Raw genomic sequence first — 60,948 nt, forward strand, 5'->3', positions numbered from 1 at the left:
GCATGACCACAACAATTACCAATTACGCCCAGCGATTGTTCAGAACAATGCCGATTCCCAGACTTTCACGACTATTTTGGGATGGTACTATTGCCTGGAAATATACTTTTATTGTGGAATCAGTGCGACACTAGCTTTCGATTAGGACCATACATATCAAATTTAGACGCTTGGATCGCCAGCTATGGGAATATTAATTCTGCTGCTTTTAGCCGGCTCAGCAGTTCGCTTCTCTGCGTATTTAATCGTGAGTCACGTGTTGCGAATCCATCCGTTAGTTAGTAATCTAAAAATTGTATACAATGGCAGCCGAGGCCAGCATAGCGGTAAAAATTAAAAAAAAACTTCGCCCGCAAGGGCGCAGTCAAGGGCTTCCGCGAATGGATCCACCAAATTCCCTGTCGACATTTAAAGATAATGCATTATAAGTCAATTATTTTATGTTGTGCTCGTCAGGTCTCAATAGCAATTTAATGTAATTGAAAATGTAATTGAGCAAAATTTTTGTCAAATTACAATTACAATTACAATTATACAAAATAAAAATGCTTCAATTACTATTACATTACAATTACATTGAAAAATGTAATTAATTACATTCAATTACAATTACAAATTACAATTGATCCAACTCTGGGACTCTCCCCATGAGTTATTCAATTCTGACTTTGCAGAGAACATGTCCGTGGCTCTACTTTCGTTGTGATTCTCCATACCGCTCCGATTGCTGCCATGGGGGTAAATTACCAGCCATACTGTTGTAGCATCATCTTTGCTTGTAGGATATCCGCTGTTAGCCCAAGGGGTATACGGAGCACGAGATCCATCTGACATGTAAACAACTTTGGACTGAAAAATATAATTTTGTCCGCCATGATTGCATGCCAAAGCCGAAATCTATGCATCAGTGCTTTTGCGAAGTTTATAGTATAATTTATAAAATATAATGAATAGAATGTTCATTGTTCATGACTGCATGTAAAAGCAGCGACTGACATGACTGACCGGTTGTGTTATAGTCATTCCAGTTCTGACACCCAAACTTGAGTAACCGTCCTCTCTAGCTGCAATCCAAGGTGTCATGTAGTATACCAGCTTGTCGTACTGACTTTTCGAATATATATCTCCGAGCTCAGCGCCTTTTTCTTCGCAAATATATTTCGCGGCGTGTTGATTGACATGGCCTTTGCCGTAATATTCAGTGAAGAACCAATATTTTCCGTAGCTTACTTGACACATTCCTAGAATACCAATAAAGAAATCTGTTACGACATAAGTCGCTTCAGTTTCAATCTCAATAAATTCAAACCCATAGAAGATTGACAATGCTGAGCAACTCAATATCAGGCATGGATTGGTGTCTCTACCTCAGTGCTACCTTTGTTGTGGTTGCGACTGGTGTTGTGATTGCAACTAAATTTCCAATTTGAACATTTCCATTACCCACCTCTAAGTCTTATTACTAGGGCGATATTAATCTACCTCTTAATTCGACCTAATAAACGGAAGATTTTGACCTAAAAATCAAATCTTTTACATTTTTTTACCTTAAAAAACTTAATTTTGACCACATTTTGACCTAACGTATGCAAGTTAGGAGGTTTCCCATATCATGTTAGAATTTTACTAGTTATATTATTTTCTGGTTGGAACTGTCTGTCCTTACGAAGTAGTTTGGCCTGAAAAAACTTTCTAGACTTAAACTTACAGATTCTTACAAGGAAAAATACTTTATTTCGACGAAATCTGGACCTACGAAGAATTCCAGCAGTCAGCATCCCGCATCGCGGTAGAAATAATTAAGATTTGTTTTAGTACAAAGAAAGATACTTTCCTACAGTTTCGGGTAGAAAGTGTTTGTCCTTACTAAGTAGCTTGCCATGAATAGAGAAGGAACGTTTAGCAGCAGCAGTTGTTGGCTGGCAAGACTGAAGTTGTACCATGGATATCTAAAACTTTACCAGGGATATCTAAAACTTAGATATCCCTGAGTTGTACTTACACTGATTGTGACACACCGTGTTGCTTCATTCTGACAATGTTGTCTACATCACAATTTTTTTGCGCTTCTTGATATACGAACTAATGCCCATCCAGTCTTGCTTCAGTTAGGATATCGCGGTACGTTGAGCATAACACCATGTCAACCTGTTAGTTTTATTTGACCAATAATGATTCACAATGAGCAGACACAATGGTACAATGGTAGGCCTATGAAGTAGGCCACAAGCTCTAAAATGGCAAATGATACGTTCACCGACGGTGCAAACATCTACGATACAAATGAAATGTATAGGTTGCAAAACAAGTTTGATCGACGACCCGGATTGCGCCTTGAACTATTCAGACCACGTATTTTCTGTATTATCCAAGGGTAGATCTATATTTCATTTGACAGTTTAGAAATCTACATTTATCAAACTAAACAACCCGGTCCTTTGTCGCCAGGAAGAATTCTTGTATAATCTCAAAATCTCACACTAGTCGTTGCTTAGCTGTGTTTCGTCCGTGTTTTTGTTCAATATTTTTTTCTGTGTTGCTGCATTGTCTCGTTGTATTTGTATTTGTACCTCATGCCTACTACTTTTTTCAAGCTGACTGTTGCTACATACGCTGCATTGTTGCTATGGTTGAATTTCATTTATAAATTTTCATTATTACGTCACAATTCGCCATTTGGTTTTGAATCCATCTTTGTTCTGTATCCTTTATCGTGCCGGTTGCTCTTGATAAGAGGCACGCAAAAAGTTCTTCGAGTCAATAAATATGAATTTGCTGTTAAAAACCGTGTTCAAGTTCTGTACCACCAATCAGTTATGCAAGTTTGACTTTTTAAACAATTTTGACAATTTTCTGATCAAACGCTGAAATTTTGACTTATTTTGACATAATCGTCGTACTTATTACTAAAAATGTCATTACCCTAGAAATATAGGCAAATGACCACAGCTCTAATTATCCTGATATTTAAAGCACTTATTGGTTTATATAAATTTCTCATGTGCGGCAGTAGAAGGACAATTATCCAGCAGTCGATACTTTTCGATTAGGATGTGTTGGCGGCCGTCAATATGCAAATTGAATATACGAATTGACTCCCTAATTAATGGGAGTTTTGAATTATCCTTGAAATTTTATTCGCGCTATGCGCGGTTCAATGCGAGTTGATTTTATATTTCAATATAGTAGTTTCCTTTGTAATCTGAGCCCCACCGTACAGATGTGTACCGCAGAGGAAAATGATGCGCCCCATAAAGAAATACCAATTCGTAATCGAGTTCTCCTCATCACGAATGAAATTAGTGTCTGGTAGGCCTCAGTTTGGATGAATCCCGCAATACCTATCCACTATACCTACTGTCCTGATGAGATGTCAAGAAGTAACAGCATGTAACAAAGGGGACTAGTAACAAATGTCCGACCCAGAGATGCAGCACAGCATTGATTAGTCTACCTTCTTAAGATCTCGAAGACACCCCCAACATCAACTCTGTTGGTGAATTGGATCATATGGGCTGAGAACGGATAAATATTTGATAGTAATATGTGAATCTATACTAATAATATTGGCGAAATTCACTAAAGAATTTGAAAATATTTTCGCGCTCCGCGCGGCTAGTAAACAAATCCCAGTGGTTATTCGTGACATTACTGCTCATGATTTCGGTTCGCATAGTAAGCCGATATCAGTAAATAGATTAGTCCGGAGTTCACCGGCAATGGACATTGACAGTTTAACGAGGGTATTTGACCTCCAGTTAGTTCATCAAGACTATGCACTGGAATGCGGTCGTACCGAACACAAGTAATCGAAATGCAGCCGTGAAAAACAAAAAGGTTGGCCACATCTGCTTTAGTTCCTGAAGGGTGTTGTCAGGTATCGTGCGCAGCTCATAGTTCAAAAAAAAATGAAAGTGATGATCAAGTGATGATCATGATTTTTTTTTGTATTTCTTTTATTAAATATTACTTCTTTTGCGGTAACTATGCCTGTCGCCCATGTTAGAGAGAACAGCGTTGAACTGACGTAGACTTATGAAAACGTGGCTGTTAAATTGCGTTGCCTATTTTTATCTCGATATTGAAGTCATGCGGCACGAGGACTCTACGAATTCTGATAAGTGGCCCGCGATCCGTTTTGAGTTGGCGACTCCTGCTTCAAACGCAGTACCTATAACAATTACGTTATTATATGTCTGTAAAGTAAGTGAGGATTACCATTCTGGTGAAACTATGCGGCAGCCCTTATTCTAAACAATAAAACGGTAGATAGGCTATTGAATAGCATATCGGGTATTATACAAACCGTTAACATATTACAATTTATATGATAGTATAGATAAATTGTTTTTGTCTTAGATATTATAGTAAATTTCATGACTTACTTGTGGATTAATAGTCATTCCAGTTCTGACACCGAAACCTGGATACGCGTGCACTCAGGTTACAATCCAAAGTGTCATGTATTATACTAAGCTTACCATACGTCCTCTTTTAAAAGGATTTGTCCTCTTTTTTGACTTCTTTAAAAGTGTCCTCGGAGGACGCTCTTTTGTCCTCTTTTTGAGATTTTGTCCTCTTTTTTGAAAATTTCGGTAAGATTTAGAGCAAATTGCGAGTGATATGCCGCAAATTAGCACAGAAGTGACGCTCCAGCGGGTATTTCGAAGTGGCAAAACGGTGATTTTAGCTCTGAGCGAAAAAAAGACCTTCTTTTTTTTAGTCATCCACCTGGCAATGTGGGGAGATAAACGGTATTTTGAGTTCTGAGCAGAAAAGATGACCATTTTTTTTCTTTTTTAGTCAACCGATCACAAAGTGGGAAAAATTTACCGTTTTTTGAGAATTCTACTCCGGTTTTGCAAGTTGCAAATTTCTGAAAAAGTTTGATCTTTTTAGATTTCCAAAATATGGTAAGCCTATAGTATACTAGCTGGTCGTGCTGACTTTGAGTGGGCCTATATAGTTCCGAGTTCGGCGCTCTTTTCCTCGCCAATATATATCGCGGCATGTTGATTGACATCTCAATATGCAGTGAAAAAGCAATATTATCCGTACCTGACTTGACACATTTCTAGAAGACCAATAAAGAAATCTATTAGGATATGAGTCGCCCCGCCAGTTGAAGTTTTTCTGTCCATGATTACATTTCAATCCAATCCCAAATGATTGCCAACGGTGAAAATCTCAATATAATGTCTTGATCTTTCGAGTACTTACAGGCATACATAAGCTCTCTTTATGTGAGCGAAATGTGGGATACAGCTTTGGATAAATTATATCAAGGTATTGCAAGGAAACTTTTACTCATCAAATGACGTTTTCCTGTGCCCTCTAAAATGGGATAAAGATATTTTACTTGCCATGAAACTCTAGAATTCTCCAAGTGACATCACATATGTTATGAACCACCTAATGTTTAGCTTCTTCCAGAAGTATAGGATCACTCACATTTTTTCTAGGTCTAGGAATTTTATAATCGACGCGAATTCCCAAGCCTGATGTCAACGATACGACGACAGGCATGTCGGTATAATCTATAATAGGTTTCAAACGAATATGCAATAACAGTGACATGTTCACATTATCTATTTCGTTTCACTCATCAATACTCGACCACTGTCCAATATCCACAACCAACTCGTTAACTGCAAATTCATCTCCCGGTCTTGGTGTAGCACGACTTATTGACACTATCCAGTGCGATGCTCTATATACTGTAATGGTGTTTTATTTTTTCTGTTTCCCTACCTTGGCACAGTGTGTTATTGTTCGATAGGTACGACATACCTGTTTCTAAGGCAGTGGTTCTCGACCTTATCGTCTTCGCGGACCCCTTACGGGCTGTCACGGACCCCGCGGACCCCCACGAACTTTTAGTTCAAATTTAGCTCAATTATCGTGCAATCATCATTTGTCCTGTGCAAATGATAACTGTAGGCTTTGTAATAAAACAGTACTAAAATGACTTTTCTTGAAAATAAGATCGTATGCTATTCATGTAGAAATTAGGTTGACTTCTAATATTTCAAAGCGAATTCTGCAACTGCATTTCTTGAATTAGGCCTACGTTGTCGTGTCTTGAAAATCCGCGCCTTCGATTTGATATGAACGAGTGCCGAATAACCATTTCCACAAATATAGGTGGTGGCGAATGTAATAATAACGCGTAACGCTTTCGACGACACATTTGGGTATGATCGCAACGGCACCAAAATTGACAAACTAATTTTTTTAATGAACATGTAACGTCAAGCCTGGTGATTTCGATCTAGCAGCTTATCTTGAAGTTATCATGGAAACAATGGTTATGTAAATCATAGGAGAAAAAGTATTTTTGTAAACATTTCGAAGTCACCGTGATTGACCTTACTCATCCAACTTTTTCCCCACAATCACCAACAAACCGGCTCTAAACAGCAAAGTGTTTGTATCAGTTGGCTAATGGCAATTTACCAATAACAAATGAGTCTGCACAGTAGGGTATCTCAGACGGCCAATCTGTTGATGTGAGCTCTGGCGTTTTACTAGTAAAGAAGCGAAACTGCCTTGTGATTTTCTTAATTTGAAAAAAATACAAATTAGGTTATGAACTATTTTGAGGCTTCGCGGACCATCTGGAAATGCTTCGCGGACCCCCGGTTGAGAACCACTGTTCTCAAGGCTCATACCCAGAGGTGGTCGAAGTAGTCAATAAATCTACTCAAGTAGAAGTAGAAGTAGCGACGCAGAAATCTACTCTCGAGTTCGAGTAGAAGTACTTGTTTTAAAAGCAACCTAAAACTGTATGAAGTAGAAGTGGAATTGACTGACTTTAAATCTACTCAAGTAAGTAAGTAGTTGTGAAAACGAGCGGCATTCGTTCGCATGGACTGTCAAATGCTGCAAATTGAGCAATGCTGAAGGTGTAGAGAGCTTGATTCATAATGATGCATCCCAGGAGGCATCAATTTTTTGACAGCATAACCATTCGTCCTCCTCATGTCATGCTAATGATAGTGGTGATATGGAAATGCGCTACTAATCCTTCGTTTACTCGAACACCCCGTCTTAGAACATATCATGGCATGGCACCCTCCCCCATATTATAAGGCCCGTAGTTTAGTCGAAGAGCAATACGGAGAAGTTGTATCGGATGTGGTGTTAACACTGTGAGCGATTAGTATACGTTAATAAAACATATGGTGGATCGTAAAAATGTCATATAGTGTAGCTATATTAGAGAGAAAACAGAGGCATTAGCCTACCACACTAGCTTTTATGCTTCATCATGCATGATCTCTAGAAAAAAGAACTGAAACTATTTAGAACTTAAAGTATGATACTAGGAATTGAAAGAGAAATATGAATACTACTTTCAAAAAGCAGAAAATACATTTTGTGTCTTTAATCCAGAAAGTTTCAACGGTGTTCTGCTAAAACATGTCTAATCACAAAAAAGTCATAGAGAGTCCTCACTTTTCCACATTGTATCCCGCGAAAACAGCCCCAAAATTCGACGGGCAATCTTTCTGATTTGAGGATTACACTACTTCTACTTGACAAACTGAAAATAGCGAGAAATACGTAGGTAGATCACAAAATTTTACGATGTAGAAGTAGAAGTAGAAGGAATCAGATTTACTTAAGTAAGTACCGCAAGTAGCAGAAAACTACTTGAGTACTTCGAAAAAGTAGAAGTACTTCGTTACTGACCATCTCTGCTCATACCATCGACATATTTTAGTACAATGTCTCAAGATTTGGAATGACACACCCGTGTTTGTTTAAAAGAACCGTTCCGACTTACGATATAAATAAAGTGTTGAATTGTTGTTGTTGAATTCAATTGGGAAGGTTGAGAGGGTTGGGACGGTTGGGAGGGGGGATATTTCCCTTCCGGTCATTCTTACTTAATCTCTTACTGGGCGTATCATTATCGGATTGCTCAGTATTACATTAAGGTCCACTGGAAGGTGTTGCAGATTACGCGCCCCGAGTAGGTAACCTCTTTGGGATCGGTAACGCGGACATTTAAATTAACGAAGGGCTCTAACGTTTCGGGCAATTGGTATTGTTTGCAAAAAACGCTGTCATACTGGTCAATTAGATGCAGGTGTGTATTTCGTCAACAGTGTCCTGTTTGAAGATGAATGATGATTGGGTTTTCACGCTGCGTGTGTTGATGTATAGTTTTAAGGTAGTGTCGACCAAATTCACCAGACGCAGATATCTGGAACAAGAATCCTGATCACGGATCTCGTTTTGCCATTTTGTTCGACAAAAGTGTGAAATCATGGATTTGCCCTCGCTAAGAGTCAGCGTAACCTCTTCTATTTCATCGTTGACAATGATTGCTGCAGATTTGCGAGCCTATCAGCTACTGCGTTGTGTACCATTCCTTTGTGAGACGGGGTTCAGATTATTGTTGTCTGGCTGACACTTGAGGAGAGGCGCGAAACATATTGCATGATGTCCCCGATCACCATGTTGTCTTTCTTAAGTCTTCGTTCGATTGCATTGGCAGCACTTTGACCGCCTGTGAAAATAGCCACATTTTGAGTTTGATGGATTGTTACTGCATGCCCACAACAGACTTACCTTGCGATAAGCTCTACGGAGTACACACTCTGTAAACAGCTCATATAGGCAGATGTAAAGAAACACGGCGTATTGGAATGTAATAGCTGACATCGTTTCCCCGCTCCGTTTTGGAACTGTTAGTATATATCGCTAAATTACGATTGTAGCGGGTAGAAAGAGCTAGCAATCTGTCAATCCTTTCAATAAATATTCGTTATGATTACCCTGCAATAAATATTCAGTAAAATTTTCTTTTAAGGAAAAATCAAATTGTTCACCACAGGTTGGCATGTTGGTCCCGAGCACCATGTCCACTAACTGAAACAAAAAATATAAACTAATTATAAGGGTACCAACATACAGAATTGAAAGTCAATCTCGTTACAAAACAATTGGGGTATCGTATAGTGCTATATTGCGAGATTATTTTATTTGGATTTGTCAGAGAACGGCGTCAGTGATATTTTTAAATCATGTCTTTGTTTACCGCGTAGGCTCTTAACGTATTGCTAAAAGTACAATTATTGATGAAAAAACCCTACATCTGCTTTGCTGGCATTTATTTACGTAGTCACACCGTTACTTCGTCGGGTCTCAATACTCAATGTAACATTACTGCCATATTTCCACTTGTTTCGACTTTGGACACTCTTTGTAACGTGCCGGATTGGAGTAGTTTGCCACGGCTCATTTCGCAAGTTATTTGCATGCTTGTCATATCCCCTCGTGTGTGGACTGCCGGAAGGTCTATCAAAATTTTCATTGCAACTTCGGCCAATCATAGTCGCCGTAGGTCAGTGGTCCCCAACCTGTGGTACGCGTACCACCAGTGGTACGCGAGTGTCTTCCAGGTGGTACGCGAGTAGATTTTTGTTTTGGACTCAAGAGCAGTGGTTCCCAAACTTTTTCGGTGTGAGGGCCAAATTTAGAATTTCAGGGTACGGTCGGGGCAGCACGAATACTACGACTATGAAACGGACCCCAGTCATCATGGCGATTTCGGAGTATTTTTTTTGCCCAGGCGAGATTTTAAAACTGTACACTGTTTACCGCAAATTATCTGCTGCATTGGGTGTCCGTTGAGTGAATCAGCTTTTCTCGGCTAAACGCGCGATGCGCGAGTAATTTCGTTAGTTTCATGACTGAATCGGTCAATACGATCGGGATTTTCGTCCTGTCTCTGTTCACGTATTCTGATTTACCGGTAGAGCTGAGTGAGGTGTGTTTGAAAAGGTAAAGGCCCCCTCAATAGTAATTAAACATCTCCGGGGGTATACCCGTCGGCAGGAGCGTAACAGCACTTCGTCAGGACCCCGGGCTCTCATAGGGTAGGGTTGCCATACGTCCGGAATTTTCCAGACATGTCCGGAATTTCACTGTTCATACTAGCGTCCGGGAGGAATTTTTAAAATGTGCCAAATGTCCGGAATTTTGAAGACTTGACGTAGGCTCATATTCTTTTCGTAAATCAACATAAAAACATTATTTTAGGGAATATATATGCTGATGCATGATATTTTTCTTCGCGCGCCGCGCGATTTACCATCACATTTATTGATTTTAATATGGGGACTATACCACCCTCGAAAAACTCCAATAAAATATGAATAAAAACAACCTTCATTTACTGGAATAAGCCTAATTGTAATCGCAATTATAGGATAAAGGTATATTCTAAGAGATCGTTAAGGCCGTTTAAATGCTTTATTCAAAGATAGTGGCTCCTGTGGGGGTTGTTTGCCTTAATTCTTGGGTTCGCGAATATGTTGAAGGTAATCAGCCTCCAAAATAGCCCGTTAGTAAGTCTGGGCTAAGGTGCTGACTTCAAAACATTTAACGACCAGATGAATTACAGAAACCAGATTCATATAGCAAGCCCCCCCCCCCCCCAGAAGTTGCATCGATTACCCTAGGGTGGGTTCAAATCATTGTTTAATTGGGCGGGAAGGGGCTGAAAAATGTGGTTTCGGTCCCGGTCACACAATACACATGGCCACATACTCCTGAACAGGTTTCGATATTGTGACGTCATAACTCATTTTGGAATCCACTAGTGGGCGCTAAAGAGTGTCCGGAATTTGGTTCACAGAAATATGGTAACCCTACCATAGGGTGATAAACTGACCCCGCATCACGTTGTTTGCTTTTGCCACGAAATTAAAGCTGTACTGCTTAGTGAGACAGCGCGACGTGCGACTATTTCGATGATTCATGATAAAATCGGAGAATAAGATCGGGAATCGCATGGTTGTCCTCTTTGCCCACGTAATCAGATTTACCGGTAGAGCAGAGTGATCGGTGTCTTTGAAACTGCAGACCCCGTAAAATTAAACATCTTCGGGCTGTCGGACCCCTAGGTATGACTTCTTTACATGATGTTATTTCGTGACATCCTATCTGCTATATCAAAAAATGTAGAATTGCCCAAACCTACTAAACTGAAAGATCACACGATTTCAGATTGGTATTTCTTCACTGGCATATAATTTTCTTTCCTGCGGGATGGTATTTGTCTTTGTGAAGTTCAAATTGCCAAGACAAGAACATTCGGCGCCAGTCATTTAGGCGCCTATATTGACAAATAAACCTATACGTATTTTGTATATATAACAAAGTTTTTGGTCAGCATAAAAGCAGTCCTTCATGGCCGAGGCTTTCTCGCTGCCGATCGTTCTGGCACACTTCTTGGAGTCACGTGTTACATGGCCAACGCTGATATGCCCATTTCTATAAATCTTGCGTATTTTGGGGGGGAAGAGTGCCCAATAATCAAGAAATGTGGCGAATTAAAATCGCGCAAAGCGCGAAAATTTTTTGAAAAAGTTGTATAAATTTAAAAAAAATACTCTATAATTTATGGTAATTCACGAAATAATTTCGGGCCCCTTCGAGCTCGGCCCCCCTCAATTGGGGTGCGGCAGTTACGGCCCTGACTATAGGACTACCAATTATGCTGCTTTTAGTCGGCTAAGCAGTATGCATCACGGCGTATTCAACCGTGAGTCACGTGTTGCACATCTAGTTATCATAGGGTTACCATACGTCCTCTTTTAAGATGATTTGTCCTCTTTTTTTGATTTTTTTCTCGGAGGACGCCAAAATCTCTTCTTTTTTGAGATGTTGTCTTCTTTTTTGAATATTTTGGTTACATATAGGGCCAAATTCGACTGATATACATCAAGTCACCACTGTAGGAACGCTTGCGGCGGCTATTTCGGGAGCTGGACCGGAAAGCTGACCTTATTTCCAGTCAACCACCTGTTAAAGTGAGAGAAAAACTGTAATTTCTGGGTGTTGAGCCTCTTTTTCTATCTTAGTCAAGCGACCACGAAGTATGGGAAAAATCTACCATTTTTAAGGATTTACCTCCGGTTTTGAAAGTTATCAATACCTATTTATATATATAGCTACTGCTCGTTCATCTGAAAAGTTAGGGCACATTGCATTGAAACAGCAGTGACGTAACGTTAGCAGTCTATGAACAACTTTCCTGCATTTCTATAATTAAAAACTACAGAGGCCAAGCAATAGTATTTTATAAATATTATCATAAATCGATTTCCTAATATATTTTGAGGGCCGCAAGAAGGCTATCTGGGGGCCGCAAGAAGGCTATCTGGGGGCCGTATGCGGCCCTCGGGGCCGCGCTTGGGAATCACTGCTCAAGAGACTTATCAGTTCAGGCGGGGTTGATTTTTGAGTTTTTTTGAAGCCGTGGTCGTCGTGGTATGGTACGTCCGTGGTAAGGTACGTCTTTTGTTTCTCGCCACTGTGACATGTTGTGCCTACATGACCGATCCATTCTCTGTTGCTCCAGCCGACTTGCTTGTCGGGACTAGGGAGCAAGAGGAGCTCATAGATGGATATCCAGGATGACCATACGGCAAAGACGAAACGCAAAGATTGTTCTCCTATGAACTTGTGGCTTATCATGGCCTCCTTGTACTCGACGCTAGCCTCTCACGCTATTACCCAGTTGCTAATTTTCACTTCTATGTAGGAGTACGAGCAAGGATTTTCATCCCTGATGACTATCAAATCGAAGAAACGAAACCGACTTGTTGCGCCCATGCATGACTTTCGATGCGCTTTGAGCCACGCATCTACCAGCTAGTTGAAAATAAACAAATGCAGCCATCGCATCAATGAAATTGACTTTTGTTGTTTGTTGTTTCATTATATTGTTCTTCTTGTGACTGGTGGTTAAAAAATGATGTCATGCATCCCATCAAAAGTGGCTGATAATGTACGGTTAGCATATTTTTTGAAATCTGAAAAGAGGACACTTTTTCAAAATTTTCAGACTTGCAATACCGGAGGAAAATCCTGAAAAATGGTAAACTCGTGGTCGGTTAACTAAGAAAGTCAACTTTCCGGCACAACTCTCTAACTACAGCTTTTATTCTTTCACACTGTCCGTCGGTTGACATAAAAAAAGGTCATCTTGCCAGCTCAGCTCCCAAAATAGCCACCAGAGCGTTATTTCAGTGCTGATTTAATGTACTTCAGTCGAATTTTACCCTATATTTAACCAAAATTGTTATGAAAGCGGAAAAATCTCAAAAAAGAGTACATTTAGGCGTCATCCGATGACACTTTCAAAAAAGTCAAAAAACATGTCAAATCTTCTTAAAAGAGGACGTATGGTAGCCCTATGATAATGCCTACTTTAATAGAATCTGTTATTACACCTCGCATAGCCTGGCATTGGTCAAATACGTGACTATATGACGTCATAAAAAGTAGAACTAATGTAAGTGGTACGCGAGCACTGCATAAAACTTCGAAATGGTAGGTGGGCGGAAAAAGGTTTGGAACCACTGCCGTAGGTGGACTGATAAGTTTCTGAATAGTCTGAAATCAGGTCAATAGGACATATGGAAATATATATTTGGTGTGTACATGGTCAATCCTTCTCCTCGCAGAGATTTACGTTGGTTAACGGGATGATGTGCGACTTGTGCGTATCAATACTATTCAGACGAAAGTTTTACATATTTAGTAAACGTAACCCCGCTTCCACCAAAATGATATTTTAATTCATTTGACATGATTGGAAGTGGCCTCATTCAAACCTGTTAGTCAATATGGAAACAATGATATATTTTTGCTCGACATAAACTGTGGAGTGAAGTTGAAGCTGTTCCTTCTGAATTCACCGATAATATTAGCATGCGATCATTGATGAAATGGAGTTCTAGATAGTGTTGGTGCGAATTTTCGGTTCCCTTACGCCAGGGATGTCCAACATACAGCCCGCGGGCCGCATGTTTGACCCGCCAGATGCTTTCATCCCTCCCACGAAGCAATTCGGAGTAGAATGGAAAATAATTTTATTATCCAGCACATTTCTAACAAATTTGTGATTTGTAGCATGGAATGCGTCCATTAAATAATACCTCAAGACAGCAAATGTCGAGCATGTTCATAGGCAACATGTAACCATCCGACAGTGGTATTGTAGTGTCTCTCTACTCACCATTAGGAACAAGTCGGTGACATTGACACTCAATTTCGAGAAGGTAAAAATTGCACACTCAATTCGAAGTTTTACGGAAAAATCGCCTCAAAGAAGTGCCCGCGCAAAACCGTTTGATGCAGGTTACACGAAGAATAGGATAGTTAGATTAAAATATAATTCAAATATTCATGATCGCAGTGCGGTATCACTTCTTATCCGAAGGTTCCCGGTCTGCAGAGAAACCAATTTTGCGATTTCATGATAATGAACCGAATTCAAACATCCGCTTTAACGGTTCAAGTTAAATATATTGTATTTCTCCGGACGAGGAAAGCCAGCGCCAGAATATGACTAAAACAAAAGGAAGCATAGAAATATGCAAACTTCTATTGTCGTTAGAGCCACTGTTTTTGCTCATTCCTTTGATTGCAAATAACGGACTTGCCATATTAGAACTCAGATGATCCGCAATATAATATAATGCTTAATATTGAAGTATAAGCAAAAGAAAATCAAGGTCGTAGATTCCAAGGAAACATTATGGAATCAGTTGACTAGTGCGGCCCGCGAGTGACCATAAGGTTAGAATTCGGCCCGCGACGCAAGTTGAGTTTGACACCCCTGATTTACGCTTTCGATACGCGAAAAGTGCTGATTCAGAGGTTCGTGTTCGCAAACTAACCTTCCTCGAGACCGAAAAAGTCCTTCGTCAGCCCCGCATCCCCAAAAACGTGGATATTGGGCTACATAAGGTGTTAAACCAAACTTCTGGCGGGCTTTGCCAACCAGTTCACCCTTTACGTCGAGCCTTTGCACCGAAACCCGAATGCGCAATCGGTATTTTATGCGTAGTCCGTGTGTGATTGTTGCATCTTCAGGGCACTTCATTATTATTAATCATTTTGGGATGGGTCCGTTGGTAATAATTACTTAATTGCATGTTATTATATTTCGTGAACTCTACGATGTAGTCAAAAGATATTGCATTTGCCAAAACGTACCAGACTAAACTAAATTAAAAATTATATTTGTGGATCACAATGTCATTTGCAGAACCGAGTAGACTTATACGCACGCCAGCCGAAGAATGCTTTGTTGCTACTGAATGCAGACCCGAGCTTAGAACTTTTTTAACCGTCATCAATCGAATGCTGATGTAGCACTATTTCTGAAAGTCCAATACTAAAATTGCCAGATTGCCAGAGCACCATCATCCCCCTCCCGCCAAAGCACTTACTAATGTGAAATAAGGCTTTGTTAAGTATCCTACGCTACCATTGCAGTGAGCTATACAAGGTGATGTACAAATAATTCTGCCGCATTAATCGTTTGCGTACCAATTCTATAATCACAGCGCAGTATAATAATCCACTGTCTACTACATGAACCAATGGTGTTGTATTAATTAGGAATTTGCGACGGCCAACGTATAGAGCAGAGAAAATACCTTCGCTTACTTATCTAGCCGTTATGTATTTTCAACACCATCTAACGTAGCCTGCCTGTGAAGAGTGTCAATGCGATTGGAAACCAATCGCCAACGGCATCAGCTAAGCTTTTCGGTTTTATGTATTCGTGAATCTGATCCTTGGAGAATTTACCTCCCTAATTATGAGCCTCCCAACCTTGAATAATAGTTAATGTAAAGTAGAATTGTGAATGACTTTGCTACGTCCTACTTTGAGATGGAGGTAATCGTGATTAGCAATATGAAGATACTTTTTGGGGTACAGAACTTTAATATACATTTAAGTGATCGTAATCGATTACGACGATTACATCATTTTCAATAATCGTAATCGCAATCGATTACATTCTATTAAAAATCCGACGTAATCGTAATCGCAATCGACTGCATTCGAAAAAATCCGAAATAATCGTGATCGTAGTCGATTACTTCACATAGCTAATCGATTTCCTTGCAAAAGAACAATAATACTTTTTAATGGTATAAAGACTATGATATAAACTTAACATTGGTGAACAAGGAAGAGTCTGTTGTTATATCAGGTTGTTAATAGCAGAAACATCGAATTTTCATAGGTAACTGATTATTATTACATCATTAGCTTTGGTCGTCATTGCACAACGAATATCCACACGTAATAGATATATGTTAAATATAGTATTTTGATTGAAAGAACCATCGCCATGGCGTATGTCAGCTTATCAATACAAACCAAGCACCACTCGTCCACAGGTTAATAATCGCCAAGCTGTCTAGTTTCTAATAGTAGGCTAACATAATTATTAATGTTGGGTGATGCTTGGTAATGTGTATTAATTTAATACACTCCATTGTATATTGAAGTTCTGTACCTCCAATAAGCTCTTCTTATATATAGAATACTAGTTAATAGATGTTCTTTATTTCCAGCACAGCGTCGGCGGTCGCAGGACAGCAACGCCTTCGTACCCCACAATACCGCCCGCGGTTGGAGACTGAAGCATATTACAATATACCATTACTTGTGCAAATGCGCTGTTGTGCGTGAAACGTTCTTTACAAAAGTTTTGTGAATTAATTATAACGGCCATCCATCAATGTTGAGTCTATTTCAGAACATTTCTCAGCGTGGGGTATCTTGATAGGCTAATGTTTGGTGCGCTACTTGAAGACAATGGAAAACTCATTAGCCATTGCCACGTGATTGTCACGAGTTTGTAAACTTCATTAAGTTCATTTTCTTCGTGAAGTGATCTAATCGTTGTCAAAATAGGCTACTTTCTGTTCGTAGCAACCGATTAACAATTGAACTGGGGCATGTCCATACTTGTCCACAAGCTTTCATAAGCACCCACTTAGCTTGACGTTTGCACAGATATCACCGGCCCCTCACACAAACTTATTTATCGCATTCGGACATGCCGGCATCTTTCGGGTGGACTTTATGGGATCTGTATTACCTACCAACAACGAATCCCATTGGTGCTTCATCTGCAAAAGACTTTTTCATGCGTTTGATTTGTCTTTCACTCCTAAACATTGTGTGTAAAAGTACAGGAAAGTTTCTTCAATATTAACTAATGACAGCAGCCATCAGTAAACCATGAATGTAGTTAGATACCAACCCCCGCCAGAATACACCACTTATCACCACCGAGGCGCCAGTAGTAGGTATGATCGCTCGTGACGGGCCATTGTGGCTTATGGGCGGGGTGGTGACTCGCCTGAAAACCGGGGGTGGTGACTCGCCTTTTTCTCTTATGGCGGGGGTGGTGAGTCGCCATGTGTTCTTATGGGTGCGGCCGTGATTCGCCTTTTCAGGTATAGGCCGCGGTCGTGATTCGCCGTGAAAACTCGTGGTCGTGACTCGCCTTTTTTGCTATAGGCGGTGGCGGTGATTCGCCTGTCATGTATTCTTACGGGATCTGTGGTGACTCGCCATGTGTTCTTATGGGTGCGGCCGTGAATCGCCGTTTCGGGTATAGTCAACTCTCGCGCTGTGTTGAATAGGTATCAGGAATAGTAAATAGTCACGTGATTGATTCTTAGTTAATGTGTATATTACAAATTATTAAATATGACCGATTCGAGTTAATCCCAACGTTTACGGTGAGTACGACAATGATATATCTTTATTCTTATGGCGGGGGTGGCATGCGGCTATTGTATCTTATGGGTGCGGCCGTGAATCGCCCTTTCGGGTATAGACATCTCTCGCCTGGTGTTGAATATGTATCAAGTAAATAGTCATGTGATTGGTCCTTAGTTAATGTGTATATTCCAAATTACGGCGAGTACGACAATGATATATCGTTATTCTTATGGACGCGGCGATGATTCGTACTTTCGTTTATAGACTGCGGGCGGCATGTCGTACTTTCAGCAAAAAAGGTGTGAAATAGTTTGCTAAGTCTAGGAATCACTTGCAAGGTAATATTTTGGTAATTAGTTTACCACAGAGCCGGCGTAGACAGCGATTCGAATATCAACAATAGCCGCGTTCACAAACCAACACTCCAAAAAGGTGTGAAATATTGGTAAAATCCCGCGATCGCTCACAAGATAACACCAAAGACATAGCCATTTCTCGCGTCTTGCCATTACATACATCCCAATCGCTACAGTGTAATATGTCGATGGTTGTTGCTATCAAGTAATAAGTAATGAATACCAGTACCAGCACAGATCGTGATTCGAAAACCAACAATTTGTCACTTGCACGCGATCGCTATATGTTTTGACACTTCGCACCGTTTTTACATCTATAGAATCAATACCGACTATAACTCTACAAGAATCAAGAATCACAAGTATGTGCATTACACAGTTATTGTCTTTGTCAACTTGAAATCAAACTCTTAATACAAACACGCATCTTATCACTTGTCAACTCTATCATGAAAATCCTCGAACCTGTATTATTAAGAATGTTATAGTACGGCGTCGGAATCCACTCGCGAGATGTACTAAAGGTAAATTGAGATCATCCAAAATGAAATATTTGGACTTTGACATAGTCTGAATTGAAATAGATTGACAAACATGACTACCAACTTTCAACCCATACATATTTAGAGATTATGCGCATGTTGATTTGAAACAAGTAATGAAACCATACAACTCTATTCACGACTGAGTTTTCCGTTTGTCAAATAGAGTTTCAGTAAATACTATCATGATATTTTAATGTGTTACTACACACAATAGAATCAATCAATGAGATAACACCTGTTGTAAATATTTCTAACTTGACAACCACTTGTGCATACCGCGATCGACTTGTGACGCGATGAGTTAAATCGGAATATTTCAATCTATTTGTCGAAACCTTGAATAAACTATCGGGTTATTTTTTGTTGCAATCGAGTGAACGGAAATAGTATTACGTCTCGACATCTCGCCATCTTACCATATTCAAAGAGTCAACCACGAAAACATTGTCAAGTAAATCCGTTTGTAACTTACCCGACCAACTCAAGCAGTTAGCCAAGCATACACGAATCCATACAATCACTAAAACCTAAAATCCACAACAAACTCGGTTGTATTCATATCCCAACGCATCTTTTTATTCAACTTGAAAAGTTGTCACTATTCTGTAAGATAAAGGAATTACTACGCGATATATTCTGCAAGACAAACTAATTATTATTCGGTATATTTTGTAAGACAAAGTAAATACTACTCGGTGTGCGGTTTGGGATTAACATAATATGTTTGAGTAAACGAGATTTGTCAGTCTAACCGTCGTAGTTGAGAATTCATTTCTTACAATCGAACGCCGGTGCTACATTGAAAGTTATCATGTTGTAAACATCCTTATTGACACATTGATTTGACATATGTAATAGTTGATCATGACTTGATTATTAAATTATTTGCGTTAATTAGATCTGCATTGTGGTAAATGTCATGACAGCAACAAACTCTTCAGAAACATTGTTATTAACATATTGATTTGTAAAACTATGCGTGTCTGAAATGTTTTTGATTTGAAAGATATTCCGTGTTTGTACAAATCACTTTACGTATTACGGATATCAGAAAATATTTTTACAAATGTAGTTGTTTCCAGTAACCAACACTAAAGATGGCACAACAATTTCGTTATCCAAACATTGAACACCCGATGCAAAATGCTTTATTGGTCAAATTCGTGACGGCTAATTGAAACGACTACGTATAGAGTCAGTATACTACAATTTCATGTCGTTACTATTGAATCCAGCAATTGATACAATTTGTTGTCGGAGTTGTGACAGCACATTGAAACATACACAACTTACAGAGTGTGAAAATATCACTTTGGGCATTGAGTACCGTTTGAAGCGTGCGATCAATACATAATTCCGTTCGCACTCTCTAAGACGTTGTGAAGTCTACAGATTTACACTTCAAGACTTTGATCAACACATATGCAATTTGGAATATCTTTACTTGATGCATCCTATTCGACTAGACTTGAGTAATACACAAAACTCATAGCATTAACAAAATCGCTATAGGCGCTACACTGAAATCTACGAAATGTTTTTCTATTGTTGTTAGTGATCATAAATTATCATTTGAATAAGTAATTGTAATCATAAAACCAAACTTGCGAAAGTCATTACCATAACAAAAGAATATTGTAGGTTGCTTGCTAAATGTATGCCGGAAATATTTGTAGAACGCTCACGACCAAAGAAATTGGAAATTTTCCCATTGTCATTCGTCAAAGTAAATGTCGTCACAATAATCAGTCACTAAAATACCTTACTTGTATGTGATTGAATCGCCGACAATTAACTCGGTAAATCAAACCCCTGAGAAATTTCACTCAGTCATTGGATAGGAAACAGCGGCACTTAATCGGTGTGAGTCGTTTTTTCTAAATACTAATCATATCTGTCCACCCAAGAACAATTTTCACTCACTTGGGTAACGAAACCAGTGTCCAATATCAATACAAGATATTTTCGTCACACAAAAATAATCAACTTCACTCGATATTCCCGTACTACGAAACTGTACAATGGTTTCATATTTTTTGTGTGACATGGAATTAATACCGATCGAAGTAACCGTATTGGAAATAACTTTTAAACAAACACACTCTACGTGGTTAACATTCTCGTCGATTCTATTGTGATTAATGTATACTTCATGTGATCTGGATTCATTTCGATATGGCTAAACATTCAACCTCGACGGATACGAATTGTCACACACTCAAGTAATATCATACCAAATAGTTATTTACAAGACACAGAAAATTTGTTTTGGTCGTTTCGATTTTATTACTGGAGATACTCATCACTTCGCTTAATACAATCTAGATTTAAACTCCATCGAACCTTTGGTGTCTATCGTTTGCTGGATACGAATTATGTTAGTCTAAGAGTACACAATTTTCACTATCTTGGGTTATGAACTCAGTGTGTTAGCGATCATTCAATATTTTGTAGTATCAACTAGCTACCTCGTAGGATACGAATGATCATCCTCACAACTCTTACAAAAGTACGAAGGATATTTACATCACACAAAGTAATCGACTTTACTCGATATCCTCACACTACGAAACTGAATGATTGGTTTGACTCTACAAACTGTTCTGATGTCGCAAGAACTTTTTCATACGAATGGTTACGTATCTAAATATTCAAATAATCCAACACACGACTATAGTACTTACAGAAATATCATAGTTCTTGTAACAAAGTTGTATAAGTATAATGTTTATCGTAAGTCCTACATAGCCATGATATCCGTCCGAGTTTGGCTTTTAGAAAACATTATACCGACCTCGCGACATCTTTCAAAATTAAAACCACGGTGACTGCTTCAGAGACCTACCAATGATATTGCAGTAATACAGTTACTTCCACAAAAGAGTATGTATTCGACTTACTTACCACAAATCTAACGCACAAAACAATTTACTAACGAGAAGCACCGAGCCTCACATCCAAACAACTAGAAAGTGGAACTATATTTAAAAACGTCGCTAACCTTTGTGCACCAGCTGTAAATCACACAAGCAACATGTTTCAAGATTCTGGTTATTGAAAAACGTTAACGTGTTTCTACGCCAAGTCGTTATGTTGGCGAAAGCGTATATTGTAATACCATGATCGATTTGCATTCGTTGGTCACAAACTGTCACTACTCTAAATAATTCTTTTTCACTCAAACACAAAAGCATACTTGTCACCAATCGTTTTCATCAAGCACGAGTTCAAGAAGCTTACTTACTACGACATGAATTGTTATTTTTATGTTGTGTAAATAGGTAATAATTTATTTTAGTAACACTACATCAACATCATCGAGTTGTGCGAATAGATTTACATGTGGTTTTAATCGAAGTACACAGCACGGTCTAATGTAGATTCATCTCTATTGTACAGCAACTCGGTAATCGAAATGCATTAACATTTAAACAACGATCTTGGTTCGTCACGCGAAAAATATCTTTACTGTCGCAACACTCTGATACTCTGCACAAGATGTGTAAATCCTTTTCATACTCATAATAATACACTAACGGGATACCGACGTCAAGCAACAACGTTTAACAACATCACTGACACTGAACATACGATACCTATCCAAGTAAAAATAACATTTTAACCAGGAGGTCAGTCGTTACTTGTGTACAATTACCATTTCCCTTTGGAGATTTATCGTTTACCCAGTGTAACAAAACCATTTTCACTTGGAAATATATGTTTTTCCTCAACAACAATCCTTTTTCACTTGGAAATCTATTTTTTCCCTGGGTAACGATCCTTTTTCACTTGTAAATATTTTTTTCCTCGGTTAACAAACCTTTTTTCACTTGGAAATATATTTTTTCTCTGGTTAACAAACCTTTTTCACTTGGAAATATATATTTTTTCCCTGGTTAACAAACCTTTTTCCCTGAGCAACACACCATTTTGACTTGGTGGTCGTCGTTTACCCGAGTAAAAATATCATTTTCTTTTGGAGATCCGGCGTTTACCTAGTGTAACAATACATTTTCACTTGGAAAAATACTTTTACCTAGAGTAACTAATCATTTCTCCTGGGTAACAAACCCTTTTCGTCTGGAAAACTATCATTTGCCTGAGTACCAATACAGTTTTCACTTGGAAATTTATCTTTCACCTCGGTAACAATACCATTTGAAAACTGACAACCACACCGGACAATTTGATATTTTTGTATATTGTTACAACGGGCAGTGACAAAATATACACCAACAACGACTCCGATACATTTGTCTAATCAAATATTCACTTGCTCTGATGCATCCCATCAAAATCATTGGTTACTCGCATGCAATAACAATGTGCTGTTGTACATCGATATGTATGTTTTCGTAATTGGCGAATAAAGGGGTTTCCAATATGTCCGCGATGTCCGGGTTCGCGCTTTGGATTTTCCAGAGTCAAAATGTCTGAATAAAACACCTCCTCGACTTTGGTAACTGGTTGGTACACGGATAATGATGTTCGGAAAACGGATGAATTTATATTCCCCATCGCGCTAACAACTCCGGGTTACTTGTGGGTTTCCTCAGGTCTGTTTACTATATTGTGTCTTTACTGGTCAATACATGTCGCTCCAGTCAGCTGAAACCGGATCACTAATACGAGAAAGTGTGTGGGCCTGATCCGGATATTCACTCATGAACCAACGACCAATATTCAAGTAAACATGTTACAGACCGTGTTTTTGTCTCCATGAAAAATACCAATGCATACACCATCACATACAAGTAACGTCACGATTGTTCACAAGTATTCACGTAAACGAGGTGTACATACAATGTGTCGGTGTACAAACATCATGGAAAACAAATTCATGTTCTCAAGTATCATCATGCGACGACTCTGTACATTCAATGTGGGCATAGATGACACACGACATGATACAATGGACAGTGCATTATGCATACCGATATATTCTCAGTCAAATATGTGAACCGTGTACTATCACGCATCCCGATTTTCGCTGAATATCCACAACACCAACAAATCTGTACATTTCTTTTCCCTCGACCTCGACGATAGAGTTGTCATCCCAATGTACCAATCGAGTGTATGGTTCATCAGGTGTAAAATCCAAATCGAATGTCACCAAGGTATCGTTTTTCATTTTCAATATTTCCACCGCTGCATCTTGTCTGTGTCGTAAAACAACGGTGTGGGGCCAGAGGAATCTATGGACAGTTACGCGTAGTCCCATATTTACTCGTGGATATACTCAGGTAACGACAACGCTTTCTCAGTGGTCTGCGTGGGTGAACCGTTTCAATACGTAGCTGGATCAACTAGACCAAAAGTTTCCAACCGCGATCTATGTTGACCTGTCGAGTTACGAGATAGCACCCTCTTGCGGTGTGATTAACACGAAATAAACCTTCAGCTCGCAGAGACACACCCTGGATTACATTATCTAATCGTAATCGAACTCGAGATTCACACACACACACAGAGTCCCTGTTTACGATTTCAATCCGGAGTCACTGCTCACGATGTTTAGCTGTAGTCGTTATGTGGGAGTAGCGACATCTGACATATTCATCGCGTGAAAGATTGATAACGATGATGATCGCCAAATACATTATGCCAGGTGAAACACTGCGGTCTCGGCGAAAAAGTTAGCAGGTTATGGCCAACGATACGCAGGGGTTGAGCGAGTTACACAACCCGATTATGTCGAAGTCTGGATCACGATGCAAGTCTACCTGAGAATCCGAACAATCTTGCAAAATCAAGGTGTGAACCCGTGAAAGGGCTGTACTCGTGTGAGATTCATTTTTCGCGAGTTGGGTGGAGGTCGATTCATACTAAGATCGTGTTACGTCCAAATATGGCTGCTTGCCTGTCTCCAAGTCATCTATGCCCACATTGAATGTACAGAGTCGTCGCATGATGATACTTGAGAACATGAATTTGTTTTCCATGATGTTTGTACACCGACACATTGTATGTACACCTCGTTTACGTGAATACTTGTGAACAATCGTGACGTTACTTGTATGTGATGGTGTATGCATTGGTATTTTTCATGGAGACAAAAACACGGTCTGTAACATGTTTACTTGAATATTGGTCGTTGGTTCATGAGTGAATATCCGGATCAGGCCCACACACTTTCTCGTATTAGTGATCCGGTTTCAGCTGACTGGAGCGACATGTATTGACCAGTAAAGACACAATATAGTAAACAGACCTGAGGAAACCCACAAGTAACCCGGAGTTGTTAGCGCGATGGGGAATATAAATTCATCCGTTTTCCGAACATCATTATCCGTGTACCAACCAGTTACCAAAGTCGAGGAGGTGTTTTATTCAGACATTTTGACTCTGGAAAATCCAAAGCGCGAACCCGGACATCGCGGACATATTGGAAACCCCTTTATTCGCCAATTACGAAAACATACATATCGATGTACAACAGCACATTGTTATTGCATGCGAGTAACCAATGATTTTGATGGGATGCATCAGAGCAAGTGAATATTTGATTAGACAAATGTATCGGAGTCGTTGTTGGTGTATATTTTGTCACTGCCCGTTGTAACAATATACAAAAATATCAAATTGTCCGGTGTGGTTGTCAGTTTTCAAAATGGTATTGTTACCGAGGTGAAAGATAAATTTCCAAGTGAAAACTGTATTGGTACTCAGGCAAATGATAGTTTTCCAGACGAAAAGGGTTTGTTACCCAGGAGAAATGATTAGTTACTCTAGGTAAAAGTATTTTTCTAAGTGAAAATGTATTGTTACACTAGGTAAACGCCGGATCTCCAAAAGAAAATGATATTTTTACTCGGGTAAACGACGACCACCAAGTCAAAATGGTGTGTTGCTCAGGGAAAAAGGTTTGTTAACCAGGGAAAAAATATATATTTCCAAGTGAAAAAGGTTTGTTAACCAGAGAAAAAATATATTTCCAAGTGAAAAAAGGTTTGTTAACCGAGGAAAAAAATATTTACAAGTGAAAAAGGATCGTTACCCAGGGAAAAAATAGATTTCCAAGTGAAAAAGGATTGTTGTTGAGGGAAAACATATATTTCCAAGTGAAAATGGTTTTGTTACACTGGGTAAACGATAAATCTCCAAAGGGAAATGGTAATTGTACACAAGTAACGACTGACCTCCTGGTTAAAATGTTATTTTTACTTGGATAGGTATCGTATGTTCAGTGTCAGTGATGTTGTTAAACGTTGTTGCTTGACGTCGGTATCCCGTTAGTGTATTATTATGAGTATGAAAAGGATTTACACATCTTGTGCAGAGTATCAGAGTGTTGCGACAGTAAAGATATTTTTCGCGTGACGAACCAAGATCGTTGTTTAAATGTTAATGCATTTCGATTACCGAGTTGCTGTACAATAGAGATGAATCTACATTAGACCGTGCTGTGTACTTCGATTAAAACCACATGTAAATCTATTCGCACAACTCGATGATGTTGATGTAGTGTTACTAAAATAAATTATTACCTATTTACACAACATAAAAATAACAATTCATGTCGTAGTAAGTAAGCTTCTTGAACTCGTGCTTGATGAAAACGATTGGTGACAAGTATGCTTTTGTGTTTGAGTGAAAAAGAATTATTTAGAGTAGTGACAGTTTGTGACCAACGAATGCAAATCGATCATGGTATTACAATATACGCTTTCGCCAACATAACGACTTGGCGTAGAAACACGTTAACGTTTTTCAATAACCAGAATCTTGAAACATGTTGCTTGTGTGATTTACAGCTGGTGCACAAAGGTTAGCGACGTTTTTAAATATAGTTCCACTTTCTAGTTGTTTGGATGTGAGGCTCGGTGCTTCTCGTTAGTAAAGTAAATTGTTTTGTGCGTTAGATTTGTGGTAAGTAAGTCGAATACATACTCTTTTGTGGAAGTAACTGTATTACTGCAATATCATTGGTAGGTCTCTGAAGCAGTCACCGTGGTTTTAATTTTGAAAGATGTCGCGAGGTCGGTATAATGTTTTCTAAAAGCCAAACTCGGACGGATATCATGGCTATGTAGGACTTACGATAAACATTATACTTATACAACTTTGTTACAAGAACTATGATATTTCTGTAAGTACTATAGTCGTGTGTTGGATTATTTGAATATTTAGATACGTAACCATTCGTATGAAAAAGTTCTTGCGACATCAGAACAGTTTGTAGAGTCAAACCAATCATTCAGTTTCGTAGTGTGAGGATATCGAGTAAAGTCGATTACTTTGTGTGATGTAAATATCCTTCGTACTTTTGTAAGAGTTGTGAGGATGATCATTCGTATCCTACGAGGTAGCTAGTTGATACTACAAAATATTGAATGATCGCTAACACACTGAGTTCATAACCCAAGATAGTGAAAATTGTGTACTCTTAGACTAACATAATTCGTATCCAGCAAACGATAGACACCAAAGGTTCGATGGAGTTTAAATCTAGATTGTATTAAGCGAAGTGATGAGTATCTCCAGTAATAAAATCGAAACGACCAAAACAAATTTTCTGTGTCTTGTAAATAACTATTTGGTATGATATTACTTGAGTGTGTGACAATTCGTATCCGTCGAGGTTGAATGTTTAGCCATATCGAAATGAATCCAGATCACATGAAGTATACATTAATCACAATAGAATCGACGAGAATGTTAACCACGTAGAGTGTGTTTGTTTAAAAGTTATTTCCAATACGGTTACTTCGATCGGTATTAATTCCATGTCACACAAAAAATATGAAACCATTGTACAGTTTCGTAGTACGGGAATATCGAGTGAAGTTGATTATTTTTGTGTGACGAAAATATCTTGTATTGATATTGGACACTGGTTTCGTTACCCAAGTGAGTGAAAATTGTTCTTGGGTGGACAGATATGATTAGTATTTAGAAAAAACGACTCACACCGATTAAGTGCCGCTGTTTCCTATCCAATGACTGAGTGAAATTTCTCAGGGGTTTGATTTACCGAGTTAATTGTCGGCGATTCAATCACATACAAGTAAGGTATTTTAGTGACTGATTATTGTGACGACATTTACTTTGACGAATGACAATGGGAAAATTTCCAATTTCTTTGGTCGTGAGCGTTCTACAAATATTTCCGGCATACATTTAGCAAGCAACCTACAATATTCTTTTGTTATGGTAATGACTTTCGCAAGTTTGGTTTTATGATTACAATTACTTATTCAAATGATAATTTATGATCACTAACAACAATAGAAAAACATTTCGTAGATTTCAGTGTAGCGCCTATAGCGATTTTGTTAATGCTATGAGTTTTGTGTATTACTCAAGTCTAGTCGAATAGGATGCATCAAGTAAAGATATTCCAAATTGCATATGTGTTGATCAAAGTCTTGAAGTGTAAATCTGTAGACTTCACAACGTCTTAGAGAGTGCGAACGGAATTATGTATTGATCGCACGCTTCAAACGGTACTCAATGCCCAAAGTGATATTTTCACACTCTGTAAGTTGTGTATGTTTCAATGTGCTGTCACAACTCCGACAACAAATTGTATCAATTGCTGGATTCAATAGTAACGACATGAAATTGTAGTATACTGACTCTATACGTAGTCGTTTCAATTAGCCGTCACGAATTTGACCAATAAAGCATTTTGCATCGGGTGTTCAATGTTTGGATAACGAAATTGTTGTGCCATCTTTAGTGTTGGTTACTGGAAACAACTACATTTGTAAAAATATTTTCTGATATCCGTAATACGTAAAGTGATTTGTACAAACACGGAATATCTTTCAAATCAAAAACATTTCAGACACGCATAGTTTTACAAATCAATATGTTAATAACAATGTTTCTGAAGAGTTTGTTGCTGTCATGACATTTACCACAATGCAGATCTAATTAACGCAAATAATTTAATAATCAAGTCATGATCAACTATTACATATGTCAAATCAATGTGTCAATAAGGATGTTTACAACATGATAACTTTCAATGTAGCACCGGCGTTCGATTGTAAGAAATGAATTCTCAACTACGACGGTTAGACTGACAAATCTCGTTTACTCAAACATATTATGTTAATCCCAAACCGCACACCGAGTAGTATTTACTTTGTCTTACAAAATATACCGAATAATAATTAGTTTGTCTTGCAGAATATATCGCGTAGTAATTCCTTTATCTTACAGAATAGTGACAACTTTTCAAGTTGAATAAAAAGATGCGTTGGGATATGAATACAACCGAGTTTGTTGTGGATTTTAGGTTTTAGTGATTGTATGGATTCGTGTATGCTTGGCTAACTGCTTGAGTTGGTCGGGTAAGTTACAAACGGATTTACTTGACAATGTTTTCGTGGTTGACTCTTTGAATATGGTAAGATGGCGAGATGTCGAGACGTAATACTATTTCCGTTCACTCGATTGCAACAAAAAATAACCCGATAGTTTATTCAAGGTTTCGACAAATAGATTGAAATATTCCGATTTAACTCATCGCGTCACAAGTCGATCGCGGTATGCACAAGTGGTTGTCAAGTTAGAAATATTTACAACAGGTGTTATCTCATTGATTGATTCTATTGTGTGTAGTAACACATTAAAATATCATGATAGTATTTACTGAAACTCTATTTGACAAACGGAAAACTCAGTCGTGAATAGAGTTGTATGGTTTCATTACTTGTTTCAAATCAACATGCGCATAATCTCTAAATATGTATGGGTTGAAAGTTGGTAGTCATGTTTGTCAATCTATTTCAATTCAGACTATGTCAAAGTCCAAATATTTCATTTTGGATGATCTCAATTTACCTTTAGTACATCTCGCGAGTGGATTCCGACGCCGTACTATAACATTCTTAATAATACAGGTTCGAGGATTTTCATGATAGAGTTGACAAGTGATAAGATGCGTGTTTGTATTAAGAGTTTGATTTCAAGTTGACAAAGACAATAACTGTGTAATGCACATACTTGTGATTCTTGATTCTTGTAGAGTTATAGTCGGTATTGATTCTATAGATGTGAAAACGGTGCGAAGTGTCAAAACATATAGCGATCGCGTGCAAGTGACAAATTGTTGGTTTTCGAATCACGATCTGTGCTGGTACTGGTATTCATTACTTATTACTTGATAGCAACAACCATCGACATATTACACTGTAGCGATTGGGATGTATGTAATGGCAAGACGCGAGAAATGGCTATGTCTTTGGTGTTATCTTGTGAGCGATCGCGGGATTTTACCAATATTTCACACCTTTTTGGAGTGTTGGTTTGTGAACGCGGCTATTGTTGATATTCGAATCGCTGTCTACGCCGGCTCTGTGGTAAACTAATTACCAAAATATTACCTTGCAAGTGATTCCTAGACTTAGCAAACTATTTCACACCTTTTTTGCTGAAAGTACGACATGCCGCCCGCAGTCTATAAACGAAAGTACGAATCATCGCCGCGTCCATAAGAATAACGATATATCATTGTCGTACTCGCCGTAATTTGGAATATACACATTAACTAAGGACCAATCACATGACTATTTACTTGATACATATTCAACACCAGGCGAGAGATGTCTATACCCGAAAGGGCGATTCACGGCCGCACCCATAAGATACAATAGCCGCATGCCACCCCCGCCATAAGAATAAAGATATATCATTGTCGTACTCACTGTAAACGTTGGGATTAACTCGAATCGGTCATATTTAATAATTTGTAATATACACATTAACTAAGAATCAATCACGTGACTATTTACTATTCCTGATACCTATTCAACACAGCGCGAGAGTTGACTATACCCGGAACGGCGATTCACGGCCGCACCCATAAGAACACATGGCGAGTCACCACAGATCCCGTAAGAATACATGACAGGCGAATCACCGCCACCGCCTATAGCAAAAAAGGCGAGTCACGACCACGAGTTTTCACGGCGAATCACGACCGCGGCCTATACCTGAAAAGGCGAATCACGGCCGCACCCATAAGAACACATGGCGACTCACCACCCCCGCCATAAGAGAAAAAGGCGAGTCACCACCCCCGGTTTTCAGGCGAGTCACCACCCCGCCCATAAGCCACAATGGCCCGTCACGAGCGATCATACCTACTACTGGCGCCACAATGAAACATTCGCGGAGCAGTATTTGCATGGGTACCTATCTAGTCATGAAAAAATATTTCTATAGAATATATTAAAGTTGCTATTCCTTATCTCGATGGTGTAGCAATAACATCAATAATTGGGATGTATTTCCCCTTCGGTTAATTCATGCAATTGGATTAATCGGATTCCGTGAATTATCGCTTCGTGTCCACGATGAGAAGGCACATTTTCCCATTATTGTGTATCTTAGAATTTACTTGATTACACGGCTTCGGTGAATAGGATTTTGTGTGAACATCTCGACAATGCAGCAAAGACTACTCTCAAAGGCCCCTGTCAAACCACACCTGTGGCGGTCGAAATGCTCGAGAGGATTCCCGGTCACCATGAAAGTCACATTTCATTTCAGAATACACCATTTGCTGTCGGGTAGGTTAAGATTTCTCGTCAATATTTGATGAGTGATATGTATGATATAAAGTAGCCTACTTGATCGTATTATTTGTTCGACGGGAAATTTATTTAAGGGTGGGAGTTTGTGTGATATAATGTAGCATTTTCGAAGTGGTCTTTATGAGTAGGACGTGCGCTTGGGGCACCAGTGTCTTGCCCGTGCCTATTTAGTCGTTGTCTTCTATTCAAATTAATTTTGGATGGGCCAAGACGACTCTCCGATCGAATGCGGCAATATGCTATATATATATGGAATCGAAGTACGAACGTGAATAGCAAGGTGATTCAACACCCCTGGGTTGGGCTTACTATTAGGAATCTGTGTGTTATGGGGTCAGGGGTGTATGAGTTTCGATTAAACGTTAAAAGGGTGTACCACTACGAAAACGGTTGAAGATAGGCCGGTCTAGGCAACAATGCATATCGTTGTCAAGGTTTTACTTTGATTCATGAAAAAATCGCTAAGTGATGCCCTGTATTTCATTGTTTTGTTTGCTGCTGACAGGTGCAACCAGTACCGTAACTTCTGTACCACGAACCCCGCAATCGGAGGGCGGGCTCGAAGGGCGGGCTCGAAGGGGGGGCCAAAATTAGTTCGTAAATCAGCATAAATTAGAGATTAAAAATAATTAAATTTCGCGCTACGCGCGATTTCGTCTTGCAAACTATCTTGGTTATTGGGAACTCCCCCTACCACCCACAAAAAAAAACGAAAAAATACGCATGAATAATACAAATGGGCATTTCGGCGTCGACCATTACCGCGCCACGACGCACCAAGACATATGCAGTTTTGGGCCATGCACCATGCGACTTCAGGAATAGTGGCAGAACGATCGGCAGCAAGACAACCTTGGCCGAGAAGGACTGCCCTTATACTGGCCTAAAACTTCGATTATACACACAGGCAAGGCCGTAACTGCCAAACGTGATTGGGGATAGGTTTATCACCCTATGGGAGCCTGAGACCCAAGTTTTTTTGAGTTCTGACGAGGTGCTGTTTCGTTCCTGCCAACGGGTATACGCCCGAAGATGTTTGATTATTATTGAGGGGAGCTACCTTTTCAAACACACCTCACTCAGCTCTACCTGTAAATCTAATTACGTGACCTGAGAGAGGATGAAAATTAATAGCAATATATATGCAATTCCAGATCATATTGACCGAGTCAGTCATGAAATTATAGAACATCTTCGCGCTTCGCGCGTTTAGGTGAGAAACGCAGACTGAACATGACATGATAAGTAGCGGGAAACAGTGTACAGCCTGAGGGGGTTTATCGTCCTATGGGGGGGGGGTGACGAAGTGCTGTTACGGCCCTGCGTACAGGCCTGGATGTTTAATCGTCCATAGGCGCCTGAATGGCTGACGCTGCATGTTTCTGTCCTGGCAATCTGAACCCTACAAGACGTATGCCTACCCACAAGACTTGTCTGAGAAGAAATACCAATCTGAAATCGTGTGCGTCTTTTAGTACAGTACGTTTGGGTGATTTCAATATCTTTTGACATAGCAGACAGGAGGTCACGAAGCAACATCATGTAATGAAGTTATTATACCGCCCGAATATGTTCAATTATTATTTACGGGCCCCACAGTTTCCAATATATCCCATTCAGCTCCTCCGGGAAATCTGATTACGCGAGAGAGGAGGATGAAAAATTGACAGCAACATACATGCAATTCCCGATCATATTGACTGATTCAATCATGAATTATTGAAATTTATCGCGCTAGGCGCGTTTAGGCGAAGCAACGCGGGTCACCAAACAGTACCAAAAATGTCGGTGATTATAGTCGCGGCAAACACGAGTAACTATAGGGGTTTGGTTTATCTCCCTATTGGGCCCAAGACTAGCGTTTTTTCATGGGGTTGGGGTCGGCGACGACGTGCTGTTACGGTCCTGGGTGCAACATACTACTGTAAGCGGTATTTTTTCTGCAAATCTTGATTTTTTATTAATATCTCTCATTACAATATGTTGCGTAGTTCTGTTTCGTAATTTTATATATTTTAAGCACTACACAACAACGATGATCCGTACACTCATACTCTTGTGTTCGCTCAGCTTGGCATTTTCAGGTAACATTTTCTCAATTTTATAACATACTGCTATGTCTATATCTACAGGATTGGTACATCTTGGTGGGGTTGCAGGAGGCGATATTTGACTAAATTCTTTCGATTGATATGCTACAAGTTATTATCGACTACCCTGGCACCGTTGCTAATAAGCAAACGGTCTTCAGCAGAAGTAGCTCAGTAAACCAAGTATTGGTCAGTAGGCTCTGGTACAAATCGGATTGTGCGGAGCACTGATCCGCCATGCTAGCCCATGTAGTACGGGAAAATCCGAAGGTACAATCCCCGATTATGTTTATATTACAATGATTGAAACGTATACTGCCGCATATGGAAAAACCAATGAAGTCAGTTACTGGTATATTGCTCGGAGTAGGATTACGGTTCGGACCCGGTTATCTATGGGAAGGAAGATAGATTTGATAAGTCTTTGGACTATCATGGTGATACAGTATTGTATGGTAAGAACATTGCTAGACGAACGACATGACCACATAACTGCAAAAGAGAGGCCATTTAAAGTTACATTCGAAGGTAATTGAACCACATCGGTGCTTCCGATGCGGTGACTATAACCACGTCAAGGGAGATCTTGACACTAAAACACTAATAAAACAGACACCGATAAATCTATGGCAGGGGTGGGAAAACTACGGCCCGCGGCCGGTATCATCGTTCTGTGCGGCCCGTGAGAGTCTAAAGAAACTATTAATAAAATAAAATATTGATAAAATGCGTACTAAAAAAGAATTATTGCATGGACTTTATTTAAAAAATTTCTTGGAATATTCCACCATGACAATTTCAAGGCAGATGTTTCTCAAACTGCAGGGCGCGAAGCTGAGCTCGACTGAAAAAAATTTTCGCGCCTGGCGCGATTAACATTCAATTCTGTATTTAGTCTGAATTTAATATTTAAAAATCTTTCATCCACACTCGTAACCTTCCATGCCATCAAATTATCCGTTAGGTTTGCTATCATCCTGGATGAGTTTTGTGATATGACGATAAGGGGGGCTCGAAATCCCACCATCATAAGGGGCGTGTCTTAAAAAGTTTGAGAACAACTATTCTAAGGTAAATACTTCCTTGTTTTTAATGTGTAATTTCAGGCCCGACAGCTCAATCTCAATGCCCACGCAGTTTAGAAGGGTTCAACTGCTAAACATCACAAAAATCCTAAACGACATTGACATAATTCGGATCACGAATGTGATTTCAGATTGGCCACTCCAGTTTTAAGTATTTCAGTGACGTGCTTATAAAAAAGACGCATGTCTTAGGTAGATTTGTTCTCTGTATGCGTAGAACTAGGGTATTTATGTTTTACCTACACATAGTAGAAGGGTGTTTAAAGCTAACATGGTTAAAATGCTGTCAGCAGTATGTGTCCCGGAACTGAACCAAAAGTGGAATTACTGAATCTATGACCAGATCACTGCTCACAGATTTAAATTTCAATCCTGTTCTAAGAATTGGGACAACTGACGTTCATCTCTATAGTTTTGACAAATTGGTCATTCTGGTCGACCAGCCTATGAAATCTCGCCACTGTTTCTGACGCGTGTAGCCGTGTACGTTATCATCAAAGCAATGTTTCGTTTATTTAAATCAGCATATATATTATATCCATGTCCTCACTATATAATTAAATGCCACTATTGCGTTTTGGTTTGAAATTATATTTTGATATAGTGCGGCCCGCGAATGGATTCAGATGTTCAATGCGGCCCGCGAGCTCAAAAGTTCGCCCACCCCTGATCTATGGGGAGGAGCCTCGGTAGACAATTTATCACTGTGCTGGAAACTGATATAGTCAATATTCATCATATTTTAGCGCTGAAAAAGACTGCCCAGTTCCGTGATTCAACACTGAAGTATTACATTGGTCAACAAGATACTACAATATTTGCGGGGGCGATTCTGAGCTGTCATCACAAAGGTGGATGGCTTGTGATGCCAAAAGATAAAAATTTAAATGAGGCCGTGGCGAATGTGGCACAGTAAGTTGAAATCCATTTCCCTTGCGGAAAGGTGCGAGTGATTTGTTCTCCCAGAAAAAATCGTGTTTGGATTGGAGGATCAGACATTTTCGGGGAAGGGGCATTCAGATGGAACGATGACACCATTGTGGAGTGGGCGAGCTGGTAACGTATAGAGAGGCGTATGAGAATGCATGTAACTAGGGATTATTAAAACCCCTGCAATGTTAGGGTTGCCATATTTTGGAAATTTGAAAAGAGGACGTATGGTATCTCTATGCGATGTTATCTTTCGTGTGAACACGAAGTATTATGAAAATTCAGATTTAAATTAAAATGTGAACGTCGTGTAACATCACAACGTTGATTTCCATCATCCAGTCAATGTAAGGTGTACACCAGTATTTCTCACAACTTTTTCATGTCGAAATACCACTAATTTGTGTTTCCTATACACTACGTAGCCTGGGGCGACCAACCCACTCGACCAAAGGGCCACTCGAGATTTGCGAACCATTGCGCGGCCACTTGCATGATGATGACCTTTTTTTATTTGTCCAATAGGAACGAAACGGATTAGGTAACGATGAAAAGAGGACTTATATAACTACGACACATAATCCATAACAATTATGTCATGAAAAGTGAGTGTGCACCGTGCACTCACGACCTAACCGCGACAAGCACGAAAATTTTTCAATGTCAATTATGTGGCATCTGTATACCGCTGGTCTCATTTGGCAAGGACGCGATTACTAGGCGCTTGGACATATAAATATCGAAGATTTCGGTAAATATACGTCTATGAATTTGTACAAACGTTTCATCTCTGACCATCTTTCTGCGAGGGCAGACGCGAAGTCGGATGTAGGACGACACGTTCTCTGATAATTGCGAATATAGTCAGATTCAATTCAGTGAATTGGGCGTAGTTTTAATTTTTAATTTTCAGGGGGGATACTAAAAGCAACAAAATGATTGATAATAAATCGCGCGAAGGGCTAAGAATGATATCAAGTCAAATAAATCTGCCACAAAATATTATGGTCATATACGAAGATCTACGAAAATAAGTGACTGGCCCCTGGCGTATACGCCAATGCGTCTAAAATGATATTCTAGTCATCCATATCCAAAATTTTGCGTTCATAAATGCGATTCAAATGTCTGGTTCGCCTTTCAAGTTGCAAGTTCACAATAAATTACCTGGGTAATCTATTATTTGAAATTCAAAGTCTTCTCGAGGGCCACAGTTAGCCCGCGGGCCACGGGTTCACCGCCCCCTGACGTAGGCTATCACCTGAAATACTTATTCTACTGATATATATAGGTATTTATTGGTTAGTTGCGTTATTACTACACCATAAAACCAATAAATACTAGGGGTGGGGTGAACTCCTGAAAGTCCCAACCCATAAATTCAATATCTTTCGTCGCGTTGCAAACAATTTAGACGACGACGGTCTAGGCTTGACTCGACAATGTATTCGGTTTCTGACTATTGCTACATTGATATTGAGCATCAGTGTGAAAAACGGGTTTTTATCTTGCTGCCGATATTGCCACATAAACAAGCTATAACGGTTTTTATGATTGAATAGGCATATGAAATCAAGATGGATCCGGCACTCCTGCTGAATATTTTACGTTTGAATTCTTTTTTTCATTTTCATTGATAGGTTGAATAAGCATCATTCACTTAGTACCTAAACGTAGTGTAATTCGTTCTTGAGGTTTGGTGATTGCGGGTCAAGCTCACAGCAGAGAGTCATTAAATGTTCATGAATCGAAGGCTGAATATTGCAACATTTTGTAACAAAGCAAGTGAAATCTTTAAGATTGGCAAGGTGCATGATCGTTTAGTGTTGATTTTTTATGCTGCCAACGCCATGCGTAAAGTGGTCCAAGTTGAAATGCAAAGAATTTCAACCTAAGATGTTATTATGATGTAAAAAAATTGTAATATATGGAAAAGATTCACTGTGCAGAACCTGCTAAATTCGTTTGGGAACGTGAACTACTAAATTTTTGAGGATCACACACAGAACGCGAACGTGAACCCCACGTTCACAACATCCCTAATAAATGAAATAAAAATAAAATTTATTAATTTCAATGCGATAAATACAACTGTTTTTATCCGTTAGCTTGTTCATCGTGGATATAATGTTTACAGCGTGTCGGCTTACTGATGCATGCATGAAGCTCAAGTTCCCGCTTACGTAAACTAATCTACTGAATCTCCCGCAATTATTTATTCCGGTTTGTTTGTTTGTTATCGATATTCATGGTGTTTCAACTACATTGGTTCTTTGATCATTTCACACCAGGTATTCTTTATTTCTGATTCCGAATTTACTCACTTGTAGCACGGCCCACAGCTTCTTATCTTTTTATAAGAAACCGCTTACGTGGATCACGTGGCGAGGAGGAGCCTAGATAAACCTCAAACACTTAGGTAGGAATTCTGGAGTCGGCTTCGGTCGGCTTCGAACCCGCAACCTATTGGTATTGCAGCTGTGGATAATACCACTACGTTATCTCGCCACTATCCCGGTCGTCGATTTCGGAATTTCATATGACAAGCATATACAGGATTTTAAATTGTTTTACTCACTGGCCCATAGCTTAGAATGCAAATATTGAGGAAATAATATTATAGTTCGTTGCGCACAATCCTGGCAACTACGACAGGCGCCTCTCCGATCTCACTATTATTGATAATATTATTAAACAAAACAGAATATTATAATATTAAAAGTGAAAATGAAATAAAAATAATAAACAAAATGGAAGGTGAAAAAATGTGGCGATGCAAAATTGTGTAGATAGTCATTGGCGCTACAAAGAAGTCGTAAGCAACTACGAAGCTCTCCCGCAACAGTATAGTTCTAAACCTAAACCAATGGTAGTAGCGTACCAAAGTCTCACAACAGCGGCTATAATCGATGATAACTGTATATGTAATTTGATATAATGTGAAAAGAAAATCCAAATTTATAACCAATCTACTGATTCACACAATGGAAATGTGAAACGATCGCATTTGATAGCAGATTGGATTAGTGGCGTGAACATACTGCAAATATGTTTATTTGTTTGCCAGAAGGAAAAAATATTATTAATAATAAAGCATGATTTATGTTATTCACGGAGATATGGTGACAAGTGGTCTGGTCTCAATTGCTAATTGTCGAGTGTCCAAACATAGAAAATATTATCCGTTCTCGTAGATATGGCGCATGACTATTGCTGTGAGGTCAATACGGCGTTCTTGTAGCGTCGATTCTGTTTGAATCCTATCTCATACACGGTTCCCATTTTAGCCGCTGTGACGCACGTCGCATAAGGGCTGATTATTCACTTCATTAATGAAATTGCAACCCCACGCCAACGCATGCAAAATAAAAATCAATACAAAAAAACATCAAGGGAAACGGGCCTTGTTGTAACTTATGGTCGAGATCGAGTACCTGAGTGATTCGATTCAGAATCGAGTACCAGACATCAGGTCATTTAATCATTGTAGTGTCTTCTACAGTGCCCGTGCAAAGTTCAATATTTTGTTCGTACATTTGGAGACAAGTCAATTTTCGCGTTATCAAGATTATACATAAAAGTGCTTTTCAAACTCTTCCGAACCTCAGACTATGATGATTACAGCTTGGCCACTCTGAGCATTTTACGGTCCGTCGGTCATATGTCTCTCCCGCGATGCTATTCAGACCAGCCCCAGAAAAGTTGCTTGGAATTTAGAACCTACTTCTGTGCTTGGACTAAAACGATGTGTTGCATACACTGTGTCTTAATACAAAAAAGCGTGTGCGAGGTAATGTAATGTGCTTAAAACAGAGGTGAAAATGGTAAGGAGGTGAATTATTTCTCTCTTAGCAGCCTGTTATAACAACGTAATTCACTGCTTTCGAATTAAAAATATAATTAATTCGTCCAAGAATACAGTTTAAACTATAGGAGAGGTATGGCGACATCTTCTGTGCTTCTAATTTGACCCGTGGGGAAAATAATTGACCACCCCCATCTAGGTATTCATCGCAACCTGATGATCATCATGGCCAAGATTGCATGGTTATCAATCATGGTAGTTTCGGTATGTGGGATGACGGTGGGTGCGAAGGACAAACTGGATACGTTTGTCAGATCCGTAAGTATATCGCAAACGTTCATGTATCATTTTAATTTACATCTACAGAATTCGACGCCAGTGGACAAATGGTGATTATACTCATAATTTTCGACATGGACATTGTAACATCATTTCCCATCACTGCCGTAAAATCATTGGTAAAGCATTCTGCCTTCCTTTATCCGTTTTCACAATCCCCTCTGCCTAAATTCATTCCGATGGCGACTATGCTTCTCTGGGAAGCATGTCAAACTGAGTTTAAGCTTCGGACCTTGGCTTAGTGATTGCATACGGTTCGAATCCAGAAGATATCTGACAAATGTCATACCAAATCTCCAGTCTTTTGTATTCCGAGCTGTCGCTGCGCACGAAACCCGAATATTATGAATGGTAATATACTTACCAATCACAAGAAATCAACGCCTTTTAGATGACCTCTAGATGTTATGAAATTTAAATGATTCGTATATTTATTTCAGTCTAGTAATAAACCTATGGAACTATAGCTACAACAATAAACTAACGGAAGGTAGGAATGAATTATTTCTGTGCTAATTAACCTCCCTCGAAAATGCACAATTACGAGTAAGAATACACATATTATATCTGTAAGTTCGGGCCGGTAAGCCGAAGTTATGACAGTGCTAAATAAATATTATTAGAATACAATTTGTAGGCCTACATGTGCTTATAATTATATAGAGCAGTGGTTCTTGAACTTTTTATAGCGCTATCCAAATCTCAGTGTCGATGACATCACACGAGCCAATCCTAATATATCCAAATGAATTCATTTCTAATGTTTTTTACTACGCTTTGCGGGCATGTATGAATTTGAGAATGTGCTGACAACGAATTGTAGGCAAAGCAATTCTATAAAACACGATTCATTACATTGATACGTCGAGGTCGATGTCAGATAAGACATTCAACCTTCATAGTAGTAGCCTATATATGCACGACTCATATGTATAGGGCTGTATGCGTATATCATCGTTTTCAGCCTTTCTCAGTTATTTTGTAAGCTCAGTGACCCCACATCACCGAAATTGACGATCCCAATCCCAAGTATCGTTGTTATCAAATATTAATGGGTGTTACTGCTCTAACGCGCGAAGCGCGTAACGTTTTAAATTGCATGAATCAATTTTGGCAATAACCTGTTTTCTTGCTTAAATTACCATTATTTTGTGTCCTCTCTCTAAACCCACGGGATCAGATTTACCTGTGGAGCTGATGAAGGTGGTGTCTTCGTAAATGTAGGTCACATTAGTATATGGATTGCGTTCTTGTGTAACCAATTTTCTGCGAGTTTCGCCTATTGTCTTTAGCCTCCAACACGAATGGCTTTTTTGCAAGGAATTCAGCTAATATTGCATACATATTGAGCGATCGCTCTGGTGCGACCGCGACCCAAATTTAAACCCACTGTCATTTCGGGGCTTTTTAAGTCACTGCAATGGGTTATGTATATCACATGATAAATGGATTTCGTGGCAAGGTTTCAATCCCTTCATTGGAAAAAATTATGGAAAATACTTCAGGAGTTTTTATTTCATACGACTGGTCACTGATTTGATGACACCGACAATTTTAAATCGAAAAGGTTTCTCAAACATTTACGAAGTCATCCTGATTTACCTTACTATCTCCATATTTTTATTTTTTCTACAATCCCCAACAAAACGTCTCTAAACAGCAATATGTTTGTATCAGTTAGTGATTGGCTATTTGACAATAGAAATGAATTTTCACAGAAAAATATTTCATGCCAAAAGATTATTCGGATGATGTGAGTAATGAGGTTTTACCAGGTGTGGAGGAAAACTGCCTTATGCTTTCCCTAATATAATAACAAAAAAAAATATTAGGTAATCAATCATTTTGTAAATTTAGAGGACTCGCGGACTCCCTGAAATTGCTTCATGGATCCCCAGGGGTCCGCGGACCCCCGGTTGAGAACCACTGCCCAATGGCCCAATGGCCTATATTTTCGACTGTAACGTCAATCTACGATGACGTCACCATTGAATATTTGAGATACGGCCTTGTTTTAAACATGTTTGTTCTAAATTTATTTTTGTTGCAAATGCAGCCCCAATTGGAGCTTGATCAGGTTTCCTGATTAACGGGGTACAATTATACTCGGCATTATGAGGAACAACGCTTTGTGATATACAGGCATTCAACTGAGTCTGAGAGACGGAAAGACCTGTTTGTGAAGCTGTTAAATCAAAAAGGCTGTTTCACCAACTTACTAGTAGCTCGCAATGCAGCGACCAAGACCACATCTGTGATAACCCAAATACATTTTTGGTTTCAGAAAAGAAGTTTCTGGGAGTTAAAGTGAATAAAAAATAATAGTTTAAAATGTTTAATGTTTATTATTGTTTGGAATAATGAAACTGAATGAATATTACTTTTTGTAAATTAATTCTCACTTTTTCATCAACTAATATCAAGACATCAACTCATCAGCGTGTTTTAACAATGTAATGAATTGTTTTCAATATGTGAATAAATTTAATTATCCCCGGAATATACCTTAAACTTTTGGCGCGGTCCGTTAACATACTCTCTGCTTCTCGTTTGACTCGTCGGGAACAAGAATTTCCCACCCCGCAAATTAGGTGCAATTGACGTACTCATTTTTCATACGTAAAAAGTATCACACACATGGATCTGATAGGTTTGATTTGTTTAGAAATACATCCGCATGCTCCGTATTTTTCAGCAAACAACAAGGCATCACCGCAAGAAAGGAGCAAATTCACAGTGTTCACAGGACAGAACGCAACATCGTATTTTCAGGCAAAGACCATTTGTCAAAACCGAAGATTGAGACTTGCTCAGATTGAAGATGTGAATACCTTAGAGCATCGGGTCCCAGGGATAGACGAGTACGTCTTGTATTTTGATGCGATAATTCTTGATATATGGTGGGTTATAATGAAAAAATCAGCAAGCGATTTGCGCAACAAATAATTCGTATAACAAGATATTATGGAGTTAGGATTTCCAAAACAGTAACTAGTTTCCATTGTCCATTTATTCTATCTCCAATCTCCATCTCTTTTCTATCTTGCTCGCGTCCGCTTTTCTGGGATTTACTTTCGACTCTGGATATATTTTAAGTTTTGAAGGCACTGTGTCTACAATTAGATAGGCAGTATTGATCCATGATAAAACGCCTGTGCATAAAAATCCGGCAGCTAGACTAAACTTGAACCTACTGCTGTCGGTGTTTTGACGATGGAGATAACCAAATGCACCAATCGTTTACTGGTGAAATGATTTGTATCGAGGTTGGATGCAATCATATCATTTCTACTGTGAGCACATACACCCTACCGACATATCCGCATATTCCATCCAGTTTCACACTCATTTAAATATCAGAAGCAAGTCTCAAACAATATATTGAGTCCTCTGTCTGAACGATGAGAAATACTCTTTTGAAAGTGAAGCATTTTGATGTATGAACCTCATTCGCGTTACTTCAGATTCACTCTCATAATGAGTAGTTACATACACCGTTTATCTCTATTACTCCATATTGCAATCATCGCATAACCATATGGTATATACTATGGGATCAGCTGGAAGAATTGAAGGAATTCACTGTATTCTTGCTGTTAATTTCAACAAAAAAAAACGGGATTCCGCTGTTCAATGTCGAATTGAATAGTATATTACTATTGAACTGTGAATATATATAATTCAGTTGTATGTTGAAGTTCTGTACCTCCGCACCCTTAGCAAAAAGTGAGTGTTATCACACTTAAAAGGTGGTCTACGAAATCATGACCTAACTCACAATTATATAGTGGTTATAAATCCTACGTCCCTAGGTATTCAGTACACCTTCGGAAGTCCTTATGTGCAAGCCAGTGACGAGCGGATAGGGCTTTCTAGACCTCGAATCCCTCTGACAACTTTATTGTCTGAGGAAAACTCCGAACAGCTCCGAACAGCTCAATCCCAGACTCCGAGATACTCCGACGAATCTCGTCAAGTATCAGAAACAGTTGGTAAGCCTTGTACAATTGGTAATGTGTTTCACTAAATTAATATGATAATATGGTTGGCGTCATAGTATTGTCTACTCTCCAGTCCCCAATTGCAGTGCAGATGGATGATTTTTATGCACTTGGCAATCATTTTTGCATGTTACCTGTCATATTACAACTTTACAAGGTGTCAACCGTCTGTGCTTTGGTTTGTAATCATAATCAAGAGTGTATTCTGGTCAGAGCTATCCAAAGATATCGGAGACAAAAGTTACAATACTCCGAAATTCTCCGAAAAAATATATCTGTTGTAAACTCCGACTCGGCTCCGACTGTCACAAAATCGGCAAAACTCCGCTCCGAACCCACTCCGACTCCGCTCCGATGCTCATCACTGGTGCAAGCATCATTTGAATTGAAATGTTGTGTTTGATTTATACCGTGGTGTAAGACTGAGGTAAATGATGGTTTCATGTACCACTGGTGTACTGTATATTCAATTCACACACGTATATCACTGGTGGTACACTGGTGTGAAATTAGAATACACACTTTTGTGCAGGAGTCTGTTCAATGTTGCCCCTTGTTTGTAGATCACTGACATAGTTCACTATTACTCGATTTCAGCTCAAGCTTTGCGGAATATTGGGTATCACACCAACAAGATGTCGATTCGTGTGGCACTATTTCTCATTACGGTATTTCAAATGCCGGTTGTTTGCAAGCGTTGCCGTTCATCTGCGAACAAGGTACTGGTCATATATGTATTATTTTATCTTATAAAAAGCTACATCCTTGTCCCACGGTATTGCAATTATTAGGTTCAGAGAGGATTTGTACTCTTTTCTTCAAAAACAGGTGAATGGTGATCTGAAGACGCTCAAAATGCCCAAATGTCTTCTTCTTTCGTATTTCGAGTTAATTGCTCAAACCTTCAACAATACTTTTATGCAAGATGTATATGTTTCCGAAATATTACTGAAACCATAAATCAGGCTGAGTTGCTATTTTAATATTGGTTTTCCCGCAAATTGGCCTGTCAACTCTACTTTCTTGATTGTTATTGCAAACATTGTTTTACGTTCTCTGTAACGTCTGAGCCTTTTTGCATGAGAGGATGTCGCTATTTTCTGGCGAAAGCTCGTACATATCAGACATATTGGTTGGATCAGTTTTGGCGATCTTGACATATGTATGTAATTTCGATAATATTTCCTGTGAACAATTTCACTCCTTAAAAATGATTGTTCCGCATTGGCAAGACTTATGGGACTCGACAAGTATTTATGGGTTGAATCTGAGAAATTAATTTGATCTACTGTTTTTGTGTATGTTCTTGTAACTTTTGCTTTGCTTAATTATTCCAACTTTTTCCTGCAACTACCGAGGAAATGTAAAATATCATCAAGTAGTAGTATAGATCGCTCGCGAACTAACATGGGCTCTTATGGGCGCACCCGACCGGTGCCGCGAAAACTCGTCCTGAACCGGTGACCCTTTCAGACCCCCCGTCCACCCGACCGGTGCCTGGGTTGGTATAGGCATCTCTCGACCGGTAACCCTTTTCGGTATAGGGATCTCTCGACCGGTGCCTCGAAACTCGTCTTGAACCGGTGACCCTTTTCGGTATGGGGATCACTCAACCGGTGCTAGTATAGCCATCTCTCGACCGGTAACCCTTTTCAGCATAGGGATCGGTCGCACGCGGCTTCGTTGTTGGCATATCGTACTTTTGGGTATAGGTATCTCTCGACCGGTGTTGAATATGTATCAAGTAAATAGTCACGTGATTGGTTCTTAGTTAATGTGTATATCCCAAATTATTTTATATGACCGATTCGAGTTGAGCCCAACGTTTACGGTGAATGCGACTTTAATATATCGTTATTCTTATGGCCGCGGTTGCATGTCGTACTCTCAGGTATAGACTGCGTTGACATGTCGTAATTTCAGTAAAAAGGTGTGAAATAGTTGGATAAATCTAGGAATCAGCCGCATGATAATGTTTTGGTAATTAGTTTGCGATAGAGCCGGCGTAGACGGCGATTCGAATACCAACAATATCCGCGTTCACAAACTGACGACGATTCGAATACCAACAATAACCGCGTTCACAAACTAACACTCCAAAAAGGTGCGAAATATTGGTAAAATCCCGCGATCACTCACAAGATAATACCTAAGACATAACCATCGCTCGCGACTCGCTGTTACATACATGCCGATCGTTGACAATGTAATATTTTGGTAATAAGTTTGTCACATAACCGGCGTAGACGGTGATACCAACAATAGCCGCGTTCGCAAACTAACACTTCAAAAAGGTGTGAAATAGGTTGCAAATCCCACGATCGCTCACGAGATAACACCTAAGACATAGCCATCCCTCGCAACTTGTTGTTACATACATTCCAATCACCACAATGTAATATTTTGATAATCAGTATGTCACAGAACTGGATTTCACTGGTAAAATTTAATAAGTAACGAATAACAGAACCGTCGCAGACGGTGATTCGAATACCGACAAATTCTCACTTATTTCTGATCCAACCCTAATCCACTGTGAAGTTGAGGCTTATTCAAAAAAGGTGTGAAATAATTGTAAAATCCTACGTCGCTGACACGATAACGCATCAGACATAGCGATCTAGTTTTAGTACGGTGTCGGAATCCATTCCGGTTCTATATAGGTAAATCCAAATATTCCAAAATGAAATATTTGGACTTTGACATAGTCTGAATTGAAATAGATTGACAAACATGACTACCAACTTTCCCGCAGTCCCATTTCGATATTATATGCACATTGATTTGAAACAAGTAATGAAACATTACAACTCTATTCGCGATCCCGCTTTCCGTTTGTCAAAGAGCTATTTTAACATCTTACCATACTCAAAAGAATTCTTCACAACATTAACAATTGTTAAAAATCTAGTTTTCACTTACTTGATTATATCACTACAACTCACAAACTTGAATTATTTCATCCTGGCTGTATTCGTATGATCGGTCTTTTTTATTCGATTGTAAAGGTCGTTACTATTCTGAAGACAAAGTATTTACTAATCGGTACATATACGATTTGACTTGGACATATTATATTTTGAGTATACGAGATTTGAATGTCCGAACAATAACTGAGAATTAATTTATCACAATTAAATCCGTATATTACAGCGTAAAAGATATTGGGGGGTCAGCAACTCTGTACGATCGTAGTTACAACCACATTAACTAATCTACCCAGGCAACTCGTCATGATCATTCCTGAAATCAACACAAACACGACCACTGACTTGAGTTAACCGCGAAACAGCATCAAGTTTTAAATCCGCTTGCAGCTGACGGATTATTCGAATGCATCGATGGAGAATATTATTGAACTCGTCGGTATTGTTACTTCAACAAATTACATGACAAAAAAACATTACCGAGATTTTATAAACTAGTCATATTACTCTACACATCTATCAATATCAAAATGCGAGTCATCCAATTTTTCTACTAAAGTAACATTGCACTTTCGGATTCGGTATAGTCATACAAATTGTATTAAATCCAACATCAAAACAAAAGGATTTTTTTAGTTTATTGAAATCAAATTTCGTCTTCGACTTGTGCTTTTCTAGATTGCACGCAATAATTCGTTACGAACGAGCTGTAACCAAAGTTAAGAATTCTTTGTGTCCACAGATATAGAAGATGAATATAGCTAACACAATCGCGAATCGATGTTTCAGAGTATTTCACGGATGTAATAAACTTGTTAGTGTCGCCTATCTAAAAGTATGCATGCGTTCGATTTCCATACCGACTGTTGCGATGTTTAGGATTCGTTTACAATGACCAAGAGTGAGGATTTAACATCAATGTCGTTACTGGAGGTATTCACAACAGAGAATCGAAACATTACACAGTGTGAAAATATATCTTTGATATCAAAGCACTATCCCAAGTACACGATTAATACTCAGCTCCGTTCACACTTTCTATAGAACGTGCTAAATGTAAAATATCACGAGGTTGCACTCTAAGACTTTGATCATTACAAAAGTAAATTGAATATGTTTGCTCGACGCATTCAATTCAACTAGAAATGTCTAGTGCACAACAATCGTAATATTAAGGAAGTACTTGCTACACTGTAATTCACTAAACGTGTTTTGCATTGTTGTTCATTTGTAGCATTGATTGAAATTGAACCCTCAAATAATAATTCCCGACACGAAACCAAACCGCTGAAAGTCGTTACCAACACAAAGAAACACTTTGTACGATGTTTGCCAAATGTACCCTATGGCTAGGTGTACTAGAATTATTTGTGTAACACATACACCGACAATGTAATCGAAAATTTTTCCGTTGTCATTCGCTAAAGTAAATGTCATCACAATACTCTGTCACTAAAGATCTTACTTGTATCTGATTGAATCACCGATAATTAACTCGCTAAATCAAACCATAAGGAAAGTTCACTCACTCATCAGATATGAAACAGCGTCGCTTAATCGGTGTAGATCGTTTTTCTAAATGCAAATCATACCTGACCAACAGAAAACAATTTTCACTCACCTTGTAATGAAACCAAGTGGCGGACCTTCGTTCAATATTTTGTTTGCGTCAAATACTTTGCAAAAAACACAGTGGAGTGGTCGAGCTTTACATCAGCAGACTGTAATCTGTAAATCAAGCTTACATCCGACTTGTAACTGTATCGTTTACCTAACCGAGTTGTATGCACAGTTTAATATTTTTTGTTATTTGGTAATTGCTGAATATACAACTTCGAAATACTCCCTTGAACGTAATTTCCATCATCGTAATAATCGAAGTACATTTGTGTCGAATTCGTAACAGCCGACTATGACATGATAAATTTTTGACAAGTTATGCTTGGAAGATTGGTTGTATATCACGAAAAATAATTACCGCTCATATTGATACTGTTATCCATTGTTCGGTATTTTCAAACGAGTAAAATTTATTACTTGAGTAACTCCGCTTAATGCAAATGTAAACACAACCGTCTTTCAACATCACAAAGACATCGATACAAAGTATACAATCAAACGCAACAAGTTTTACTTTTGTAGGTTGTGTATGGTTATCCTGCATAACTCATTTCTTACCAAAGCCATATGAAATATATTCATGTTACACGAAAATATTCACTCATGCTACAAACCTGTACAATGATTGGTGGTGCTTTCAAACTGTTTCGATACCTCAAGAACTTTATTGTCTGAATGGTTGTTCATGTATCGTAATAATCAAGTAGTTCAACACAGAACTAGTATTAACAGAAACACCAGAGTTGTTTACACAAAAGTTTGTATGTGTACAGTATACGAATACCATGTGTAAGTCCAGCACAATTGTGGTATCCATACGAGTTTAGCACAATTTACGACACCGAGGTCGCGTCATCTTTCGTAAGACAACAAACCAAGGCTTCAGGATATGTCCATGTCATAGCAATGAATCGGCTACTCCAACAACAGAGTGCATATGTTTTCTAGTTACGGTGCTTACATCTTACACACAAATCAATCTACTTTGCTAACGAAAAGTGGTGAGTCATCATATGGGTATCCTCACTAGTAAAACATACTATCATACAAAATGGTCGTTATAGTTTGCACACCAACGGTACATCGTACAAGTAACAAGTCTCGAGAATCCAGTTATTCAAAAAACGTGAAAGTATTTCTACACCAAGTCGTTATGTTGACGAAAGCGTATATTGTAATATCATGATCGTTTTGCATTCGTTGGTCACAAACTGTCACTACTCTAAATAATTCTTTTTCACTCAAACACAAACGCATACTTGTCACCATTCGTTTTCATCGAGTACGAGTTCAAGAAACTTACTACGACATGAATTTTTATTTTCATGTTGTGTAAATAGGTAATAATTAATTCAAGTAACACTATATCAACATCATCGAGTTGTGCTAATAGATTTACATGTGGTCTTGTGGTTTTCATCGAGACATACAGCACGAACTAACTGCAGACTCCTCTCTGTTGTACAGCTACTCGGTAATCGAAATGCATTAACATGTAAACAACGGTCTTGTTTCGTCACACCAAAAATATGTTCACTGTCGCGATACTCCGCACAAGACGTGCATAGCCTTTTCACACTCGTAATAGTATACCAACGTCAAGCGATAACGTTTAACAAGACCAACGACACTGAACCCACGACGTTTACCTATGTAAAATTGCCACTTTCACTTGCCAGTCCATCGTTTACCTGACTAAACATATTATTTTCCTTTGGAGATCTGATGTTTACCCAGAGTAAGAAACCTTTTTCACTTGGAAATCTATTTTTTCCTTGGCTAACAAACCTTTTTTCACTTGTAAATATATTTTTTCCTTGGCTAACAAACCTTTTTTCACTTGTAAATATATTTTTTCCTTGGCTAACAAACCTTTTTTCACTTGGAAATCTATTTTTTCTCTGGTTAACAAACCTTTTTCCCCGGATAACAAACCTTTTTCCCTGAGCAACAAGCCATTTTCACTTGGTGGTCGGCCGTTTACCTGAGTAAAAAGATCATTTTCCTTTGGGGATCTGGCGTTTACCCAGTGTAACAATACATTTTCGCTTGGAAAAATACTTTTACCTAGAGTAACTAATCATTTTCTCCTGGGTAACAATCCCTTTTCGTCTGGAAACTATCATTTAACTGAGTACCAATACCGTTTTCACTTGGAAATACATTTTTTCCCTGGGTAACAATACTATTTTCGTTTTGAAAACTGACAACCACACCGGTCAATTTGATATTTTTGTATATTGTTACAACGAACAGTGACGGAAATATACACAGACTACCGGTTTCAGAGTACACCCCATCGGTCGTATCACGTCAATATCATCGGTTAACCACATACAATATACTCTTGTACACCGAAATGCACGCTTTGGAAAATTGGACAATAGGCTGCGATAGTTCTGTGATGTCCGGGTTCGTGCTTTAGATTTTCCAGAGTCAAAATGTCTGAATAAAACACCTCCTCGACGACGGTTGGTATGTGGATAACGGTGTTCGGAAAACGGTTGGATTTATGTCGCCCATCGCGATAACAATTCCTGGTCGAGTTTTCCTCCGGCATGTTTGCTATATTGTGTCTTTATTGGTCAATGTATGTCTCGACATTCAGTTTGAAATCGGAAATGATAAAGTATGTAACCGGATCCGGATATCAACTCTGAATCGATAAACCAATGAACAATATTCAAAGTAAACATGTCACACCCTGTGTTTCCACGAAAAAATACCATCCAGACATACGTCGCGCTTGTTTGCCCACATCAGTATACGCGCAAATGGAGGTGTGTGACATTGCATGCAATGTGTTGGTATACAAACATCGATCCACAGACATTATCATAGTCGGTAGTTTTGATGTAGATCGAATGTCACCCGATAACAATACCAATAAGCCACATTGCAATGACTCTGAGTCCGTCTGAGCATGACATACAGACACACAAACACGGAACCGTAACATGGGTTATTCGCACGACGGTGAAAGTGAACTGCACAGAATATACCAATAGAGCGTTCACAGACATTCACCGCGTACAATCATATAACCAGATTTTTGCTGGATATGTACGAAACCGATAAATCGATACATTTCTGTTCCTTCGACGTCAATAATACAAGCGTCGTTCCAATGCATCGCTCGAATGTAAGGTTCTGCAGGTGTAAAACCTATGTCAAATAACACCAAAGTGTGCCTTCTGTGTTTTATTATTTCCACCGATGCATCTTGCCTGTGTCATAACACTATGGTGCAGGGGCTCGAAAAACGGTACTTTGTAAAACGGATTGACATGACCAACTGAAACGACGTCGATAGCCTTGTGGTGATGATAGTTTCAAAATGTTACCGATCTCTTGTGGCGATGACCGTTTCGAAATGGCACCGGGCGAAATGGACCCTTACGATGATGTGTTTTTTGATTGCGTGTGAAATCACGAGGTAGTGTTCTATTGTGGTGTACGATTGCAGTCTTCACAGAGACACACCTTATTGGATCACAGTATCAGTCCGAGATTTGCACGATATTTATCTGGAGTCGTTATGTGGGAGTAGCGACATCCATGCATCGTGACTGAAAGACTGATCGCAATCATTTCGAGCACCGTACTTCGATAGTTCACATTGGTCAAACGCTGCAGTCTCAGCAGAAAACTTCGGTGTCGACAACACGACGGATATCGACCGATGTATCCAATTGGTCTGGGTGATCTGTCCTGAGATAGGGTCATGACTATCTTGCAATGTAACAACACGATAACACCATCGAGTAAATCAGCGAACGGTGTCGAAATATCGATGTAATAGCGCGGACTCAGAGTCATTGCAATGTGGCTTATTGGTATTGTTATCGGGTGACATTCGATCTACATCAAAACTACCGACTATGATAATGTCTGTGGATCGATGTTTGTATACCAACACATTGCATGCAATGTCACACACCTCCATTTGCGCGTATACTGATGTGGGCAAACAAGCGCGACGTATGTCTGGATGGTATTTTTTCGTGGAAACACAGGGTGTGACATGTTTACTTTGAATATTGTTCATTGGTTTATCGATTCAGAGTTGATATCCGGATCCGGTTACATACTTTATCATTTCCGATTTCAAACTGAATGTCGAGACATACATTGACCAATAAAGACACAATATAGCAAACATGCCGGAGGAAAACTCGACCAGGAATTGTTATCGCGATGGGCGACATAAATCCAACCGTTTTCCGAACACCGTTATCCACATACCAACCGTCGTCGAGGAGGTGTTTTATTCAGACATTTTGACTCTGGAAAATCTAAAGCACGAACCCGGACATCACAGAACTATCGCAGCCTATTGTCCAATTTTCCAAAGCGTGCATTTCGGTGTACAAGAGTATATTGTATGTGGTTAACCGATGATATTGACGTGATACGACCGATGGGGTGTACTCTGAAACCGGTAGTCTGTGTATATTTCCGTCACTGTTCGTTGTAACAATATACAAAAATATCAAATTGACCGGTGTGGTTGTCAGTTTTCAAAACGAAAATAGTATTGTTACCCAGGGAAAAAATGTATTTCCAAGTGAAAACGGTATTGGTACTCAGTTAAATGATAGTTTCCAGACGAAAAGGGATTGTTACCCAGGAGAAAATGATTAGTTACTCTAGGTAAAAGTATTTTTCCAAGCGAAAATGTATTGTTACACTGGGTAAACGCCAGATCCCCAAAGGAAAATGATCTTTTTACTCAGGTAAACGGCCGACCACCAAGTGAAAATGGCTTGTTGCTCAGGGAAAAGGGTTTGTTATCCGGGGAAAAAGGTTTGTTAACCAGAGAAAAAATAGATTTCCAAGTGAAAAAAGGTTTGTTAGCCAAGGAAAAAATATATTTACAAGTGAAAAAAGGTTTGTTAGCCAAGGAAAAAATATATTTACAAGTGAAAAAAGGTTTGTTAGCCAAGAAAAAAATAGATTTCCAAGTGAAAAAGGTTTCTTACTCTGGGTAAACATCAGATCTCCAAAGGAAAATAATATGTTTAGTCAGGTAAACGATGGACTGGCAAGTGAAAGTGGCAATTTTACATAGGTAAACGTCGTGGGTTCAGTGTCGTTGGTCTTGTTAAACGTTATCGCTTGACGTTGGTATACTATTACGAGTGTGAAAAGGCTATGCACGTCTTGTGCGGAGTATCGCGACAGTGAACATATTTTTGGTGTGACGAAACAAGACCGTTGTTTACATGTTAATGCATTTCGATTACCGAGTAGCTGTACAACAGAGAGGAGTCTGCAGTTAGTTCGTGCTGTATGTCCCGATGAAAACCACAAGACCACATGTAAATCTATTAGCACAACTCGATGATGTTGATATAGTGTTACTTGAATTAATTATTACCTATTTACACAACATAAAAATAAAAATTCATGTCGTAGTAAGTTTCTTGAACTCGTACTTGATGAAAACGAATGGTGACAAGTATGCGTTTGTGTTTGAGTGAAAAAGAATTATTTAGAGTAGTGACAGTTTGTGACCAACGAATGCAAAACGATCATGATATTACAATATACGCTTTCGTCAACATAACGACTTGGTGTAGAAATACTTTCACGTTTTTTGAATAACTGGATTCTCGAGACTTGTTACTTGTACGATGTACCGTTGGTGTGCAAACTATAACGACCATTTTGTATGATAGTATGTTTTACTAGTGAGGATAACCATATGAAGACTCACCACTTTTCGTTAGCAAAGTAGATTGATTTGTGTGTAAGATGTAAGCACCGTAACTAGAAAACATATGCACTCTGTTGTTGGAGTAGCCGATTCATTGCTATGACATGGACATATCCTGAAGCCTTGGTTTGTTGTCTTACGAAAGATGACGCGACCTCGGTGTCGTAAATTGTGCTAAACTCGTATGGATACCACAATTGTGCTGGACTTACACATGGTGTTCGTATACTGTACACATACAAACTTTTGTGTAAACAACTCTGGTGTTTCTGTTAATACTAGTTCTGTGTTGAACTACTTGATTATTACGATACATGAACAACCATTCAGACAATAAAGTTCTTGAGGTATCGAAACAGTTTGAAAGCACCACCAATCATTGTACAGGTTTGTAGCATGAGTGAATATTTTCGTGTAACATGAATATATTTCATATGGCTTTGGTAAGAAATGAGTTATGCAGGATAACCATACACAACCTACAAAAGTAAAACTTGTTGCGTTTGATTGTATACTTTGTATCGATGTCTTTGTGATGTTGAAAGACGGTTGTGTTTACATTTGCATTAAGCGGAGTTACTCAAGTAATAAATTTTACTCGTTTGAAAATACCGAACAATGGATAACAGTATCAATATGAGCGGTAATTATTTTTTGTGATATACAACCAATCTTCCAAGCATAACTTGTCAAAAATTTATCATGTCATAGTCGGCTGTTACGAATTCGACACAAATGTACTTCGATTATTACGATGATGGAAATTACGTTCAAGGGAGTATTTCGAAGTTGTATATTCAGCAATTACCAAATAACAAAAAATATTAAACTGTGCATACAACTCGGTTAGGTAAACGATACAGTTACAAGTCGGATGTAAGCTTGATTTACAGATTACAGTCTGCTGATGTAAAGCTCGACCACTCCACTGTGTTTTTTGCAAAGTATTTGACGCAAACAAAATATTGAACGAAGGTCCGCCACTTGGTTTCATTACAAGGTGAGTGAAAATTGTTTTCTGTTGGTCAGGTATGATTTGCATTTAGAAAAACGATCTACACCGATTAAGCGACGCTGTTTCATATCTGATGAGTGAGCGAAATTTCCTTATGGTTTGATTTAGCGAGTTAATTATCGGTGATTCAATCAGATACAAGTAAGATCTTTAGTGACAGAGTATTGTGATGAGATTTACTTTAGCGAATGACAACGGAAAAATTTTCGATTACATTGTCGGTGTATGTGTTACACAAATAATTCTAGTACACCTAGCCATAGGGTACATTTGGCAAACATCGTACAAAGTGTTTCTTTGTGTTGGTAACGACTTTCAGCGGTTTGGTTTCGTGTCGGGAATTATTATTTGAGGGTTCAATTTCAATCAATGCTACAAATGAACAACAATGCAAAACACGTTTAGTGAATTACAGTGTAGCAAGTACTTCCTTAATATTACGATTGTTGTGCACTAGACATTTCTAGTTGAATTGAATGCGTCGAGCAAACATATTCAATTTACTTTTGTAATGATCAAAGTCTTAGAGTGCAACCTCGTGATATTTTACATTTAGCACGTTCTATAGAAAGTGTGAACGGAGCTGAGTATTAATCGTGTACTTGGGATAGTGCTTTGATATCAAAGATATATTTTCACACTGTGTAATGTTTCGATTCTCTGTTGTGAATACCTCCAGTAACGACATTGATGTTAAATCCTCACTCTTGGTCATTGTAAACGAATCCTAAACATCGCAACAGTCGGTATGGAAATCGAACGCATGCATACTTTTAGATAGGCGACACTAACAAGTTTATTACATCCGTGAAATACTCTGAAACATCGATTCGCGATTGTGTTAGCTATATTCATCTTCTATATCTGTGGACACAAAGAATTCTTAACTTTGGTTACAGCTCGTTCGTAACGAATTATTGCGTGCAATCTAGAAAAGCACAAGTCGAAGACGAAATTTGATTTCAATAAACTAAAAAAATCCTTTTGTTTTGATGTTGGATTTAATACAATTTGTATGACTATACCGAATCCGAAAGTGCAATGTTACTTTAGTAGAAAAATTGGATGACTCGCATTTTGATATTGATAGATGTGTAGAGTAATATGACTAGTTTATAAAATCTCGGTAATGTTTTTTTGTCATGTAATTTGTTGAAGTAACAATACCGACGAGTTCAATAATATTCTCCATCGATGCATTCGAATAATCCGTCAGCTGCAAGCGGATTTAAAACTTGATGCTGTTTCGCGGTTAACTCAAGTCAGTGGTCGTGTTTGTGTTGATTTCAGGAATGATCATGACGAGTTGCCTGGGTAGATTAGTTAATGTGGTTGTAACTACGATCGTACAGAGTTGCTGACCCCCCAATATCTTTTACGCTGTAATATACGGATTTAATTGTGATAAATTAATTCTCAGTTATTGTTCGGACATTCAAATCTCGTATACTCAAAATATAATATGTCCAAGTCAAATCGTATATGTACCGATTAGTAAATACTTTGTCTTCAGAATAGTAACGACCTTTACAATCGAATAAAAAAGACCGATCATACGAATACAGCCAGGATGAAATAATTCAAGTTTGTGAGTTGTAGTGATATAATCAAGTAAGTGAAAACTAGATTTTTAACAATTGTTAATGTTGTGAAGAATTCTTTTGAGTATGGTAAGATGTTAAAATAGCTCTTTGACAAACGGAAAGCGGGATCGCGAATAAAGTTGTAATGTTTCATTACTTGTTTCAAATCAATGTGCATATAATATCGAAATGGGACTGCGGGAAAGTTGGTAGTCACGTTTGTCAATCTATTTCAATTCAGACTATGTCAAAGTCCAAATATTTCATTTTGGATTATTTGGATTTACCTATATAGAACCGGAATGGATTCCGACACCGTACTAAAACTAGATCGCTATGTCTGATGCGTTATCGTGTCAGCGACGTAGGATTTTACAATTATTTCACACCTTTTTTGAATAAGCCTCAACTTCACAGAGGATTAGGGTTGGATCAGAAATAAGTGAGAATTTGTCGGTATTCGAATCACCGTCTGCGACGGTTCTGTTATTCGTTACTTGTTAAATTTTACCAGTGAAATCCAGTTCTGTGACATACTGATTATCAAAATATTACATTGTGGTGATTGGAATGTATGTAACAACAAGTTGCGAGGGATGGCTATGTCTTAGGTGTTATCTCGTGAGCGATCGTGGGATTTGCAACCTATTTCACACCTTTTTGAAGTGTTAGTTTGCGAACGCGGCTATTGTTGGTATCACCGTCTACGCCGGTTATGTGACAAACTTATTACCAAAATATTACATTGTCAACGATCGGCATGTATGTAACAGCGAGTCGCGAGCGATGGTTATGTCTTAGGTATTATCTTGTGAGTGATCGCGGGATTTTACCAATATTTCGCACCTTTTTGGAGTGTTAGTTTGTGAACGCGGTTATTGTTGGTATTCGAATCGTCGTCAGTTTGTGAACGCGGATATTGTTGGTATTCGAATCGCCGTCTACGCCGGCTCTATCGCAAACTAATTACCAAAACATTATCATGCGGCTGATTCCTAGATTTATCCAACTATTTCACACCTTTTTACTGAAATTACGACATGTCAACGCAGTCTATACCTGAGAGTACGACATGCAACCGCGGCCATAAGAATAACGATATATTAAAGTCGCATTCACCGTAAACGTTGGGCTCAACTCGAATCGGTCATATAAAATAATTTGGGATATACACATTAACTAAGAACCAATCACGTGACTATTTACTTGATACATATTCAACACCGGTCGAGAGATACCTATACCCAAAAGTACGATATGCCAACAACGAAGCCGCGTGCGACCGATCCCTATGCTGAAAAGGGTTACCGGTCGAGAGATGGCTATACTAGCACCGGTTGAGTGATCCCCATACCGAAAAGGGTCACCGGTTCAAGACGAGTTTCGAGGCACCGGTCGAGAGATCCCTATACCGAAAAGGGTTACCGGTCGAGAGATGCCTATACCAACCCAGGCACCGGTCGGGTGGAAGGGGGGTCTGAAAGGGTCACCGGTTCAGGACGAGTTTTCGCGGCACCGGTCGGGTGCGCCCATAAGAGCCCATGTTAGTTCGCGAGCGATCTATACTACTACTTCATCAAAGTCAAACGTAACAATTGTACTTTCGTTTTACTCGGTTGCAAAAAATATCTCGTTTATCGGTGCTAAAAATATGTTCAGCATAGCTATAATGATTCAAAACAGCGATTCCCAAATTGTGGTATGCGTACCGCTAGTCGCTACTGGTACCAGTAGCGACTAGGCCATCTCAAGTTGTACGATCCGTGGTGAAAATTTATCAGACGAACGGACGTTTTGGTCGTTTTAGTCGACAAACGATAATTCGTTATATTTACTTGATTAGAGTTTGGCTGTAACAATTTAGGCTTGTCGAGTAGCTTGCCAACTCGAATTGAGACTACCACCTCACTTTCTTTGCTTCCTATAATCCCAGCCTTCCCCTGAGACCCTGTCAAATGTAACTCAACAAATTACAGAATAGGATAACAAATTTACTACATAGAATGATCACGTCAACGTCGAGGCAATAGTCACAATAGCGAAATTTATCCATTTATCAGTGATGGTCACAATTGTGCAACTGCGGCGCAAGCACACATTCCTATACCCTCAAAAGCTAGCGAAGGATATGTTATAACTTGGGCGATTTTTTCTGACTTAAAAACGGAAGATTTTGATCTAAAAAATCTAAATTTTGACTTTTTTTACCTAAAAAAAAATACGAATTTTGACCCCACGTATGCAGATTAGGTGTTTTCGCACATAATGTTAAAATTGTACTCCTTATCTTCCTCCCCGGTTGGAAATTTCTGTCCTTACGAAGTAGTTTGGACTGAAAAAACGTTTTTCGCTCAAAAACTGGAAAATTTTTACATAAAAAACCCTAGTACTTTAACGAAATCTGGCCCTATGAAGAATTCCAGTTAGATATATCACGTATTATGGTAGAAATAATTAAAATTTGTTGCAGTACAAAGAAAGATACTTTCCTACATTATCGGGTAGAAAGTATCTGTCCATACTAAGTAACTTGCCAAGAATGAAGAAAGAACGTTCAACAGCAGCATTTGCTGGCTGACGACACTGAAGTTGTGCGTACACTGCTGGCGACACACCGTGTCGCTTCATTCTGACAATGTTGTCTGCATCACAATTTTTAAGCTTGCGCTTCCTGATATATATGAACCATGCAATGCCCAAGCAGTCTTGTTTCAGTTAGGATATTGCGATACGTTGACCATGAAACCATGTCAACCTACTAGTTTCATTTGACCGTTTATGATTCACAATGAGTAGAAGATGGGTTGTATACAACGGTAGGCCTACAAAGTAAGCTACAAGCTGTAAAATATCAAATGATAAGTTTACCGACAGTGCACAATCTACGATACAAACGAATTGCAGAGGTCCAAAAAAATATACTTCGTGAAAAATTTTGACAAATTTTGACCTCACCCTACAATTTTGACGAAATTTTGACAAACTTTGACATGTCAAAAAATTGCCCTAGGTATAACTATTGCAACTGCACTGTTTTGAACAAATATAACTGAAAATATTTGCGGCGTGTTGCTGTTTGGTAGATTTTCATTTATCAAACGTTGTCAAATTTTCAAAAGATTCTCCACCGTATTAGCGTACCAAATCTTGCCTTCACAGCAAACCACCTCGGACTAAAAAACTAAAATGCTAAAACAGTGGCCTTCGGCCTGTTGCGGTCAATATAACGAGGTTTTACGTGATCTCATTAAAATGATTAAAATGGTAAGCGCATATAACAAAATTTTTGGAAACACTTGTTTAAAGCAATGTAATACTCGATAAAAGTTCAATGGTCATGAGAAGAGGTACAAAAATTTGGAATCTATATTGATGCTAATACCTTTATCCAATACCAGGAGATGCACACACGATGGGCCCTATGTACCGTCATGTTTTGAACCAGGACGTCAACTCAAACGGAAGGTCGATGGTTGTTTCCGTCACATTTATCATGATATGTTGCTCTATGGCGCCAAATTCGACCGAAAAGGACTTTTCTTAGTTGATTCGTCTTAACGACGTTGAAGTCTTGATTGTCATAGCGAGAGGTGTATACGATCGGGTGCTCAGATGATTAAACATAAACGTGCGTAACGTCGGTGTATACGGTCCCATTTCATTTTGTGATATACTGCACATATGTTATTCGGTTTTGATGCTATGCATGAAATCGCTGCAAGAAGTGAATCAGATAATTTAATTTGTCAGCTAGTGAGTCACGCAGATATCCGTATAAGTGTAATTGTTTATTGTTATATACTGTATACTCTAATTTCAGTGACTTTATTTTGTAGTCGCCCCTTACGATTTGTCAGTATCCGATGAAGAAGCTACTTTGGAGATCGGGTCCAATTTCAACGTTGAATGCAGCGCCTCCGGCTTTCCTACGCCGGAAGTGAAATGGTACCGAAATGACGTCTACGTTGAACATCAGAAACGCGGAGTAGCCAAGTCTACTTTGGTACTTGACAACGTAAATTCCGAAGATGATGGGATGTACGTCTGTAAAGCTACCAATGAAGTCGATGGGGAACGGAGCACTACGGAAGGTTATTTTTGGCTCGGAAGTATGTATATCGCGATTACGTTGTACAATAATTGTCCAATGCCATATGTGCAAAACTGTTCATCTTGTAATTTTTTCATTTATTGCACAGCTTAATCCTCTCCAAACCACACTGTTCCACGACATTGATTTTATTTTATCATATTACAGTTACCATCATCACTGGATAAAGAATTTCTGGGTATAAATGTAATCTACCAATTGCTGCATATCGTCTTAATCTTCGGAAAGGAAGTCTGCATATTTTATCGTTCAGTTCTTTCGAGTTAAATGTTTCCGAAAATCCATGATATATAATTAGATTGAACGAGAAAAAACATGTTGTGACCGAGTTTGCTCCGTAAAGTGGCAGTTTCTCTTCCGTCGCGAAGTGGGTGCGTTGACTATAAGGTCAATGAAGCATCAAAAATTGTGCGTCTGATAGCTATGCCTTGTTATTCATCTTCGCCACAGTAATGCGTATATCTCAGGGGAGCAGTGATTCTTAACTACGAATATGACTGGTAAATCTGATTAGTGTTTCTGCCATACTCTTGGTGATAGATGGAAATCGACTTGGCAAAAGTTACAAGGGCTCTGAATCGCTGTTTCATGAAGAAATGAGGTTACAAAAAAGACCAGGGACTTCAAAGCCGATACAGTCGGTAGTCAGGCAAATATAGAGATATAGACAAGCTTTCGGCTCTCGCCTCAATACGACACTTTACGAAAT

The 60,948-nt window shown here is 38.9% G+C and overlaps 2 protein-coding genes and 1 long non-coding RNA gene across 3 annotated transcripts; 1 reads left to right on the forward strand and 2 right to left on the reverse strand.

Moving 5' to 3' along the window:
* Window positions 1-489: 489 nt before the first annotated feature.
* Window positions 490-1,242, reverse strand: LOC145436786 (uncharacterized). The gene is made up of 2 exons (XM_080314014.1): window positions 1,006-1,242; window positions 490-849 (listed from the first exon to the last, which is right to left on the reverse strand). The coding sequence occupies exons 1-2, from the start codon at window positions 1,237-1,239 to the stop codon at window positions 610-612; spliced, it is 474 nt and encodes a 157-aa protein (XP_080170140.1). The 5' UTR covers window positions 1,240-1,242; the 3' UTR covers window positions 490-609.
* Window positions 1,243-32,947: 31,705 nt separating this feature from the next.
* Window positions 32,948-60,568, forward strand: LOC145438067 (hemicentin-1-like). Its single transcript, XM_080315449.1, has 8 exons — window positions 32,948-33,098; window positions 34,936-35,101; window positions 35,156-35,245; window positions 39,124-39,242; window positions 41,959-42,124; window positions 43,862-43,983; window positions 59,965-60,237; window positions 60,387-60,568. Exons 1-8 carry the CDS (start codon window positions 33,050-33,052, stop codon window positions 60,404-60,406), a joined length of 1,005 nt encoding a protein of 334 aa, XP_080171575.1. The 5' UTR covers window positions 32,948-33,049; the 3' UTR covers window positions 60,407-60,568.
* On the reverse strand, window positions 45,262-49,722 carry LOC145437026 (uncharacterized). Its single transcript, XR_013914545.1, has 2 exons — window positions 47,721-49,722; window positions 45,262-46,284 (listed from the first exon to the last, which is right to left on the reverse strand). It is a non-coding gene; the product is annotated as an uncharacterized LOC145437026 (long non-coding RNA).
* Window positions 60,569-60,948: the final 380 nt, after the last annotated feature.

This window comes from Botryllus schlosseri, chromosome 4, assembly GCF_051294905.1.
Source record: "Botryllus schlosseri isolate E-star chromosome 4, Bs_hap1, whole genome shotgun sequence".
Classification (NCBI taxonomy): Eukaryota; Metazoa; Chordata; class Ascidiacea; order Stolidobranchia; family Styelidae; genus Botryllus; species Botryllus schlosseri.

What these genes read in the sequence shown, in the direction of transcription:
- LOC145436786 (XM_080314014.1), bottom strand. Translation starts at nt 1,239, where the DNA reads ATGTGTCAAGTAAGCTACGGAAAATATTGGTTCTTCACTGAATATTAC. An exon ending in GAATGACTATAACACAACCG is followed by an intron (nt 850 to 1,005) that starts GTCAGTCATGTC and finishes TATATTTTTCAG; the next exon opens with TCCAAAGTTGTTTACATGTC.
- LOC145438067 (XM_080315449.1), top strand. Translation starts at nt 33,050, where the DNA reads ATGATCCGTACACTCATACTCTTGTGTTCGCTCAGCTTGGCATTTTCA. An exon ending in GCTCAGCTTGGCATTTTCAG is followed by an intron (nt 33,099 to 34,935) that starts GTAACATTTTCT and finishes ATCATATTTTAG; the next exon opens with CGCTGAAAAAGACTGCCCAG. An exon ending in GCCGTGGCGAATGTGGCACA is followed by an intron (nt 35,102 to 35,155) that starts GTAAGTTGAAAT and finishes TTGTTCTCCCAG; the next exon opens with AAAAAATCGTGTTTGGATTG.